Source organism: Buteo buteo, chromosome 6 (genome assembly GCF_964188355.1).
Source record: "Buteo buteo chromosome 6, bButBut1.hap1.1, whole genome shotgun sequence".
NCBI classification, from domain to species: Eukaryota; Metazoa; Chordata; class Aves; order Accipitriformes; family Accipitridae; genus Buteo; species Buteo buteo.
Window position 1 is genome coordinate 51,909,419 of NC_134176.1, and position 72,089 is coordinate 51,981,507.

Genomic DNA, 72,089 nt, shown 5'->3' on the forward strand with positions numbered 1-72,089 from the left:
TAAGAAATCCTGGAATATCTGTATGCTATGCTGTGTCTCGTTCCAAACACATTTTTGTTCTGATCAAGTCGGATAAACACTGAAATCTGTGACATCTGCAGGTCACTACTCAATTAATTTCAAATAGGTTCAAATTGCTGAGCCACCTGGATTTATTCATTTGAGATGCTGTCGCACTCAGTGCAGATCCAATAGGATCCTTCAGCAGCCTTCCATTGAGGGCTGCCCTCCCCCCCCTCCTCCTTACTAGACAAGACAGAAGGTATAAGCCAAATATTGCCAACAATCTTTGTGTTAAATATACTGCAACTCTCTAACCTTTCCAAATAACACAGTAAGAAGCTACATAGTAAAGAATAAGGATGATAAATACTACATTGGATGCTTTGATATTTATCCCATTTCACATGAAATTTATTTAAACTTAAAAATCAATGGCAATCCCCCCTGCCCATCTGTTGATATCTCAAATTCTGAGATGTAGAAAAAGATCAGAATCTCATATTTATGTTCTTAGGGAAAAAAACCTACTCAGATTGTGTAGAAACTTTTCTGAGAATATTAATTTGGTTAAATTTACAGTAATTCCTGCTATAGGATGAACACAATGTGCAAATAACTAAAGAAATACATAGCTATTTATTTCATCTCCACCTGTATCTTTTTTGTATCAAGAACTAGTCAAGACTATTACTTATAAGGTATTTTCATTTCTGTTTTTCTAATGGGCTCTGTCAGCTTGATACTCTGACTAAGATTTAAAATCGTATAACAATACAATACTTGAGTTACATTCATGACCGAGGGAAGCAGACTCACTCCAGAACAAAACATTCAAACATATATAGTTGGGGTTTTTAATTCTTCCATCATTGCATATAGCCCATATGTTGTAACTCACACACAGACTCTGTGTATGTGTGTGTATATACATTCACTATGTATTGTGATGCATATAGTTACCAGCATAATACATTAGTTTTCCATTTATGCCAAAAGTAGCAGATATGACTACTGATGTTAGGAAACCAATCTTAAAGACTTTACTATTCTCAGATTTTCCCTCTTCAGCAGAAATTTTTAAAAAATAAGCTATTTCAACCTCATGTTTTTATAAATTAAACCATAGTCCTCTTCCTCCTCTTCTGTAGTACGTACTTTACTGGACTAATTCATGTAGATTTAATACTGTGTCTTGTGCTATATAAGTAAATAATTTTAATTTGGCCATCTGCCCTAGAAAATACTTCAGTATAATACATCTCCAAGGCCATACTCAGGCTTGCACTCAGAGCCATCAGGGAAGATATCTAATGGAAGTTTATGAGGGCAGCAGATGTTCCTTCCTGCTGTTTGATGTTGGTGACATCTGAAACTTTACCACTAAGAAATCCAAGAATAGAAGAAGTCACAAGAGCAGCATGCAAACTTCCTGCAAACAAGCTACTAATCAGATCATTATTAAAAGAAACTGGCAGGAATTTACGTGCAGGCAATTCTGGGAGCTTCTTTAGTAGCTTACTCCTCTTTGGTGCATTTACATAATCAGAGGGTTCTTGTGATGAAGTATCTGCAACGAGAGCACAGGTACTTACTCACCTATTTACTCCTGTTGGACCTAAAATTTACTGAGTAGAATGGCTGCTATTTTCATTCATGTAAAGTTTATTTTTATAAATATTTACACGTATATCTTTATCTCAGATTCAATGGCTGGTATCAGAAAATTTTACTAGCAAAAACATAGCATAAAAATATTCAATTACTTAAATGATTTATAAGCCTAAGTTTTCCAAAGTGACAGTGGCGTTTATGACCTAAAACTAATTGACTGTCAATGGGGCTCTGGTTTCTACTTATGTAATTAATTTACAATTATAAGACTTAGGCTCCTAAGTCACATAAGAACTGTTAGCAAGTTTCTATTAAAGATTCATGAATAATTAAATTCATAAAGATTAAATGAATAGTTACGTGACAGATACAGCAAGGGATGAAATGTTATTAGCAAGGATTGCATCAGTTGTCTGCTGATGCACCTCCATTCCAGTCTCTGGACCATCACTTCCATACAAAACATTCCCAAGCATTAACCTTTCTAGGAATAAATAGGATTTTATCAATGGAATTTAAGACTATCTAATAGTGATCCCATTGATAGGGCTTTTTTTGGAGGGGAGAAGGAAGATACTTGGATGGCAGTTATCATGATGATTTCAATGAAGTGAAAGGAAGTTCCAGGTTTCAATGAAGGAAACTAAAGATTTAAGATCTGCTAAGATCCATACAGCTCAAAATATACAGTGAGAACAGCTATCAATAGGTGAGATCTTTTAGTCACTAGATTTATACCACATACATAAAAAAATCTCACTAGCTTCCATCACTCAAGTGACTGTATATGCAACCGGGGAGGGAAGATGAAAGGGAAAAAAAGATTCCTGCAGCTTTCCAGCTTGCTTTTTTTTTTAACAGCCATTACTAAATTAAGTTCTGCAGTAGTAGATCCTTTCAACTGACTTCACCAGGCTTTAGATTAAGTTTTTAGTGACCAGTGGGTAAGAGAAAGAATATAATATATTATGTTAAGAATTCAGGCTCCTGCAACTATTACTCAGTGTGAAAATATATTCATGTGGTACTTGCAAAACTTCCTTCTTTATAGTTTACTTCATAGTACATGTACGTATGTACATTTTAAAGGGTTACATTAACTGGAAAACAGAGACAAGACAGAAAGAAAAATTTCATGACTATATTGTTCTAAGGAAACACTGAACTCCCTCCACAGTCCACAGCATTCAATCGGAATATTGTTCTATGCAAAGAGCAAATGAAAGGCACAGCAGAAGCAAATTATTCATGACTTTACTAGAGGTGACAGTAATAATTAGAGAAGTCAAAATGCTTTTCCTTTTATGTATTTCCCCTTATATGCATTTACATCTCATTTTCAAGATAATTTGGTTTCTAGCCAAATACTTTTGGTTTGGTATTTGCAAGTTTTCATTTTTGTTGTTGTTATGACTTATTGTGGGCAATGCAGCAGTAAAACAAAGCTTACAGCCAACCTCCAGACAAATATGTGCAAAATCAACCTCATTTCCATGGAGTAATTTCTTTTTGCCTTAGAAATTTTCCACCTTATTTGAGCTCTTATGCTTAGTATTTTGTACAGCATGATTGAATGGGCAAATCACTGCAGCCCAGAAATGTTCTTTCACATACCCAGTTCCTAACTAGCCCCCTTAACCTGTTTTTATTTATTTTTTCAATATGAAAGAAAACAAAAACGTCTTTATATGAGTAAAACCAGAATCTCTCCAGAACATCGTTCTATCTGTTGTATTTGTTGTCTATCAGCTCCCTTAACCTTTACCTAGTAATGCATTTTTTGAAAACTCCTTGGCTGTGTTCTGTAAAATAATGGGGCCACAGACACTGTTAACCAGTCATGCCTCCTCATTTTTCTTGAGGAATTATATTCTGATTCCCTGCCCTGACCTTCTTGGACTGCAAATGCACACAAATAGCCTTATTGGCATAATAAAGTATTAGTGGCTAAATAAATGCAACACTGATAGTGAACAACTAACTAGGCCCAAGAAACTCTTTTAACTCACACATTTGAGCCCTAGCCTTTTAATCTGCTAGATAAATCCTCACAGCTGGTTGGTATAATCTCCGAATGAACCCTTTTGAAATTTCATCTGAAAAATGCCATAATGCAACACAACTGCCTTTTGGCTAAACTGCTACTAAACTTCTCCTAAACTACAGCATAAGGAGGAACTTACCTCAAAATACCATTTTCCAGGATAAACTATGTGTCTGTGCTTTGGCAGTTAGTGACTAAGAATATAAGTCAAATGAATAGATGGATTAGATAAAACTGTATTAAGGACAAATTAAGTATTGATAAACTTGATAAATCATGATATTACTCTGGTGTGCCACAACACAGAATGACATATGGCAGAACCAAATGTCGTTTAGAATGCTGTAATGCGCTACAGACTTGAAGCAGCCTAGTGATATGACAGGAATCCTAAATAACAAAATAAAAATCTGGAAGAGTGGTCTCTAGTAGTGCAAACTTTCAGCTTTTAGTTCTAGTTAAGCCAAATACAAGACTACAGAAAAAACAAAACCAAAACCAAACCTACAACCCAGTAAATGCTATTACTACCTTTCTTCTTTATTCCTACATCAATAAAAAATACCTCTCAATTTGAATAATTGAATACTTGCTAGGAATGGAGCTCAGGACAAATTTCAAAGGAAGACCAGTAACTGACATTCAAATTGTTCATTTCTGCAAGTAAGATCAATGTCATTGATTCAGGCAGAAGACCAGTCATCATGGAATCTCATATATGAACATACATAGTAAGAGAAGTTTTCTGCTTTAGATACTATACAGTAATAAGAACATATTGCTGAGATTTTAAAATCCTGTACCCATAAGCACTGTCTTGGCCCATTTACAAATACCATTTTCTAAAACACTGGATGTTTGTATATGACAAATTATAAGAATAATCCTCCAATCCTTTAAAGAGATTTTTTCTGTAATCAAGTCATAAACCTTTCTTAAATATTTTTCATCTCAAAAGAGATCTTTAGTCAAAACTGACTTCATACTTTCGAGTTAGGTATTTAATTTCTCTGCTTCTAGAGGAAAAATAAGTATCATCAGAAACATGGTAGAAGCAGATATGATGCAATGGTTAACTTAACAGAGTAACACAGCTATTTGATAAATCATATGCTGTAGTTGTCATACACATTTTCACTTTCATGAGATCAGGGCTATACCTTCTGTCCCAAAATCTACAATCTTCACAAGTTGTCAGGATTTGACAAGGGGCTCATCTAGGAAAGCATCAGAAGACAAAAATTAATTATTTGCTCCATGCAAGCACTTGACATCTGGATCTCAATTGAAACATGACCCCGAGAAATGAAGGAGTCCGCATTACAGAGATAGTATCAGTTTCCATTTCACACAAAGCAAAGAGCGAGTAGGTGAAAATACATGTTTAAAAAGAAATAAAATAAAAATAAAATATTTCATAAGCTTGACTTCTAAAGCAAAACAGTGGTGGTTAGTGTATTTAATGCTATCTCAACTGGCAGCCCTGGAGACTGATATAATTTTCTTTAGCCAGAATGCAAGCAGAGTGTCTAACAAGCTTTCCAATGAACTAAAGCATGTAAGAACCATTTACAGACATGACAGGACATTCATTAATTCAAAAGGCCCTGAAAAGACTGTTAGGAACCACACTATATTAACAGAATTTTTACTGTATAAGCTGTAACAGATCTTTTACATTAGTTTTCCTATTTACACCGTTCTCCAACAATCACTTGCAAGCATTTTACTGCATGATCCCAGAGAGTGGTCCAGGCTCTCTACTATAGAATGTGACACGTAACCAACCAACTAAAAAGGTCCTTACCACTCGAGTAGTGGGTAAAAATTCCTTTCTAACCTCAGTCACTAACCAGTGATTGCTACAGCCCTGACACAATTGATCTCAGATTTCTAACTATCACAAGCAATACTTCCATGCATTTTAAATTTCGAAGGAAGGAAAACACACTAGCCCCTGTGTTCCTCCCACCCAAGACATCAGGTTAAAAAGCATGTCTGCAGGGATATAATATATATAATTTATGCTTAGAATAAATATCATGAAAACACTGTGAATAGACAATGATCAAGTCTTCTTGAGGATATCAGCAGATCAAACTTTCATCAACTTAGCATGTCATTAGAAGACAGGAACAAATGAAAAGGTTACAAGTGGAAAAAGGCCCAAACACGTTAAAAAAAGAGGTTATCAGAATAAGGCTCTGTGAGGTTTCATATGACCTACCTGTCAGCCAAGGGATCCTGTGAAGTCTAGGAGGGTTTTTTTAAGAATGGGTTAAATAAATACATGTCAGGAATTAGTTATATTTCATCTCACTTTTGAAGACAGAGATAGCCCAGTTGACCTCTTTAGGTCTCTTTCAGTAAAGCTCCACTCATCCTGGACGATTGTTGTACTACTCGTAGTGGGTTTCCTTGCTGTATAACACAGCAAAAACCTATTTAGTGAGTGTCACTGTCTTTTAAAATATTAATTTAAGAAAAATTATGAAGTAGCTAAGGGAAGATGTTATTCTAAGTCAATGGAAATAAAAATCTTGGATAATGACCACTAAGTTCCATATTTTAGACAAGGTTCACGTTCTATTCAGTCAGTCTTTGGCTACTACATATGAAATGTAACATAAGATTGGCCATTTGCTGGTATACCACTTGTAGTGACGCATAGTGATGCCACAGCAGAAAATAAAATGTTTCACAGCGTATTTAGTTAACAAAGTGATATGCAGTCCTGCTCCATAGCCTTGATGACAATTTATGCTATTGGTTTTAGGGTAAATTAAATAAGATTCTGGGCAAAAGAAGTATAATTTCTTCTTCATCTTTTCCGTGGGAGTCAACTGAAGCTTGAGATCCAACAGCCATATGTTAAAGTGAATATTTAATTAACATTGCTGTAGTCACAAAATACCTGATATTTTTAAAAATATTTCCACAATCTTTGATATTATATTAAAAATAATTGACCTAGACAAGAGGCAGCATGAGAGACATTATTATTTCTAGCTGAACAACAGACTAAGCTAGTGACAAGCAAATGTAGACAACCTACCAGCTATATATCTCTTTTATTTTAAATTGCAGTGCAAAAGAATGGATGGGTTCAAAATAGATATTGGGCAACCAGAATATAGAAAAACATGGAGACCTGCTACCAGCCAGCTGGAATCAGTTTCTTCTTACTTGCCTGAGTAACGTGTTTTTAAGGATTCAAGCTGCAAACATGTTGAAGTAACCTGAAGATCATTTAACAATTTGACATATACAGAGAGAAAGAGCTGAGGCAAGAGCGATGTATGTGGCTCCCAGGAGGAAAATCCACCTGAGTTATAACATTTTCAAATGTGCTGCATAATGTAAGTATTAATAGGACACAGGTGCCTTTGCTGTTGCATAGAAACAGGTGCATTGAGGCAAACCAAGTTATTTTTAATAAAGTAATTTCCATTTTAAATAACATAAGGTAGAGATTCTAGAAACAGCTTCCAAATTCTGAAGTGCCTGATGCTGCCCACTAACACACACAAGTCTCCATGCTTTGTAAAAATATACTACCATGTTGGATTAAACATCAGAACTGGAGATAGCACAAAACCTTGGTGCCAAAAATTAATCCAGGAAACACTATTATTCAAGCTTATCCACCAGGCTAAATGTCTAGGAAACAAAAAATTATGCCACTGGAAATATAACTGGCAGGCAGATTAACCAAATTAAATCAATGTCATAAACAGGAAGAGGAAAAAAAAAGATAATTAGATATGCTGTAATATTATCTTTAGCTTGCACTATCACTTAAAATCTAAGTAATTTTGTAAAAACAATATACTACCTTTACTACAGTCTCAGGCTCTGATTGTAAAACAGTGCTAGAGGATGCTTAGCTGTACTTGGATAGAAACTTTACAAAAAACACTGGGTATTTCTCAGTGCAGTGTCAGCAATGTGTTAGCCAGGTTGGAGTCTTTTTTTCAAAGAAACAGTCTAAGCCAGTGTTTAAGCTTGGCACTTAAGACCTCTGATGTACACAACCCTTTCAGCTCAGGTTCATCACTAGCCACACGTAGTTATTGAAATGGCATGCCTTTTGAGAATATATGGCTATTATTAGCTCTAGAGTCTTCAGAACATTATATTCTGAGGAAAGTAGCTGCATTTTCAGCAGGTTCTTCTCTATTTCCTCACTTAAACTATGTTGAAATATTGTTCAGTGCTAGGAAACAGCTGTAGTATTCCAACACAGAAACAGTTCATTTAACTGCTAAGCAAATGATAAATAGCTACAATTAGTTGCAGCCTGAGGGGGCAATGTTTTATGCTGATTACAGATTTGGTACCTTAAATTCAAAAGTATTGGCCCTAATAGCATTTTGGCTGCAGAATATAACTACCTTCTTGTACTAGATTTGATCCATAAAATCCAGTCCTTGAGGTATGCTTCCATGTTTCTCTATGATCCAGATGGATCCTCATTTCAGCTCCAGTATATCTCCAGTCCATACATCTTTGCCGGTGACAGGGACCCGCAGCAAGTTTGCCGATGACACGGAGCTGTGCAGTGCAGTCGACACGCTGGAAGGAAGGGATGCCATCCAGAGGGACCTCAACAGGTTTGAGAGGGGGGCCCGTGCGAACCTCCTGAAGTTCAACAAGGCCAAGTGCAAGGTCCTGCACGTGGGTTGGGCAATCCCAAGCGCAAATACAGGCTGGGCAATGAGTGGATTGAGAACAGCCCTGTGGAGAAGGACTTAGAGGTGTTGGTTGACGAGAAGCTCAACATGATCCAGCAATGTGTGTTTGCAGCCCAGAAATCCAATTGCATTCTGGGCTGCATCAAAAGAAGCGTGATCACCAGGTCGAAGGAGGTGATTCTGCCCCTCTACTCCGCTCTCATGAGACCCCACCTGGAGCACAGCATTCAGCTGTGGGGCCCCCAACATAAGAAAGACATGGACCTGCTCGAGCAGGTCCAGAGTAGGGCCACAAAGATGATCAGGGGGCTGGAGCACCTCTCCTGTGAAGACAGGCTGAGAGAGTTGGGGTTGTTCAACCTGGAGAAGAGAAGGCTCTGGGCAGACCTTATAGCAGCCTGCCAGTACCTAAAGGGGGCCTACAAGAAAGCCAGAGAGGGATTTTTCAGAAGGGCATGTAGTAATAGGACAAGGCATAATGGCTTTAATCTCAAAGAGGGTAGATTTAGATTAGATGTAAGGAAGTTCTTCCCTGTGAGGGTGGTGAAGCACTGGAAGAGGTTGCCCAGAGAGGCTGTGGCTGCCCCATCCCTGGCAGTCTTCAAGGCCAGGTTGGATGGGGCTTGGAGCAACCTGGTCTAGTGGAAGGTGTCCCTGCCCACAGCAGGGGGGTTGGAACTAGATGGTCTTTAAGGTCCCTTCCAACCCAAACCATTCTATGTTTCTATGATATGTGTGCAAAACTGTGGGAGCCTCTGAAGGTAAAAAGCTCCATAAAAAATCATATGCACAGTCTATCAAACAGTATGACCTAAAGGTAAAGGAGAAATGGAGATGACAATGAAGATACAGATAGGTTATTAAAATTGTAATTTTCCATCTGTTATTACGAATCGAGATCTGCATTAACCCTGACCGTAGGGGGAAAGATATAAATAAGCTGAAAAGCACAAGAACCTTCCAGTAATAGCAAAACACCAGATACAACCTACTTCATGGATTTAAATACCTAGTATGGCTAGCAGAACCAATGTTAAGAGATAGAGGACTTGGGGGATGGCAAATTTCAGGGTAATTTCTCAACTTGATTGAAAAAAAATCTGTATTTGTGAATAAAGGAATCAGCTAACAAAGTTTTTCTTAGTTAATAGAGTGCCTGCTAAAAGAATTTGAAAAGGTAGCTTGAGGTAACTTCAAGAGAACTACAATGACCAAATCCTCAAGCCTGATAATTACATTAGGCCATACTTCATTTTTCCATGTATCAACAGCTCCCTATGATTTCTGAAAAGGTTATGTGAAGCTCCTTACTTCAGATAGTACATCCTTCTTACAATGAATGGACAATTTTATATTAAACAAACTGGGAGACTCATTCAAGTTTCTAAGTCTGGTATAGACTTCCTGTGTAATTTTGAATTTAATTTCATGGTACTTCATCTCCCCATCTGTTTTGAGAATGCTAGGATACTACAATAATGAAGACCACATAAGAAACTAGACATATGCATTGCAACCTTCCTTAGCAACAGAAAACTGAGGGCTTTTTTTCTCCTTAGGAAGATTGATAATAATGGATGTGCAATCTTAACATCCTGAGAAGAAATGTTTTTATCAAGGACTTACTGTGTATCTAGATTAACTGCATATCTACAGTATAAAAAATAAATGTCAGGGCCATTAGGTGAGAACCTGTAGCTTTTTTTAGTTCAAAACTCATACTCCAAAATTGTTAGAGTATTATATATTAAAAAAGTAATCAAATACGTGTGTGCATATAGACAGTCTACACAAATAATTCTTATACATGGAAAAGACTTGCATAAGAAGTATACTCTGAAGTTACACCCATCACACTCTTGTGTACCATCTGCAACTAGCAATGTGTTTTGAAGATGTATGTCCTGATGGGATGAAGTTGTTGACACCACAGAGATTAATTTGTTGATAATCTTAAAAAAGGCTGTTTTATGTTAAGACATTTTAACCAACACCAACTTCTGTAACTTCTTAATTTAGTCAGTTTTTATATTTGTCCATCACTAGCCTTTTTCTGAAGTTTATTCCACACTCATCAAAAAGAGGACGGAACAAGGGTGGAGGAGAATGAAGTGAAGGGACCAAGCCAGAAAAACAAATATGATTGTTTCTGTCTCTAGTGTAAGTGCTGAAAGCTCTGATGCAATGTGTTCATCAGCATGTATTGTTTCTGATACTGTGCGCATGAATGTAACTTATGCCTACATTTATAGGGTATTCCAACAAGTTATACTTATTCCACAGACAGTAATAGATACGTGGACTATGGTCTGTAATGATGGCTGCTTATTTTGCAGAAGAGTATTGCTCCCCTTTTGGGAACCTTTGATAACTGACAACGTTTAGAGAAGCAGGCAACATTTTACATTAGAAGTTCCAGTGGGTGCATTATGTGCTGATTGCTTTCTCTGTCAATTAATTTTGTTTGCACATTAATAGTATAGAAATGAAAGTATCACAAATATTCAGCTCACAAAATCAGAAGGAAGATGGACAGCCCATTCCAACCACTGACCTGACCACGATGGATCCAGTTCAAAGCCTCCCAACATGACAAAATAATGAGTGGTCCTTTCTTAACTATCCTGCTTTTCAGAAATATAATTATTAATGCCACCAAAAACCCTAGGATGTGTTAATTGTTGACGGGTATGGTTGCCTTTTTGCAACAACTAGTGGTTCAAAATTAGCAGTAGACAGACAGCTGTTCATCCTCCCCATGCAGAACAAGTTCCTGTAAGTAATATTGAGTCCCTATAACAAAGCATTCCTTTTATGAAGACAAGTAAAGTTTCACGGTTTTAGTTCAGGGATGGAAAAAAAAGAATATGCTACCTTAAACTGAAATTTATTTGGAAAACACAGAGACACCAGAATAATGGCACTGATCACACTAGAATACTTCCAGACAGAAAGTGGAAAAAAAAAATCAGTCTACCGAAACTGCAAAGCAAATGTAAATGGGCAGAATATACCTACCAGAGTGTGAATTTGGACAGCACACTGAGGTTCAGATTTACACTTGATGTGAACGATGGCACAAGAAGCATGGCATCTTTTTAGTACAAAAGCCTTCCTTTCATAATGACTTGTAGACATGAGTGTTGTCTACTGAAATACAAACACCAATTGCTACACTTTTCTAAGTATTTTTATCTCTGGGAGAAAACCATGGCCCTGTTTCTTGATTTTAGTTATTGAAGGCAACAGGAACAATTGTAGATTTTGACATTTCCTTCATCAATCACTACACAGCCACAGATCTTGCAGTAATTACTAGCTGAGGGATACAAGCCAAAGATGTACACCCCTGAAAAAAAAAAATTACTTTCAACCTGAAAACTCCAGTTAGAAACCCCTACCTCTAAAACTATTTCCCCCAAATTCCTTAAAACAATTATTTTATTTCCCATAAACCATGTTGTCCTAAAAACAGAGTCATTGCCCGGTGTGCAATAGACCAATCTCACACGCTCAGGAGAGATACTGCTTTATTCTGCGCAGGGTGCTGGGTGGACTTTCCACAAATCAAGCACACAGGGTAATGAATCCACTTTTAGGACAACACACATTCTATATGACAAAAGATATTTATACACTCTCTGGGGAAGAAATACAAAATGAAATTAACTGTATCATAAGACATAATTGACCACATGTTGGAAAGTGTCAACTGAACCAAAAGACAACTTAAATATTCCCAGAGTTACCTACTTTTCTTTCCACTTCAGGAATTTACAATGGTCAGCTGCTTTACTTCCCTCTCTCATAAATTAAGTAATAGGCTCTCTAAGAGCAGGACAATGAATTGATCCAATCATTTATACAAAATATTGTCCTTCCAACAAAAAGACCAAGATGAATGTGCCTTCTCAACGTTTTGTATATTTTTTCCATTTGCTTAATTCAGTCTGAACTGAATTACATCTTTTAGCCTGTTGCTTCAATGAATGTTACTTAAAGCACTAAGAGTGCCTACAACCTCAGAGATCTCGGTCTTAGAAAAAGCAGGTTTAAAGCAGGGCAAAGGCCATTCCTCTTGGTCATTATCATTCTCAGATGCAAGCCTGTTGCTCGGTAGGATAGCATTCATAGAAACTGCGCTCAGCAAAGCCAGCTCTTTAACAGATGGCTCCCCCCCTTCAAGAAGGGCAGGCTTTCTGAGAAATGCTTTTCTCCTTATTTCTTCTGCATAAGACAGGAACAGATGAAGGTAGCTCTCCATGATCTAAACACAAGGGAGGACTTGAACCTTGGTCTTTGAAATAGTTTTGTCCACTGTATAGGAGACTGAACGTTTTTGTAGCACAGTGAGCAAGATAAACAGTGTAGAGTTATACTGTGCTTTAGTACAGATGAAGGCTGTTCAGGGAAAAAAAAATTATATCCATATATTCACTTGGCAGATAATACAACATAATACCATTACTAATGTTAGGCAAATATTAGTGCCTTAGGAATTATCAGTGTTCACCCCCCAATTACTTTTTTTTTTACCTCTAGGCTCATTTCTGTTTTTCTCCCTGGAAATAGTCTAGCAAATTGGTTTACTAGGAGACATCTTTCTCAAAAATAACTTGTAGATTGTAAATATTTGCACTAGGGAATTTTCAATTTATCCTATGTATTTTTTTCAGAGCAGAAGCTGAAGTCAGAGTCTTATAAGGTAGGAGCAGATCATCTCTCCACTGTATCAGAAATGACCAACCTCCTTTCACATTTTAAAATTCAAAAATTCACAGTAAGTTGCTGCTTATTGAACTACAGAAGAATTATTACTGTAATTTAAACATCAAATAATTGCAAATAACCAATACATTGAAGAACATACCAATCTGATTTTAGACCACAAGTGAAAACATGTTGAAAATGAACTATTATTTACCCACTCCGTGTAATCACATTTTATCTGTCTAAGTGTGCAGAGAAAATCACTGAGGCAAAACATAAATAAGTCCTTTATGAAGAGGTTTACTACTGGGGCTTGTGAAAAAAATATCAATGTTTATTTCAGCAGATTAGTGTGGGTTCTTCAATCATGAACTAACTTGGAGGAAAATCTGAGTTATGCAGTGATACATAACCTGACCAATTCTTAATCTCCATAAATGTAAAATTCAACCCTTTTCTTCCAAAACTTTAGTAAATATTTAAGATGAAATTCAGTCCAGTTTTATACAGTGCTAGAAGAAATCATATTTTTTTTAACTAGATGAATCCTGGTTTGTTTTTTTTTTTTACCTTTTATTTTCTTGTGTGGGTCTAGTACCCTGTCACTAACCACGTTTCAAAACAAACAAAAATACACAGACAGAAGGAAGATTTTTTCCACGTCTTATCAGTCAAATGTATGATTTTTAAAGATTGAGAGGAAAATTTAAGTGAAGGCAATGTTTATTCCTTGGGATTAACAGTAATGGCATCTAAACCAATTTTCATTCTACTCTACTGTAATACTGGTCCCAATCTGGCAAAACATTTAAGCAGATGTGCAGTATCATTACATGCAAAAAGACTGCTCATGTTCTTAAAGTTAAGCAAGGACCCAAATGATTTGTTGGATTGAAGCCAATATCATAAGTATTCTGGTTAATACTTAAGACTAGAGCTGCAGAAGGGCAGAAACGTAAGCCTTTTTACGTGTCATATGGAATTCACAACCAGTTCATACAATCCCAGTTGATGTATTCAATAACTATAAAAATATTGGTTCAGCCTATTCATTCAAATAAATTATCATGGACAAATTAAGTGGACTAATCAATATTTTTTTTTTAAATACTGACTAAAGAAGAATAGGGGAAAGGAAGTTTTTTGCTGTAGAAGTTATGCAGTCTATAAATGACTACTTTGTAAATAAACAGGAATTACTTAAGTTCTTGGAGTACATGCTCTTGTGGGTAATGCATATGCAAGGTGAATGTAGAACAATATAAATTCTCTGTCATCAGCATCCCTAGACCCCAGACGTTTGGAAAAAATGTCTCCACTTTTCCAGTGATAACAGGAAAGGAAATTATGAGACAAGAGGAGACACAGTCTTCAAACTGATCTCTCAAAGCAGCTTCCTGTAACACCTGTAATACTGAAAAATAGTTTAAATGCATACAAGGCTCCAGCAGGATTGCAACATGCAGGCTCATGTAGTTTATCAGATATTAGGGAAGCTCTGTGTGTAAGACTTTTCAAACCCAAAATATTTCACAAAGCACATGGAAAAGGAAAACTTAGGAAAAAAAAAAAAAAACTCTTTGTCCAGACAGTAGTTTAAAGGACTTAAAAAATTCCATTTTTCCTCCTATTTGGATGGGAGCCATCACTATTACCTAGAAGAAAACTATGTTGTATTAGTTAATCCAGATGTTGTCCTTATGCTGGCAACATTGAGACATAAAATATTGCAAATGAAAAATTTTAGACTCCTGTCCCTAGATAGATGAAGGGATCAATATTAGTTGTTCGCTCTTTACTCCTGGCAAATGTGCATGTGGAATAAGAGACACACTGAAGATGATGGATGTTGGATAGATTTATCCTTTTGCTGCTTGTTTGCAAAGCAATATTTATCCCACCAGCCACCTGAGTTAGGATATGACTTAATGATTTGTGTACATCTTTGATACAGCTACTTTCAAAACAGAAACATCTACTATAGATACAAAGACAGACATTGTCACAGATTTATCTGATGCTATGAAGATGCCAAGACCAACCATGTACTTCAATCAAGAGTAAACAACAAAACCAAACCACAATCACCTCATAATCCACACAATTAGATAATTAGAGTGATTGCTAAAGACACTGCAACCCAAAATAAATTTGGGGATTTTAGTGGAGGCAAACCCCTAGCCTGTCATATTGATTTTCCTGTTTGTCAGCATTTGGAAATAGCCTGTCTATTTTCATTTCAACTTGCCCTTGAGGTATTTAAATTCCTTTGATTGACTGAGGTGTGCAGCATTCATTTCTGGATTTCTTACAGCTAAATTCATTCTTCAGGAATGAACCATTTCGCTGTGCTGGATCAAAGGAAGCCTCCAAAACTCATCAATTTAATGAAAACTGGTCATTCATTTTTATTAGATTTCTTCTCTTTCTACCAAAATAAGTATCAGTACTACAGATTCATTGCAAAAAGTATTTCTGCACACTTGCACTAGTCTGGAGGGAGAAAGGAGAAGAAAATGGGCAGAGGGCTAGGGGAGTGGGAGAAATTAATTCAATCTCCTGTTATCAGCTAAAAGTATGTGCATTATTTACTTTAAAATTAAAACAGAACTATTAGTGAGCACTACTCATATAATTTTACCTTGACATAAGAAAACAATTCCAATGTGCAAAGTCAATTAATATAGAGAATCCAGTAATAAAACAGAGCAGTTAATTAGCCAGACAAAATAAGAATGATGGTTCCGTTACAGTTCAACAGGGTACTAAAACACAGGACTGTTCAATTAATGTTTAAAGTAGTTATGCTGAAGTTTAACCAGCCCTTAGAATTAAAAAATAAAAATTATTTTTAAAAAAATCATTTTAAGCAAAGGTTGCAATGAATTTATTGCAAACAGTGTTCTTCAGAGAAAAATATCACCTATATTTCAAAAACTTGACATAAATTTCTAAGCATTATTCAGTTAGGGGAGCCAAAGTCCAAACAGTCACAAAATACTTGAAGATGGAACAGACTTCTGGAGATCATCTTATCTAACCTCCCTGCTCAAAGCACGGTCAACCAGAGCAGGTTGCCCAGGACAGACACTCCAAAACCTGCCTGGGCAACCTCTTCCACTGTTTGTCCACCCTGACAGTATTTTTTTTTTCTTTATGTTTAAATGGTATTTTGCAGAGCTAGAAAGATGCTGTAGGGCAGAAAGAGGAAGAAAAGTGTCCCTGACGGCTTTGAAATTTTTCAGAAAATGTGAAGAAAGAAGCTTAATAGTTGAGCTCAAATAGTAATCAAATTCAATATAGAAAATTGTTATTTTGGGGGGGACATTCAGAGGAATGGTGTTCAAATAGTCTTATGGCAGGTATGGGAAAGGTTCTGAACCTGAAAGTTGACATAAAGTTTCTGCACGAAAAGTCTGGAGTGTTGAATCCAGATTTGGGCCTTAACTCGGTTATGTCCAGCTCTAAAGGATCCAATAAATCAGTTCATAACAATCATGTACCACTGCCAGGCTATTTAGCAAGTTTCACTGTTAAACTGTTTTGGTTTTGGGGCCTGATTGTGCCTGCCTCATAATACAGAATAGCAGAATAGTTGTCTATATTTGAGTTAGCCAGTGTGAAAGGTCTGACATAAAACAAAAAATTTTTTGCTGTTTTCCATATCATCTTTTGATGCCAAGGTGAACAGACCTTGTATGTCTTCTATTTCCTAAAAGACAGCATAACTTTTTTCCTTCTATGCCCTGAGCTCTGAAGATAATTCTCTGCAGTGTCCACATCGAGTCTGTGACTAACTAGCACATTTCAGGCATTGCAGTTTATATCCTTTAGAGATATTAAGATGGTTATATGCCTCTCCCTTTGATCCTTTTTCCCCAACTGAACTCATTCCGCTAAGCTATACATTATATATTTAGTTCATTTAATCTTTACTTGTAAATTAATCCTCTGGCCTCTCATCATTCTTGTTGCTCTTACCCACATCTCAAAGATTTTTATTATCTGCTCTTACTACCTCTGACATTTTAAGGTCAGATACTGATCAAGTTCAACATATGGGGAAGTATGTCACCAATGTGAAGAAGGACACTGAAAACATTTGTATAAAAGTAGGGGGAAGTTCCCCCTCACCACTACTGCCATCTGCTCTGAAAATGACACCTAATAATAAAGACACAGAAAACCTAACAGAACAACAAGAAGGTAGAATAAAAACTGAGCAAATTAGCCCTTACCCCTTTATGAAGTCTTTAATTTGCTGTAGAAAATATGGATTGTCATTTGATTTTTATGGTTGCTATGAAAAAGCCACCTGACACATATCAATAAAATCTGCATGAGATTCCTTTCCTTTGTGATCTAGCCTATACTTGTATTCCATTTGCAAGCTAGCTTGTATTTGTATCTCCTACTGAGTAGAAGTTGCAGAGCAACATGAGGAAGGACTGACTTAATCACAATACACGACCTTTTGAGGTGCTTTAAAAGCCTCAGCAAATTAACATCTATTAGATTGTGAACTTCTCACAAGAGGTGATATATTTAAATACCTCCCTAGTACAATTATTGTTAGCAATTGAAATAACATTCACGACAGAAGCAAAAAATAATGATTAGCATACATTGTCATCATCTACTTTTTAAAAATAGATAAGCTGAGTCACAAAGTGCCAAGTGTATTTTTACATGACCAAAATGAAACAGATTTGTTCCAATGTACCATGCTGGTACTTTACACCCAAATCCTACACAAATGAGACTCACCACATAGATGAAGTTGCATGAATGTAAGACAGTCCCTACAAAACCTGTCCTCAGTGTCAGCTGACTGGGTGCAGGATGTGACTCCTTGAAAAGCAAAGCAACATTGTAAAGACAAAATAACTAATTTTTTAAAATATGCAAGCTATTAAGAAGCAATACAAGCTTGCCTAATGACATCTTTGAAGCAGGCCAAATTCCAGTAAACAGGCCATACAGTGTGGTTATTAAAGACAAACATGTTTAATTTAGCACAGTACTGACAGAAAGTGAACATTTCAAGGAAATTTTGCACGACATCATTTACTGGAATAGCTCATCCCTTCAAAATACACTGAAAGTCATTTTAAAGGCTTTGTTAGCTCTTTTAAGAAAGGTTAATCGCTATAAAAGACTTTGCAGGAATTTGAAATAGTATCTGCTCTAGAAATTGAGAGCCTCTAGTCACAAGCAAGAATAAAGAAAGAATAGATAAATTTGTTCACTTTGACCTGACATTCCCTGGACAATTTCTGAATAAAGTAAACTCAGCTTGAAGGAGAGAGATTGAAAATACTGCTCAGCTGCCAGTCATAACACCAGCTGAAAATCTTTTTCCCTGCCCATGAAAAATATTCCGTATGAAGATGTTGGGTTACAAGGAACAGTCACACAAAGGAATAGAACAATTCTAAAAACAGACAAACTGCTAAGGACACAAAGGAACTCTTAAGAAATCAAGGACAAGAATAACATGGACTCAATTGTCTACCGCTCTGATTTGTACAAAACTTAATGTAAATGAGCATGCTTTTATTTGATAGTAATTATTTTTCTGTAATAAATGTGATGAACAAGGTAATTTTGATGTGGCTTCCAGAAAATGAGAATTGTGAATTCTTATTGTATTTGAACAAACAAATTCAAACCAAGAGGATGTTTCATGATACAGCATTTTGATAGGATATTTTTATTATAGTTCAGTAATTTTACTTTTGAATCTTTTCCAACTTTCTTACTGAAATCTTAAATTATTTTTTAAGGTACAAACTTTTACAAGATTTTTCATAAAATCTTAAGAAAGAAGCTACAGAATATTTCAGGGTCAATTTCAAACAGGAAAACCCCACAGCTTTTATAATTAAAAAATCCTGTTAAAATAACTTTTAATCTATTTGCTGCTCTAATTTCACAATAATGCTCCTTTAAATGCATAAAATACTCATCCATCATCTGTATTTTCTCCCTCAAACATGGTTCTTCCTCACAAAAGAAAAGCAAGATTAGAAACTGTCTGTATTCCAATTAGTGACTTTTGTTTGTTCAATCTTACACATATCTACTCCTAGTAATGAAAGGGCTGAAACTCAGCACAGGCAGTGAATCCATTTTCATAGTGTACAGAGATAATAATAAATCATCTTAAAGTCCAGGTTTATTAGAAATGACTGAAATACATTACAGGGCAGCAATAACTTCAATGGTTGATTTGCCAACCAGTGGGGTGGAATTAAAAATGCATTAAAATTTATAGAAAGGAAAGTAAATAGCAGAGAGTTTAGATTGGTTTTGACATAGTTAAATGAAGCATTATTTCTCTTTGTGTGGCTAATAAAATAAACCTCTACAGAATGGGAGAAACATTCTCTTTTGGAAGCTGAAAGGTGAAAAAAATCCATTATTAATTAAATTTACTGCTTATTGCCTCCACTGCACGTCAGTGATGCGTTTCAGAAGAAAAGTGCAATGGAAGGTTCTTCTCTCTGTTTCCCCAGAGCATTAGCTAGTCCTTTAGATTTTAACAAATGGGTTCTGTTCAACCTGTGTAGATACAAGTGTAAAACAAACAGACATATTTGCACAGGAAGATGAGCCGACCTACTGCAATAATAATGACATCTCCCAATTATACAGCTACCTACAAGTTTCCCAAAGCTCGTCAGACCATTGGCCAAATTCTTCTTCACAGCCTGAGGTGCGTGAAAGAATAAGAATAGAGGTGTAGGAAGTACTGGCTTGAGACACTCTTCCTGTATAAGTAGAATTTTTAGGGAACTGTGGGGATGGTACTTAATTTTCTGAGGGCTCAGCTGTCCCAGTGAGGCAGGGGCAGGCAGTGAAGCTGCACATTCGTGCAGCTGTGGAGCTGAGCACGGGATTATTAGAGCTCCCAGGACCACGCGCCTTTTACTTTTCACAGAAAAAAGTAAAATTGCAACTGGAAGGGTGCTTTGTCCCCTGCCAATGCTTTAGAAAGACACAAATCTCTCTTTCTATACAGTAAGGTGTGGTCTACGTCTTAGAGGTGGCGTGAGACAACACACCACGAGCCTCGGTTGTGGTAATAGGCATTGACAAGAACACGTTATCAAAAAATACCTTTTTTCCAACTAAGGCTCTAGACGCGGCAGAGGTACGTAAATCCATTTAATTTTCAGGACTGCTCCAGCTATTTCTGGCTACAGCAGTTCTTCATTAGCTTCTAAACTACATAGACATTTCTACCAGGACAAAATGAGGGGAAAACACTACTCCTCTGATCTGGGCGTCTTTTATACTCACTTTGCATTGATAAAGCAGACTGCATAAGGAAGAATGAGGTCATTCATTGTAACCAATGGAAAGAGCAGAATAAAATTATAGAGGCAAAATATAATAAACCAAGTTTTATTTGACCACAATGTAAAGATTACCAACCTGACATCTACAGTGTCAGAGTTTTATTTTAGAGCTTTGACATTGAGCATGGTCAAGATCTTTATCTGTATCCCTGGAAGCACAAAATAAAACTTCCTGGAAATATGCCAGAAATATCCTTAGAAATATTCCTAGAAATATCCTTACCACTTCCAGAAGTCTGGGTTTCCCCCCACCCCCATATTTCTTTCAACTATTGTCCAGATTTTGCCTGCTAGCTTCACATTCTCATTAGGCCCTTCTTGTTGGTAGAGAAATTATTGTAGCTGATCCAGTAAAAGTCATATCAACTAAGAAGATTGGTTTTTACTATTTTATAGGCTGGCCTCTATCCCAAGTTACGTAGGCCTATGGCATCTTTTGTTTGCCTGACATATAACTGGGATTCTAGGCAGTATCTCTGATTTCAAGCAAAAGAACTCCTGAGCTCCCAATAAGAACATTTGTCAAGATCATACCAAATGGTAACTCATTAACTTCCTTACCCAGTTCCAGTGCTTTCTTTTGGCAAATAAGTCATTCTGAAAACTCCTGCATGGAACAAGTTCCTAGCTCTAGTCTCACTGAAATAAAGGAGATAATATTTGCAGGTACAATCAGCATTTGAATACTGGACTGAAAGTCAAGTGCTTTCACCCAAATAAAAGAAAATGAAAGCGTGTCCTCAATTAAACATTCATGCATCTATGGACAGACATCAGACACATCAGCATTAATATATAGTGAGAACTGGCTCTATGTATCATTAGAATAAATCCATATTTAGTCTATGAAAATATAAACAAAGTATGAAACTATCATCATAGCAGCACCAGAATCTTAAAGATCTGTTTAAGATTTGAAAATGCACGTTTGGTTTTACTAATTTTACTGCATACACTGCACTATAGTTACTGTAAGACAGAAGAAAATACTTAAATATGCAATGTGTAGCCAACCTATTGAACCTAACTGCTGAAGCTGATTTTCAAAGCAGGGATGCTCTAGCCATGAAAGTTACAGTAGTGCTCTCTCATGCTGCAGGAATACAAAACTGCTAATCTCTGCTGGTCATAAAGAAGCCTCTTCTTTAGATCAGCAGTGGGGAATAGAAGTATACAGCTCACCGTGAATTATTTAGGTGCTGCAATGTTTGAATCTTATCTTCATCTGAAAAAAACCCCAAAAAACCAAAACAAAACCCCCAAACCAAGAAAATGCCCAAATACTCTGAGAATCTGAAACTTTAGTTTTTGAGACGTGATGTTGGTCATTTAATTGGCCAATAATGGAATATTGCAGGTTTAATAGTTACACCACCAATTTCATTCAGGAAAATGTCACCATCTACTCTCATTTTATCTTCATTTTTGTTATTGTACTTAAATAGGGTTAAAAGAATTATGTGTAGGCATCCATAACACAATGACAAACAAGCAGGACGTATCCATCCTTAGTTTTTTAAAAGGCAAGGTAAAATGTGAGACATGCATATTTCCTGTAACAATATTATGGTATCTCTAAGAAAGATCACATTCCCACCCACCTTTGCATTCTCTCAATTTCTTCAAGGTTTCCAATAAAAATGAACATTTACCCTTTGATATTAAATACAAGGTCACACAGAATAAGTGATTGCAAACGGCCATTACTTTCCTGTCATCAGCCCAATTAAGGTTTCCAGCTGTCAGTATCTAACATTGCCGCACCATTAAAAATAAAGGGACATTCAGATGCATTGATCTGTATCAAAAGTGCTTTATTGGGGAAAAAAAAAAGGCAGAAATTATAATTGTCTTAAAGTGTCAAACTATTAGATGAAAGTGTTAGAAGGAAGAAAGGGAGAGAGAACTCTCCCAGAGTTGCCCAGACGTCAGTTGATGTAAATGAGCTCATTACGGCTGCACCCACCATTACTCTTCACCTTTGACCAGGCACCCCGCCTTTGGTCAGAAAGGTAAGAATTTCCAGAATAGCCAAAGAGCTTGTATGCTCCACCAAACCTATTGACTATAGGGAGATTTAGAAGGTATCTGGCAGGGGTATATATATTTTTCCAGACAACTATGATTTCATTTTTATTTGACACTTTTAGAAAAAACCTGACAGGTGTAAATTGAGGAATAAAAATGTGTGAATATAATGGAAGCATGGGGCATATCTCAGAATCAAGCATCATGATGATAAAGTAACTGCATATAATGACAGTTGATTAACTTTTTATTTTATTCTATTTTGGAAGTTTTCCAATCAATTGTAACACAATTTTTTTTTTATTTTATTTGTTTTTAAATCACATCTGGAAAAATCTATTATTTAGCAACTACTAATGTAAGTAGTCTTAAATACATGTAGTTACCACTTTACTAACAACATATTCTTGTCCTTTCTCAGTTTTGCCAAGCTTTTTGTTGTTGTTGTTGTTTCCCTTCTTTTTCAGTCGTTTAGAGTTTCCTTTTACAATTTAACAGAGGGAAGAAATTAACTTTTTCTATGTTAAAGAAAATCTTCAACATAAAATTCTGATTTCAGAAACTAAATAAATTGTGTTTGAAATGTAGTAACTACCATAAAAATTTAAACAATATTTTCTTGCACCCAAAAAATAAGTATAAAAAGAGAGAATAATGAACAATGTTCCAGGATCATGTATTAGTACTGTAACAGCTAAAACAATATACATTATATGTTCCATATATTTTCTGTGTTCAGTAGATTCTTTGTAATCTGAATGTAACAATAATAAAAGCTGCTCATTTCCTTAAAGCTAATTGTTTCCTTAAGGTCATTCTAGTTCAAATTCATGGTAGGGTATCAGTAAAAATTTCAGATCTTCAGTTTGTAAGGATCATACTAGCAAATGTGTTTAGTCAGCTAAAACCAGACAAGAAGCCAGTGAGGCTTATAAAAGATCCAAAACAACTGACAACTCAAAGACCTTGATAAAATCAATAGGATTAGTAGTTTACTAATATTGTTTTCCTGGATGCCTAAATACCTTTGTATATCTGCCCTGTTGCTTTTGAAAATTGGAAACCTCTGAAAATTGAAATATTAGTTGATTTGTCACCTCCAAAGCAGCAGCTACACAGGAGGGAGAGTCTCCTTGCATTACGTAGTGAAGGTGTGTACATCCTTCAAGTTCACAGTAGAAAGATAATGCCTGCACCAAGTTGTACAAATCTACAGAACAGCCAGCCTTTTCACCTTTTCTGGGTTTCTCAACTACTAGATCAGATATTTAGCCTGATGACAAACAATAAATATTTTACTTTTTTCTTCAATGACAGATACAAAGGAAAAAAGGTATCTGGTTTTATACCATCACTAAAAGTTTATGTTGGGCTTCTGTGAAGGTCAGATGAGGGCAGCTGGGATAAAAATCACATTTAGATAACAGTCTAGAGTTTTTTAAATCATGCTGATGGGTGTGTGTATATATATAAAATATTCTTTTATCAAAATACTTCAAGCAATATTGAATTCACCGTGATGAATCCTACCTCCTGCATTAGCAGATTTTCTTTCATCATGGCTGGTTTTTAAAGTTAACAAAGTGCTTTCAGAAGTACAAGTCAGATGATTTTGAGTACAAAAATCTTGGGAGTAGGATATACTTTTTTAGGCATCTAGTCTAATGCTGAACAATTCACATCATCTTGCCAGATCATTAAAGCCTTGGAAACCATTCTGATGCAACTGTCACATTATTAGTGATAGTTCAGTGAAATGGATAAAAAAAGTAAAATACTACCAATCAAACTAAGAGTTGTAAAATGTTAAAGGAAGCTGCAGAGTTAACATCAAATTAAGTTTCCATTAGTCTCAGCTTTACTTCAAATGCATGCCATCTAAAGAAAGAAAGATTTCTTAGACACCTGAACTCCACTTTCTGGTTTGGTTGTGTTGTGAGTTTGGTTTTGTGACACAATCTGATAATATCCCTTTTGGTATGGGAGGCAGCCCTGCTAGAAGGAACATGAAAATAAGACTGATATTTGTTGATGTTCTGCATTGGATACTTGAATCCAGTCACTGTCTATTATAGAGAATGATAGTTTAAATCAGGTTTTTTTACAAAAGAGACACACAAAAAGAGTTGATATTTCACTTTGCAGACAATTTCTGAAGCACAACTATGAAATGGAAGTATCAAACATCTACAGTCAGATTACTTCTATAAATCTTAAGGTGTTTTGCACCTTAAACTGCTACACTTTTACATGGCAGGTGATCTTATAGCACAAGCCTTAAAATTAGGTCCTGGCAACCGTTAGGTTTTAAGAATTTTGTGATGCCATTCATGAGCAGACAGACCTTGTTCTTGATGTTCTGACAAACATCCGAGATCTCTAGTCAGGTTCAGATAACCTAGCTTTCTCTTCCATCTTCAGCTGGGAGATGTATTCTTTTTTTTACATCCCAATCCTTGTTGCACACTAAAATATGATGGCTGTTTAACTGTGCAGTAAGGATGAACACAGATCTTCATCTGAACACAGCTTGGCAAAACCAGATTACACTTAAACCAAATTATCTGGCTATCGAGTGACCACATCTCATCAGGTATAGCCAGGGCACTTCTGTAACTAGAAAGTCCCCAACACCACAGGCACCAGACATTTCAGACGCTGCAATACTTGGATGGCTTTCCTATGATACCCATTAGCTCAGAAAAATCCCCTTGCATGGTCCCCATCTATTATAGTGGGTGTCAGTCTCTTTTCCCAAGTAACAAGTGATAGGACGAGAGGAAATGGCCTCAAGTTGCACCAGGGGAGATTTAGATAGAATATTAGGAAAAATTCTTCACTGTTGTCAAGCATTGGAACAGGCTGCCCAGGGAAGTGGTTGAGTCACCATCCCTGGAGGTATTCAAAAGATGTGTAGATGTGGCACTTAGGGACATGGTTTAGTGGTGGAGTTGGCAGTGTTAGGTTTACGGTTGGACTCGATGATCTTAAAGGTCTTTTCTGACCTAAATGATTCTGTGATTCTAGGATTATGCTATTATGACAATACATTCTAGCCCCTGGAGTAGACAATACAGCTGCTTCCCCCCATCCCTGGAAAAGAGCCAAACAAGCCAAGATGACCAAAATGTCTCAAACTACAAAGAGAACTTGTTGCAGAGACAGGAATTGAACTCGAGCCATCCAAGCCTCACAAAGCTGCTGGTTCTTACTTCCACACTGTCCTGTGGTTCTCGAACTCAGCCAGCATCCTTGGCCACAGCATGGACATCTGCGCCCATCGCCTTAGACCAACGGTGCTGTGTGAACGTAAATTACCATGCATATACAGCAATAGTAAGCACTCTGCTGTGTAATGAGTAAACCTGGTATTGTTACTATTTGCCTTCTGTGCTATAACCGCTCAGAAACAAAGTTGGCTCATTGTCCTCTGGCCTCAACTATTGCCCAACATACTCAACATGCCATTTCAGTTCTCGTTTTCCAAGGTGCTATGGAAACGACAGGCAACTGTACTACTGTATTGTAATACATTGTATTCATTTTTTTCCCTTCTGTTAAAGACAAATTGTGATTTAAAACAGCTGAAACGACACTGGCTGTCTCAGTAGCAGTCTCTCCCCACAATTTCACTCCGAAATACATGCCAAGAATCAATTGCATGAGGCAGACACCCCAGTTTTCACCAACATACAGAGTATAATAAAAGCTTTCTCATTACCAAATGGAGGTGTATTGTCCTGTAGGTAGTAGGAAGAGTAGTGATACCTTTTCATTGGAGGGAAAAAGTACTCTCATTTTAACCATGAACAAGTTTTTCTTCATTTAAACACTGCTTTAATTAGGCAAGAAAAGGATGTTTCTAAGGTTATCTTTATAGATCATTTCAAAATAGTAATTTGGTGGCAAAACAATGTTTCAGTTTTATATATCTTGCACGGAGTACAAAATACTTGCTGCTTTTACTATCTGCAGAGAAATCTGTGGATACTCAGCAATTCTGAAAATAAAGCCACAATTAGTTCAGTACAGACACACGCAGCCAGTAATACTTCTGAAACTTTAAACTTTGATAATTGCTCTCACGACTACTGCGAGAGGTACTTTGTTAAGTCTGAATGACCTTGAGAGTCATACACAGTAGTACCTGTCTAAATGCCAAGTACAATCCTTTAAAACGAAGGCTTACTTACGGGCGTCCCCCAAGCCTCGAGTTTGGGTACGCTGTCCCACAGGGAAAGAGACTGTGATCTGGAGTCACAAAAACCACTCTTCCCTTTCCCCCTGGGTTGGGAGCAAACCTCACTCCACCTGAGCAGCACAGCCTACATTTCCAAAGCTCTATCCTAAAACATACATCTGTGTGGTGAGGTAGCAAGGGGTAACACAGTTACTGACGGTGTAAGTGGGCAAAGCAGAGAACAGAGTAAGTGTATGTAGGGGGATGGCTGAGTAGAGAATGGAGTAAGCGCAGTAGAGCCACAAACTGTTGCCGATTTCTTCCTTGTTTTATTATTTTCAGTGAACACCCATCCTTCTACCATTGTGCAGTAATTGCATGTTTTCTGTTTTGCAACAGAAAACCCTACATGCTGAAAATAACCACTTCGAACCTCTCAAGCTTTGAAGCTAGCAGGACAGTCCATTCTTTTTATGATAGGCTGGCACCGGGTTATTAGTTCACGTAATCATTGCTTGAGTAAGGGTCACTGAATCTTAACATAACTGTGGCATTCTATGGCCTTTTAAAAATTTACAGTGAGATGAGCCTCAGAGCTCAGTGCAGTACTATCAGAGTCTGATTCTCTTTCCGTTTCTCTTATAAAAAGCAAAGGTAGATACTTGAACAGGGAAGCCCTGTTTGTTGTCATGATGAGAGAAGTTGATTAATGTAGTTGCTCATTTATCATGGCTAAGATTTTCTACCAGCCTTTTCTTCTCTCCTCTCCCCGTCCTCGCCCCCTGCCACCCCAGCATGGGCAAAAGTACTAAACCATAGACCTCTGAAGTATTTTGGAACAAATTCAGATTTTAGAAGCAGAATACAGGGCTGCTCTGACATAGTCCCCACAACCAATAAGAGCGAATGCAGACAGATCACACAGGCATTTAAAAGAGCTAAAGTAATGGAATCTGGCTTCTAGCTATGCCTTATGGATACCAGTTTGAAACTGTAGCATCCATAAAAATAATCCATATTCTATTAAAAGGTCTAAGCATTGCTGGGCAGGCTTAGTTGTGTCCCTGTCAGAGACTCAACCACCGGTCTTCCAGATGATCATTAACTTAAAAGAAATTACCATTATGAGTTTCTAACAAGCATAAACTCCAGGCAGTAGTACCAACTTTAGTTATAGCCAAGACGTGAATTTCTACCTCTTCAGATAACATTTTACAATTTAACTAAATGGGTTTTGTCACAGCTGACTGCATACTTGACACTTACACTCCTCCCGTCCCACATTTTTCCTGCTTATTGTGCACTGGTCCCCCATGATTTGTACAGTTCTGTAGGCTGGTGACGAAGAAGAGCTGAAAATCCATTTGCACTGTCACAGCCAAAACCTGTCAGGGTGCATATAGTGTCCTCCCTTCTCTGGGACCCCCACAATTTAAGTCTGCACTCAGAGTCAGCTAGAAAACCGAGTACTTCAACATCAGACAGTGCTATCATTCAATGATTATTCATGACAAAATGAAAGATAAATGAATCAAAGTAGATATAAAATACTATCAAATTATATTACTATAGATCACTTTGAGATTTTTTTTTAAATGTTTTTCGTTTCAACTCGCTGCAAAGGACTTCACAAAGTGCAGAACAAGACACCAAAAACTGTTGTATTGATCCTGAAATAAAGGCAAAAGTTTAGTAAAGTACTCATAGCAATATTGCAGAACAATTACAAGTAAAAAATTAAGAAGAATCTCTCTCATTTGGAAAAATATAGGGAGAAGTACTTAAGAAATAAGAAAACAGTTATTAGCGAAACTGGAATGTGGACAGAATTCATACCATTATTTAGAACAACAAAAACAGTATACAAATTGTGTGGAAACATTAATGAACACAAGTGACTCTTACTCCTTACAAAGCTTTAAATCTTATTTAGAATTCATATAATATTCCCTATTATTTTTAAAAGCAATTTCAGAAAAACACCAGGTAGGTATTTTCTCAGTCATATGGTATCTCAGCTATCAACATGGTTCAACCCTACAGAAGGTTATGAATCTTTCACAGCTTCTCCTATGGTAACAGGATGAATTGAATCAGAACCAGATTAATTTTCTCAACGGTAAAAAAAAAAAAAAAATCATCAAGATACCTGGAAATCCACAGCCATATGTTGTAAGAAAATGTCCAGCCCCATCAGTCTCCATGGAGCTTTATTTATGCACGGCTTTAATGGGCAAATTCAGTGTAACCATGCAGCAGACTAGCAGCATATGCTACCCAACTGCTACGACCTTCATGCCATTATAGAAAGCAGCATGCATACACCCATGCAAGCTGTGTCTGATCTAATGATCAATGTGGGCATCAAGTGATCCTCTGATTAAAGCCACAGGATATCCTAAAGAACAAGTTCATCAGTTTTCCAGAAACTGAACCTAAACATTTGTTGCTACCTTTCTCCATCTCTTATAAGGAAGAAGAGGAGAAAGGGATGAAAATCCTAACTCTTAATTTACTTTTTAGCCCTCAGAATATAAAGGAGTGTATAAGATGCACTGCCTTTATGTAAATAAAGTTATTTTCCTTAAATATATTCAGTCTTGTGATACAACAAAACAGTACTTAGGAACCTGGCTTTACAGTCAACTTGCATCTTAACTAACTTCAAATTTTCTGACCACTGTTATTTCTACAGAAGTGTATTTTCCTGGCCAAATAATCCAGTTTCTGCTTCTTTGGCACTGTGAAAACATCTGATTCAAGGACAACACAGAATCAATAACAAGTTCAGCAGTAACTTCGTCTTACAGGACATCAGATTAAAATGGAAAGACATTATGGGAAGTCTGCATTTTCAGATTTTGAAGTACAGATTTTCAGTGGAAATGTAAGTGAACAGAAACCTCCTGGCTAATCACCCGTGTAAAAGAAACAAAACCATAAGCATGTCATACTTCTTGCTGAACGGCTCCTTCACAGTATCTCTCCACACCCCACATCCATTAGAGTGGACTAATCTAATTTTTAATTGACAGAAAGTCTCCAGATATGAAATAAGGGTATCCATTTGGGGATTTGATGCCAAACAGGCAGTTCAATTTTGCACCTATATGCTAGCTGTTTCAGATGCATTTTCCTATACTCCTCCAGCAAGAAGTGCCTTCGAAGGTCATCACTATTTTCTTGAAAACGGCAGTACTGGCAGAATGAGATGTTGACATACTGTGTCCCTCAAGCAGGGGGGACAGCCAAGTTAAAACTGAAGCAATGCCTACGAAAACAATATCCCACAAACCAAATTCCAATCCTAGAATCAATCAATTTAATTTAATTCTTAATATAATCCATTCTCAGGTGCAGGAATGGAAGGGGAAGAGGGAGCGTGGACTACCTTCTTAAAGAGCCACGGAATCTGGAGGCTCTGGGTTTGGGCTCTCTAGACTTCAGAAAAGCCAAAGTTGGTGAGTGTCTTCTGGTGAGGATCTCAGAGGGTGTTCATGGTCTGATGATGACTCCAGTGTTTTACCATGTAGCTGGGGAGCTTTGGGAGCAGTTGATAAGAAAGATATAAAAATGGTCCTCCTGCTCTGTTACAAGATGTCATTGGGCTGAACATGTATGGGGATAACAAGGCGACGAGGTAATGCTAATCATCAGCGTTCTCTAGCTGTTTTCTTGGTTTTTTTTCTCTGTAGCATAAATTGCTCAAAAGTTGCTTCTCACTCATGAATGCATAAGCTGATTATCCCCACGTAATAAGTGTCTTTGGTCTTCAAAAGTTTCACAGGAAATTTTTTGGTCCCAGTCTGATGTCACCAGTAAATGGGAGAGTAAACTGTTGCCTAATCACTATCTCCCCACCATTCACTCCTCAGGCAGTAAATGCCATGTTTAAAAATTCATCAAACATTTCCATTAGCTATATGTAGGACTTGCTTTTAAAAGCTCTTCTCTATGCGATGCCAGTGCTTTCTTCAGATCTGTAATTGAAATAAGAAGTGCACAACTGTACTTGTGGGGTGGTTTTGGTCTCTCCCAGCCAATTCATTTTATCTGCAAATTTAAAGCAATGCAGTGATGAATATTAATAGCACTGTTACTATGTAAAGCCAGCACTGATATTGATGGATGGCTAAAAGCACGGAATAAAAAGGAGGGATATTCCCTCTCTTCAGTTAATGTCATTTTCACACTCCCCGATCCCCTTCCCCCACGCTGCCTTTCATAATGTGTGACTATTTTTATAAATTTCTCAAGAGGTAGGTACTTATTAATTCTCTATAAAATTTTCCAGTAGTAGATCAGATGTTTATGCCCATATTCTGTCTTCTTTCACACTGCATGTAGAACTTAAGGAGGCAGATGAGCAATTGGGATCATGTGTTGTCTTCTGTAGCAGATTTCATGCATTACCTAAGAGTCTGTTATGAAGTAATGATTACAAATACGTTACACTCTATTATTTAATGAACTTCCTAGCAGGACAGGTTAGATGCGTTTTGCTAAGAAGCACTTTAACTTTTACTTTAAAAGAAGTCATGCTCTATATCTATCCTGATGATGGTGATTTTATATAATCATCAAAACTCCTGTGAGCAATAAATTTAAATAAAAATGCATGATCACCCACTATCCCCCATCTATTTGGGAAATTATACCATGTTTTATTCTGTAGTACTTTGCAGCACAAGTTTTTCCTTCAGAAGCAGAGAAAAAGATAAACACATTGAGTTCTTATAGTTCCAGTCATTCCAGGGTCATCTTTAATCCATATAACCCCTGGAATAATTGCAAGCACATGTCGACGATAGCTTCATATTTCAAGGTCTCCAAAGAATCACTAACTGAATCTGGTTTATTAGTCATAGGGTAAATGATCAAAATGAATGTGAGGAATGAACAGCAAGCACAGATAGACATCATCCTAAACTGTCATAGGTATGACGACTCTTTCAGCTGCCATGCAACCTCTCTCCTGGGAAATGTGCAAATGGATCTAAAATCCAACAGGTACAGACCCTGGTGTCCCTTATCTGAATTGAGTATCTTAGCTATCTATCTGTACTTAAAAGGTAATGGCTGCATTACCTTCTTCCAAAGCCACATTTTGAAATGAAGGCAGCAGTAGCTGATCCACTGTGCATCCCCATCCTAGAGATTCTTATATTCAGAAAGTTTTATTAACCTGGCTTTAGTTTGACCATACTAATTACAAAGCATCTTTTTACTGAAGCACAGGCAAAGCAAGCGTGACGCGTCTGCAATATACGAAATAAATATAAAAAGACCCAAAGGCAACAGTGAACTTTTGTGGTCATTGATGTCCATACTTTACAGTTGGAGATCAAAGCCATACCAATCTTGAAAGATGCCTGTAATTTCTAAAAACTGAGCCTTCCAACGCACACATAATAGAGAAGGTAAAATTTCAGTTATGATGTGTTCATTAAGTTCAAAGTGATATCCAGGATCTGTATATTAGAAACACTTAGCATGTGAAGCCAGAAATGGCTACTTACATTTATCTTTAAAAGAAAAAAAACAATAATTTGACAAAACTCTTTAGCCTGCAATTTAACATATAAATTTTTATTGCAAGCTAATCTTCCATCCAAAAATGAGATCTTTTTCAGGTTAAAGAACTAGTTATGTCCATTGGAAATTGATTTTAAATATATCTTGTTTTCATTGACACAAGTTTGCAGCATAATCATCTTCATTTACACAAATCCCCATTGTCCTTTCTCAGGGACCTGCCAGTCTTGTTCAATTTCCCATACTCTGTCACCATGTGTCAAAAAGAAAGCATTCTGCCTTATTAAATGACATTACAAATAGAACCTTCATCCCAAACTGAAATGGAAAATAATTTTAAAATAACACTGGCTAATAACCTCCTGTGGCTTTTCAAAATCCTTTCTATTTTACACAATCTAAAGTTAATTATTTTTACAGCCACTCAGGGAGAGATTAACTACATTTCTTAATTCTCAGGCACAGGAGTAAGGTATAAAAGGCTGTTTGTGTAAAAGTGACTCCATATAGGATAACATGTCTGCTGATGTGTATCCTAATCAATTTAGTCAGATTCCTGCCAGAAACAACAGTGGATATGAGTGTTTGTTTTGTAGTCGGACCTTAAGCGAGCAAATATTTCAAGCAGTTGATAATGTACCTTGATAGCACACCTTGATAGCATACCAAGACAGAAATTTATAAAAGGGAGCAGAAGCTCATAAAAATATCTCAGAAAGCGTATCTAGATTCCCATTACAAAACACACTATAATAACTGTCACCCCGACAGCAATGACTTTGCTAGAAAATTCCGACACATTAACATGACAAGTAAAGGAAAAAATCCAAGTTTTGATACCCAATTTTCTTGCCAGCTCCATAGGACAATTGGCGGCAGATACAGTGAATCACTCCACTCATGCATTGACTCTTCATAAATCTCCCCTTCCCCACATGCACAATATTTATGAAAGGGATTATATGATTTGACTGCTTACAATTGCAGATGCTGGGTTTTATGACCCATGCACTCCAATGGGGAGTTGTGCTTTTAAGTGCATAATCTAAGTGCAAAAACTTTTGAGCAAGCTTTAAACAGCTGGTAAAATAAGATTTACTAGTAAATCCTAAGGACGCTCCTTGCCTTAGGTGTCAGAAGTATATAGACACTACTGTCGCACCAATCAAGTAAGTAAAATCTCAGCTAGGAAGGTAAATTTAGATGCAGAACCATACTCATGCAACTACACGTACTACTTGAACTAAGTCAGCATTAACTCAGGTGTTTCTGCGGCACTTTCATGATCATTGAAGCTATGTCCTAAGGTACCAATAAGTTTTAGCAAAAGGAACTGTCTTTCCATTTTGTTCTTGTCCATTTTGTATATATTGCCCTATACATTAAAAAGCAAACAAACAAATCACATTAGTCGCCTCCAAGAAGCATAGGGACATCACAAGTTGAAAACAATAAATACAGCATTTCTTCTCTCTACCAGATGGCAATCTGACACTCGTCTGTGCAAGCACAAATCCAGAAACTTACCTTTTAGAGTTGGTTGCTAATTTTTGTTTGTTTGTTTTTAAAGCAAAGTAAAATTTTAAACTGATTTCAGGAAGCAAATCTTACAGAGAAGACTAGACTGGCAATATAATTCAAGCAGCTGGCAAAACTCTTTAATATAAACATATATGATTATTTTAAAAGAAGGGAAGAAGTTGATTTACCCCCTCTCAAAGCTTTTTAGTTTTTCCTTTTAGGCAAGGGTTGTGGGTTGTTATATCTCTATTACATCCCAGAGACAAATCCCTCCAGAGTTCGTGAAATTGTTTTGCATTTACATTTTTTGCTGAAAGTGCTTTGGCCAACACTTCCCTGGCAACAGCCACTTTTTGTGTAACAGTCCAGAAAACAACTTGTAGAGCTGAAACCATAATGAAAGTTTTTCTAAGCAAAAGTTTGGAGTAGTCTTCATGCTTAGTCTCCAGTTAAGTGGAGCATGATTTTAAAAAAATAATTGTCTGAAGAGTCAGAGAGGCTTCTAATGGAATTTTGGAAGTCACCTACCTTCTACACCGTATGACAGGGGTACTTTATTTCTGTGCAGAGCATTTGTTGCTCTTCTCCCACTAACTTTCTTTGTATCTATCTCATTTGCATTATAGCATTTTCAAGTCACAGCCCTGAAGGTGTCATGTTTAATTTACTTAATGAATATATGATAATTTATGTCGGTCCTGTTGTTTGATGGTGCATAAATGTTCAGCTAGATTCATCATCTTCAACTTGCTTTCAAGGAAAAGATATCCTAAACTTGCAAATGTTGAGGTAAATGGTAGCACTTTCGAGAGCAAAGCATGTCCAAAGGATGGAGACACATAACTTCTGCTTTGCGACCTAATTCTCTAGTTTACTTGAATAAACAGCTTCATAATAACAATATATTCTCTCTTGTAACTACGAAATCTTTTGTAGCATTTAAGTATTTTTGAAGGGGGATTTTGTTTCTAGTATTTCACAGGACAATGATGAAAAAAACAATTTATATTTAACACGAGATTGATTTTTCTTAATTTTTTTTTGTGCACTGCATCTTTCAATTTCTAAAAAAATCTGCAAATAGTACCCACTTTAAATTTCTGTACTTGGTGATAGAGAAGGCATACCCGGTGTGATCTGTGTTATGGACATTTTACTTTATTTCTTTATGTGTATGTATTAGCTACAGTCATTAATGTAATAATTTTGATTGACTATAGACATTTATTCCAGATAAGGGCAAAAAAGTGCAGTTGTTTAGCTGAAGTGTAAGTCTTGCCCACAGAAATGTTAAGGTACTTCTTATGAACATTCAAAATATCCCATGAAAACATCCTATCCTGATGATTTGTTGCTTCTAGTCTCCTGCTCCAGTAACCAAAACCCACAAAATAATATAATAAAAAATACTGAAGGGAAACATGTAAGTGACACCTTGCAGAGCATTTTTTTCTTAAGTTACTGTTGTAGAAACAGGCACATTTTTCATCGAAGACCTGAGTCTTCACAGTAAGTGCATGTGCCTCCATTTAGGACTATCCTTATTTTCTCCTGTTTCTCTGCCGACTCATTAAGCTGTTTAATTTTGATGTTGTTTTCTCTTCATTCCTTTGCCTTACTCTCAACTATATGCATTATTACAATTTCTGTCAGTATATGGTTCATGTTCTCTCTGCACAATTCTCTGAGGAACCAAATTGACTGGAGCTGGCTCTGGAGCTCAAATTGTGAAAATAAATAATTTCTGATTCTAAAGTGTTTGGGGTTGTTTAATTTGGCTTTTTGTGTTTGGTTTTTGGGGTTTTGTTTGGTTTTGTTTTTTTTTTTTTTAATGGGAAGTCCTACCTTCAGTTACACTGATAAGAACCTTAGTATTTGGAACAAGCCTTTCAGTCTCCTCAGTGCCAAATATTCTACAGCACCTCCCTCACTCTCCATCTTTAATTAAAGAGTAAAAGCAAGATATTCAGAATCTCTCATAAGAGGTGTATTCTAGCAACAGTCAAAGCCAGTAGACATTTTCTGAAGTATCCTTGCTAAAGCAGAAAGCCACTGAAAGATGAGATATCATGTAGGGGGATCACAAATCTCATCTCACTGGCAAAAATTCTTTTCACAGAGGTGGTGTGCCATGATTTAGCTGCATTCCACCATATGGTCCCTTCTTTGCTTCTCGCCTGTTACATCCATCTCGGTCACTTAAATGGCACTAGTGGACCAGTGGCAAAAGCGAATACATAACTAATACCAATACTGTGTCTTGGTCTGGGAAGGGGTCGGGATCAAGAGTGTACAGCTGAGGGGTTTTCTGGCATCTCATTTCCAGAAAGCTCCAGCTCTCCGAGCAGCTGGAAGAAAAATCGCAGCTGTTACAGCCCTGACAATCAGCATGCTCTGCTGAGAACGGCTGCTGTGCAAATGCTCCTTTGTGGCATCCACAAGATACTTCATTGGCCGTAAGTGGCAAAAAACCTGCAGTCTGGGAATTCCTGATGCAAAGAGTTGTCCTGCTAATACCGGAGAAAGCTGGTTCTAATTCCAGTTTTACAAGCCACACTTCATAATTAAAAATCAACGTAAAGTGCTGTGAGGAAGATTTTCATTTTTTATCGGGGCTTGTTTACTTGTCTTCAAATGTATTGTAAATGACAAAGAACTGCATAAGGTATAATTTTCTTTGGAAGGTTCTTCAATATCACTACTCAAAGGAAAGTAAATCAGTAGTATTACTCCATCAGCATATTGAAAAGCTGATACCTTTTCAAACACACATCCCCAAAAAGATAAATAAGTCAGGAAGCAAAAAGCTAAGTCATAGTGGCAGATCCCACGATAAACAGGCATGCTAGACACACAACGATCAGGAACACAATGCATAAGTGATTCTTGTGGGTCAAGCCATCATCTCTTTCCGAAGTGATGACAGATGGACCATAATGAACTGATTTCTCAAGTGGGAAAACCAGAAGCCGAAGGTCAACAGATGAAGTACAGAATAAAAGATTTGGATGGTTTTGGAAGGTTAAGGTGGTGAAGGCCTAAAACTATATTTATAGAGTTGTTTTCACCTTGAAGAATCATAAAGACCTTCATCAAAAAGGTCCCTCAGTTATGTGTGTAGAAAAGTCTTTTTATGGAAGGTGTAGTGGGTTGACCCTGGCTGGATACCAGGTACCCACCAAAGCCACTCTATCGCTCCCCTCCTCAGCTGGACAGGGGAGAGAAAATATAACAAAAGGCTCATGGGTCAAGATAAGGACAGGGAGAGATCACTCACCAATTACTGTCATAGGCAAAACAGACTCGACTTGGGGAAATTTAATTTAATTTATTACCAATCAAAATCAGAGTAGGGTAGTGAGAAATAAAACCAAATCTCAAAACACCTTCCCCACACACCTCCCTTCTTCCCAGGCACAGCTTCACTCCCAGATTCTCTACCTACCCCCCCACACACACACCCCCCCGCCAGTGGTGCAGGGGGATGGGGAATGGGGGTTGGGGGTCAGTTTGTCACGTTGTCTCTGCCGCTTCATCCTCCGCAGGGGGAGGACTCCTCACTCTTCCCCTGCTCCACCGTGGGGTCCCTCCCACGGGAGACAGTCCTTCACAAACTTCTCCAATGTGGGTCCTTCCCACGGGCTGCAGTTCTTCACAAACTGCTCCAGCGTGGGTCCCTTCCCCGGGCTGTAGTCCTTCAGGCACAGACTGCTCCAGCGTGGGTCCCCCACGGGGTCACAAGTCCTGCCAGAAAACCTGCTCCAGCGTGGGCTCCTCTCTCCATGGGTCTACAGGTCCTGCCAGAAGCCTGCTCCAGCGTGGGCTTCCCACGGGGTCACAGCCTCCTTTGGGCATCCCCCTACTCCGGCGTGGGGTCCTCCCCGGGCTGCAGATGGAGATCTGCTCCCCCGTGGACCTCCCTGGGCTGCAGGGGGACAGCCTGCCTCACCGTGGTCTTCATCACCACGGGCTGCAGGGGAATCTCTGCTGCGGCGCCTGGAGCATCTCCTCCCCTCCTTCTGCACTGACCTGGGGGTCTGCAGGGTTCTTTCTCTCACATGTTCTCACTCCTTTTTCTGGCTGCTGCTTCTGTACCCGCTGCAACTTTTTTCCCTTCTTAAATCTGTTCTCCCAGAGGCACTACCACCATTGCTGATGGGCTCAGCCTTGGCCAGTGGTGGGTCCGATTTGGAGCCGGCTGGCATTGGCTCTGTCGGACATGGGGGAAGCTTCCGGCAGCTTCTCACAGAAGCCACCCCTGTAGCCCCCCACTACCAAAACCTTGTCACGCAAACCCAGTAGAGAAAGTCAAAGTATAACTCTCTCAAATATGGAACAATGCAGGGTTTGATGTTTTGGGGGGTTGTTTGGTTGGGGTTTTTTCTGGGGGGAGGAGAAGGGAGTTAGGTGTTTTACTGTATTTTTTACCATTTCAGTACAACAACAGAAAAATGCCAGACAAATTTAAGGATGTAGAATGCAATCATCAGGATTCAGGAGTAGGTTGAAATCTGAGCTTGATACTAGATTTCTTGAAAAATCTGCTGGTCAAGTTCAATCGATAATGACCATAAACAGTCGTTACTTTGCCAGTTGGTAAATCCTCAAAATGACAAACAGCAGCTATTGAGTTTCAGCTTCTTGCAGTATCTGAAATCAAAGATCCTCTAGAAATATCTCCAATGACAAAAAAGAACTGTCCTTCTCATATGACAGGACACATTACAACACTGTTCTTACAAAAGAATGTTATTGGTGGGGCCTTTTTTAATTTATTTTTTTTAAAGTACTAAGACCTGAACATCAAAATTATATTATTCAAGTGAGCTCTTTCCTGCTTCTAGTTGATAATATCACATTTCTAAGATGAAAAGTAAAATGTTATGTTTCTTAAATGTTAGATTATAATGAAAGCAATTTATCTTCAACTGCTCGTTATTATTTCTCATTAAAACAGCATCAAAGTTCAATATTAGGTACCATGTATATTGTGGGAGCACAGTGGGCATTGTTCAAATCTCCTATTCAGAAAGCGCATTCAAGTAATGAGCTTCTGTAGAATGTCAGTAATCTAAGAACACCCACGTAAATCCCCCAAGTTTGTATGATATTATATAGAATGTAGGCGGAATTATCACACCTACTTAAACATCACAAAGAGGTTTGTTTATACCTCATGATAGCCTCTGAGTTTTGAAGCTCATCTTCAAACTAGCTATTTATATCAACGAATAAATAAGGTCTGATTCTTCACCATCATAGCAATTTTGTGCCTTTTCTTTTTTTAACCTGTTATAATCACCAGAGTCAGAATGAATGAAATGTATGTGCAAGCCCAGTTACAAACACAAGGTAGTAAAGAATTTGATTTTGGCAGCATTGTATACTCAATTCACATTCATTTTGCTTGGTATGCATTACAACAGAAGATTCAGTAGAAAGCAAAGTTGGATTAAGTGTGATCTAAAACTTACTGCTGAGTGAGAAATCCAGAGTTCAGCTCCCAAAGATACCAGAATTTCTGCATCGCAAGATCAGAAAGGTTTCTTGTAGGCAAGAATGAAATGAGTAATAATATCTACTTTGCTTGAATATTACAAGGTTTCAGTAATCATTTTGAAACTGATTAAAAATACTGAGGGTGTATAAATTATTGCTGTTCTGTTCGCATCGTATCATATAACTGGCACCCTAGACTTCTCTGTATGACTCGTGATTTTCTGCTTGCTAGTTGCACCCTTGCATTAGAGCTCAGTACAACACTGATACAATTCTCTTTAAATTCAAAAAAAATTGGCACAGACTCAAATACATAAAGGGGAGAAGTTTGGTGTTTTAACAGCGTATGTGTAACTGTTACAGGTAACAGATAGGTCATTCACAGAGGAGGTGTTGTCATTCATTGCCTACCTTCATTTACTCCTGTGACTGGTTTTTGATGAGGTGACCAATAGTCAGACTACCTGTAGATACCCCACTGCATAGATACTTTTTGTTACCTATCAATTTCAAAGTGCTATATCCACTCTGGAAATAATTTCTGCAAGACTCTTCCTGCTACATCTTCATTTCGTGAGAACTTTCTACTAAGTACCACAGGTATTTTGTAAACATGTATTTCTAGGACAGCTATACACTGATATTTATATAATCTTACTAGATACACCAGATGGTTTAATTATAAAAACAAAACTTGCCAGATAAACATTACTGCTTGTTTCATACGTGCATTTTCCTGTCAATAACTTGTCTTTCCAAGCTAAACACTTTTGTGTCAATAGCTAATTATATTCTGTGAAAAACAAGTAGTACTTTAACCCTGCAGCATTTGGGCCATCATTATCTATCAACCACATATGCTAAAGCTGACACTACCGAATATCCTTTTGGACAGCCAAAAGAGAAAAAAATACCTTTTTTGCTACAGAATAGTGGACATAGAATGCATGTTATTTGTTATTTATGAAGACCCTCCATTTTTAAGTCACACACTGAAGCAACTGAAAACAGTAAATGGTACGCACTACACAAGGCAGGCTATCAACTAACCCTACCACCATGCATTCAGGCAAAAGAATTAGTTAATTTCTTATTAATCTAGTTACCTCCCACAGTGTGTGGCTGCAGAATTTATCAAGTTTGGTTTTGAATAGCCTTTTACTTCTTGATATCTTTTTCTAAGTATAACATTAAAAGTAACCCGCAACAGATACACAGCACAAGGTAAATAGGAAAAATACCATTCAGAAATATTCAAGCGAGGCTTTTCACTTTGGAAAAGGACCCTACCCTGGAATGTTTACTGTACACGAAGCACAGACATATTGCTCACACACAAAATGTAAAATCTCGTGTGTTCCACCTGAAGGATTAAAAGCTGGCTCTGACTTGGCTGGGATTTCAGGCTATGGATATATTTGCATTGAGTATTCATTGATACTCATGCCTCTTTACACACATCTGACCTGTAACATTCACACATTAAGTGGAAATTAGTTACCAGCTCTACAGGAATGAAAGGAAACTATTACTGCTGGTTTGGTTTTTTTTAATTTAAATTCCCCATAATCTCTGACACATGGAGCTTAAGCAAAATACAAATGCAGCACTGCAGAAGATACAGGTGCTTTGGGGACCACAAAGCTAGTCCAGAGCTGGAGAAGGAGGTTTCTTAAACTTGCCTTAGTACCTCCATTCCCTACAACCTTTAAGTCCTACTCCCACAGCATCACAGGCTTTCACCTGTGATTTTATGTACCTGCACAGCTATGCCTTTTCCTTTTTCTTTTTAAAATAAACCCACAAAACCAAAACCCAACACAAATGGAATACTAGGTGCCACAAGTTAATAATTTAAATTAAAGAAAAACAACCACTAATTCAAAAATACTTAATATATTTTTTCTGAATTTATTGCTGTCAAAATTGAAGTTCAGAAGATTGAGACAGTGAGATATGATGCAGCTGGCTTCCAACATCACATTGCTTATAGGACTTCTAAAAGGCAAGAAACAACATCACATTGCCATAAGACTTTTAACAGGCAAGAAACAAATACATGGAGAAGCAGCCAGCCCAGAAGAGATGTGCACTCTCAAAGTATCTGGGGGAACATTGCTTTCTCAGACACTCTCCCCATGCCATACTTCGCATTGCATTCCCTAGAGCATGGAAGCTACCCAGAAGGTGTTTTTATCTTGGACAGCCACTTCTAAATCACCATCACGTTCCTTTCGGTTTTTGCATCACCTGCCATAAACTTTTATTTCATTCTAGGCACAAAGGAATCTTTAGAACTCCCTTACTGGAGCTTAGCTTATGCCAAACAAATACCACAACCAAAGGCACGCAGTCTTCATCAGAATCATGATGCCTTTGTGTCTGAAGGCAACAAGTGGTGCGAGTTAATTACAGCTAGCTGAATTATCTGGGTGCCAAATACAGAGAGACTACCTAGCAGTTCTGTTCTGCTTGTGAAGAAAAAAAATAAACAAACACAAAACAACAACAACAAACCCTGTTTACATTTTACTCCTCCCCACTCATCCCTTAAGTACTTTTAAAAGTCTGTTCCTCTCCCTCCCTCATACACACACTTTAGATGGAATCAGGAACATGAATGAGAAAGGAATAGAAGACAACCACAAAAGGCACAAACCAAATACAAGATGCAGTTTTAAAAAAAGGCAATTAAAATTCTCAACTCCGAAAGTAACATTTTTGCAACGTCACGACACATGTCTGAAAGGCCTGCCTTATACTGATTTCTGAAGGAAGACCTATGTCCCCAAATACAAGTAATGATCAGGTTTGCAGTAATCTAATTTCAGTCTTAAGTGCAGGCTGCCTGAAAGGACAGATTTTGGTGCCAGGAACTGTCTGTAGTTCAGATTATGCAGCCATGTTGATTTTAGTAGTGTTATTCCTGTATACAACATTATTTAAGTTCATAAATTTTACTGTATAACATGTGTGTTCCAGTTATGCTGCTGAGGTACTGTCGGAAATAAGCTTTCCCCCCCCCCCCCACTCCAGAACACGCTGAACTGAATAGAATTGGTGTAGTGGTTCTTAGTCATGTAACCGTTTCTTGTGTGCACTGGGAGCAAACATATTGTGTGAATGACATCAGTGCTGCAGAAAGGTTGACAAAATATTACCAAGGACAGACATTTCTTCAAACCTCTCAAAGATTCAGATAGGCTTCCAATTAACTATTCATATCTTTGACATATTTGCACATTGGTAAAACATTCAGCCTACCCTAAATAATCCCTGCCATTTCAGCTGGAGATAGGATTCTTCTGCCTTTTTTCTGTAAGCTTTGTACTAACTTTCTACTAAACAACCTTCAACTTCTGTCCCAGCCTCATCTGCTCTTCAACATTTTTGCACAGCTTTGCTTAAAATAGCAAGACTATTTCACCTGCATGTTTCTTAGCCAGTCTGTTTTGCTCTAAATGACCTCCTCCCAAACACAGACATTTTGCAGAACAAGGTACTGTTGAAACCAGAGCAAAGAATCAAAGAAAAAATCCTCTAGAGCATGAATTAGGAATCCCCCTCAATCCACATAATTAGCGCATTCATAATTTTAGCCATCGGGCGGTGGGGGGGGGTAAAAATTAAAGTCTTGCTTAAGATCTTGTGAGCCCTTCACTGACAAAGATTAAACATGCAGATGTGAAAGTAACAGCCAGATGAGCATGGACTTCATGGGCAGGTGTTACTGTTATCATTATGTGCCATGGCATCTTAGATGAAATATCTCGACATATGTCACCCAGTGTTTTTGCACTACAGTTCTATTTCAGCTGTAGTTTAAAGTTTAATAAAATATCTTCATTTAAAGAAGTGATTGAGAATCACCACATCTGTAGGGACCACCCAGTGCTGTTTACCGATGCAGATAAAAAGATTGTCCCGCCTCTAGCTGGAATTCAGACTTTAACTAAACTTTCTGATACCTACATGTATGTAGTCTGATTTCCAGAGTTGTTAAACCTTGTTATTTATTGAAATTATGACAGTTCAGTATGGAGAACTTACAATCTAAATCAAGATATCTGGGGATTCTTGGTCTCACTATAAACGTGATGTAAACGTAAGTGACTGGAAGCTTGCAAAGAAGTCATGGAATCTTAGATCATTCTGTTTAGTGACTCAGCTGGAGGCCGACATGGTAGTAGGTAAGCATCTCAGACTATCTAAAACATGCGAGAAGAGTCAGGAGGATTCTCATTTTCCAGGGTGTTACAGTCAAAAAACATTGCCAAGTCTTACAATCACCATATTAGGAAGAACTGCAACTAAAGACAAAGGTTATACCATCAGATATGAATGATTCACAGACATAGCTGTGGGCTAAAGAGGGTTTTTTCCTTATCTATCCAGAACATGAATTGGATCAGTGGGCAGCAATTGATCATAACTCCTCCATCTTAAAGGAAAAAAAAAAAGGAAAAGGAAAAAAAAAAAAAAAACAAAAAAACCCAAACCAAACCAAAAAAAAATTTGCTGTTCTGAGTATGATCATGTGAACTCACTAAATGGCAAGACATTCCTTCTTTGTTCCTGAGGGAACTCTGGAGTAGTTTCGATCAGGTGCTGCTGTCTGACCTGGAGTATCTTGCCTTCGTACAGAAGCAGTATCATCTATGAGACACCAGACCCAAGAGCATAACACTGTGTTCACACTTCTGTCTTTCACTTCAACCCCCTTCCTCCCACTTACAGCCCTGTTCTAGCCATTGTTTTTCACACATGAATGTCAGCAGCATTATAAAACTCTTTCTAGAAACACCAGTGATTATAAAAAAGTGCCTCATTCTTCCCACACAGGACCTATGAAAATGCAATTAATGTGATCTGGATTCTAAGACAGTAAGCCCTCCTCAGAGTCAAGGTACATTGCGTCAGTTTGGGCTCAACAGCACACTAAGTTCACGTGGTTTCCAATTAATACAAAAAACAATAAGCTTACTTTTGTCTGCCCACAGTAAGCCCCATATATGGATTTAAGTGTTGCGATGGATTCAGAAATGGGAAGTTTGTTGCCACTACTTTCTGTCAACATTTCCGAAGTATTTCAGATTATTTTAGCTAGGTTCAAAGCAGCAATAATAGTAATAATTTCATACTCAGTGCTAACTGAATACTTCATGTCAGAGGGTCCAATTCTGATGACATTAACACTGCCAGTCCCCTGGTATAGATCCATCAATTATAATTTCCAAATAGAGGTGGGATGAAATGGAGAAACGCAACCAAAATAAAACACTACTTAGAGGGAAACCCCAGATTTCATTAATGTATTTATTATTCAAATAATTATGGCTTTTTTCCTGTTACATTAGCTCACTGCAAACTATTTTCACAATCCTTGATTAGCATACCATTGATTATGCAGTTTTGAAATGTTTTCTTGGAGGGAAGTGGTTTCCTTTATTTGTTTACTTCTATTCTTGAGATACTCAGTGTCGTTTAAGAGATCACAAGAGGGTTTTGTTTTCTGTCACCTACTGGGAAATATGAAGTGTCAAAACCCAACTGTTGGCTAGAATTTTATTTTTTTTAATGCAGAATCTTAAAAAAAAGCATTTTTATTATAATTTTATCAAGTTTTCACTTGTCCACTTATTCTCTTTTCTAATATAGATTTTGAAACCATTAATACAGAATACAAAAATACTGTTATAAATCAAAGAATACTATAAACAAACCTTTTATTTTTTATCTGCCTCCAGTTTAAACACAGTCAGAAGTACAAAAGATTTTCACATGGAAAATATTTTTGTTTAAGCTCCTTCAGGCCTTTACATTTCAATAAAACATTGGTGGTTATTAAATGTTCCGTAAAAAGTATCGGAGACTACCTAAATTCTTTTTCCTCCCAATACCAGAATTCTCAAATCAAGATTAAAATGTTGTATTTTTTTTAAACATAGTTGTATTTCCTAGATGTTTTCCTTCTGTTGAATTCTTAATAACTTACTTTGTTAGTGCAGTGTTCTTGCTTTTAAAAAAAGTTGCTAAAGCATCATGTATTATGAAACTCTTATGATAGATGGAAAATAGGGAAGTAAAATTAAGATAATGTACGGCTTTCAAAATACAAAAAGCCAATTAAATGTAAATAATTTACATTGCTGTAGAAAGTGCTTGTTTATTGGTTCCTCAAACTCAAAGAACAGAATCACTTCTTCATAATACAAAGTGTTTGGTTACTTTTAATTTAAAGATTGGCTTAGAGAAATTAAGTAAAAAAACCTATCTAGTTTTAAACTGTGAGTATCTTTACATAAAATTACTTGGACTTATGCAAGTTATATAAGGTGTTTTGCCTTCTGATATAAGTTAAATGCTCTAAATCAACTTCTGGATGCACTTAACTGATTCCACAAACTACATTAGGACTTAAATTTTGATGCTTTGAGTCACATTAGAGTCTGTTAATTAGATGCCTCAGTAACCTAAAATTGATGGCAAGGATATCCCCCCGAATTTCAATTTCTCTCAATACTGAAGAAAGGGAATATTTTTTTTTTACCTTTTTTTTTTTAATTTACTGAATAAAAGGGAAAAAAAGTTAAAACTTGCGTCTGAAAAATTACTATCCCACACATAAAGGCAATTAGCAGTCTATTACATAGGCATTAAGCAAAACTGCATATTCATGAAATTTAGACATTACACTAACAAAAGGAAGCAATAACATATTTAGCCAAGCTTAAAACTAACTCTCTAGACTAAAAATTTTAGTAATTCTGTACATAAAGGTATTCAGCATTTAGTGACACAAAACATGCTTACCTAGCTCACGTTTCCCCGCTGAAGTCAACAGTACTTCTCTACTTCAGCAAGGCCAAAAAGAATCACTTAAACTCTGTTTCAGCAAACCATTCTGATATTCAATAAAAATTCAATATCAGACAAAACCTCCTATGAGTAAATATAAAAGTTAATGAAATTCACAGCTAATTCATCTGCTATTGGTGGAATAACACTAGGATGAGATGAGTGTAAATAAGATGAGAATAGGTGGTGGGCAGATTGAATTAGAATGCTGACTAGTCTGTCAAGTTTATTATATGGATCCATTAGAATTACACACGGAAAAGCATGGTAGGATAACACAGAGAAAGTCTGCCCTAAGCGAGATGGATTTAGTCCTCAAACAAGAAGTTTTGTCATTTTTTCCCTGGGATTACTTTTTTTATAGACAATGTTCTTTAGACATGAGGGAAAATTACACCTGTAGTTTCTCTCTGGCTGCGTGCTTGCTTCTCCCCGGCTAAATTACTTGGGGGAGGTGGGAGGAGAGGGAAACGACATTTTGAATACTATCATTTTCATCTAGTCCAGCTACTTCTGTGAATTTTTCTGTTTTTCATCAGAAAGAAGGAAAGTGTTGAGAGATTTTCTCAGACAGAAAGGAGTCATAAATGGATTGAAGAGAAGGAAACCAAAGATTCTGATTCTTCAGCTACTCCAAAGCCACCTGTCCAAGAGTGGAGGTGAGCACGAATACTGAAAATGTGGCCCAGGCTGTCAGGTCCCTAAGGAGCACTGATGCAGTCTCTTTCAGAGTAAAAGTGACAAAGCTTCTGAACAAGAGGCCACAAGCACAAAGTAAAACAGAATATAATTTATCTGGAAATCCCATAGAAATTTTTGCATGTTGTGGTTTCTTGCTTTCTTGATTACATGACTTTGAAATAAGGGACAAGTCATATCTGGGAATGGATTTTTGTTTTGTATACAAGTTCCTTATTCCAGATCTTTCTTCTATGCTAAGAATTTCATAAAAAGAAGTCAGCTGTTGTTAATAACTTATTCACAAAGAATTTACAAAAGCACATAATAATATTGCGACTCAGAAGGTTAAAATTATTAAACATTAAACTCAATTTTTGCTGAGCTAAAGACACGTTCTGCATGCAAGTCCCAGCAAGGAGAGACAGAATTTGACAGCTGAGGATGTGAAGAGAAAATACAAGTTTTTAACCATTTTAATAATTTTAGAAATTCATTATTTGTTGTTGTTATTCTTTCTGCCATTTTCCATCTTAACCAGGTGCATTTATTCTGGTCCTTAAATCTGATTTGTCCTTAAATCTTTTTTTTACATTTATAAGTTAATAATTTAAAACTGGAAACCTCATTATTTAAGAATGGGTACCAGGCGGGGAAGGTACAGAACAGACACAGAATTTTTAGTATTTACAAATAAGAATCAAAGAAGTTGGTGATGTAGGACTATAGCCTGGGCCTCACAACTTATGGTCCAAATAGGACTCGGGATTCTATTTGTTTAATGACATCAAATATACTATTTTGTATTACAACTGTGGTGACCAGCATCTTTGATTAAAACAGATTCATTCTTTGCTCAAAGCTATGTCACAAAATTGGATCTTCTTTAATCAGGCCTTAGAAGTGAAATTACAGATATTCTATTCACTGTATTTGAGTTTACTGTTATTTATTTTCCTTCTAACAGTTGTACCCAACCTCTACAACAGGGCCAGGCACCATACCGTTTACAGGAGACTAGTGCTCTTCTTGTGACAACAAGGTAAGCAATAAATCCCAGAGCTACAGTTTGGCAAGGGAACAAAGATTTTTAACTGATTGAGCCTGACAAACTGAAGAACCATAGCACCTGTTTCAAGCCTCCCCCACCTGTCTTAAATCACTACTGAATCTGAGCTATTCTTTTGCAGCCTTTGTTAAACCCTGATTAGAACTAGATGGTAAAAAAAATTAATGTTTTCAGTTCTGGATGAGAATAATGGTTTGAACAAAAAGCTCTGTTCCCTGGGAGAACCTGCACAAAACCAGAACATCAAAAAGTAAGTTTTGTTCCCCAGTAGATGCCATCACGTACAGCACAAGCCCGCCATTCTATACCATATCATGCTATTCTGCAAATTATTTCAAGGTCGTTTTCACTCTGAAGACTCTTCATTGTTAAAGTGAACTCTACTAAACTCTTTTGTAGTTGTGACAACCATACTCTTCATTCCTGTACCACAGGGTGAAGAGCTGTGTAACTAACAACATCCCCTAAGTGCCTGCAAGGGCTCATCTCTGAGATACCTTCCAGAAATTCCACTGATGGAGGTCCCTTGCAGACATGTCATGACCACACGTATGTATGTATGCACCTCCATACTTCTGTCTTATGCATGTCTGCACAGGACTTATTAGAAGAAACAGAAGTCAGGGTCTTGGTGGGTGTTAGTTTTTCCATCCACTCTCCCTCAGTTTCCAGTTACCACGGAGGAATCACTCTTATTTCTAGTGCAACATGGCACAATGTCTTCTGTCCGGCCCTTAGAAAGTCTGAGAAACTTGGAGAGAAGTGATGGTGCAGCACTGGAAAGGCAAATGGTAACCAGGCTCCAGCAGGTTAAGTAGGGAGCTATAATCTTTCCCCTAGATGAAGTCACATTTTTAATTCCATGCTCATTATGCAAATCTGTATTAATGTTAATGATGCATTTTCTACAGTGATCCAGTTCAAATCTAGTTTAATCAAATATATGTTAATGAACTGTTATTAGCCAGGACTAAGACTGAATCACAACGGCTTCAGCCACAGCTGAACTTGAACTGGAACTGAAGAATTTGCTTGGTTTGATTCCCTAAAAATTAGTTATTTCATTGCCTACCTCTAATTTAGATCATGAAGCTCACATGGAGAACTTTGGGAGCAATCAGATGTGAATATAGGATATAGGAAATTATCTACCATCTAGACTCACAATCTGGATGTTCTCTCTAACTCAGCCTTCATATCAGCAAACTGTAGAATGCTCTAATGCATTTCTGAGGAATGCAAGAGCTTTTAAAACACCCCCATAGAAATAAAGAGGGTAGGTTATCAAGATTTTGTGGCCTTCTGATGAGAACACAGGCATGACATGTCAGAAAACTATGGTCAAGTCCTGCTCCACCTGAACTGGGCCATAAATTTTCACTCTAGGTCACTTCAAATCAGGCAGGACGGTATCTCATATCTATCACTATTTCAGTGGGAATGGAGAGAAACAGTGAGTTATCTTGCCTTAGCTTGTCATGCAAGTAGCTGAGCCCTGGCAGAGTGATCAGTAATATCAAACCTGGGACCATATTGCAGGCCTCCCTTTACGGCTAGTCTACATCCCTTGTTTACAGAAATATTTTTCTATTTCCATTGCAAAATTTCTCCAAGTATAATTCAAGGACTTTTTTTGTGTTTGTCCAGGATTTCTACGTGTCCAATTTTGTAGCAGAAAATCCCAAGAGACTTCTGGACACCCTGGAGACATCTGCTGTACATGTAGCTATCTAGTCCACAATTCATTCATAAGGAATCCAATGTTAATTGGAAATATAGAGTATTGTACTTATTTCTTCTTGAATAGGTCTGAGACAAAGAATATTTTTTAAAAAAAATCTGGAGTGGCTACAAGCCATAAGCCAATGAAAAAGATATGAGGTGTCAAATTACACATTAGTGCAGTGATTTTTTAACGGTGTCCAGTGATGCAGATCTCACACAAATTCTGCTGAAACAGATACAGAAAGAATCTTTTGGCTGGAAACAGCAAATCACAAGTTCCTTCCATACAAACATCAGAGACAGAAATGAATGATTATGCCATTCAATCCATTCCGCCACCCCCCGTCAAATACAGTTCCTTACAGACTATTTTCAAAAGTGTTTTGTTCAGTTGTAAACTTACATATTTCTGTTATAATAAGATATAAGCAAAGAGAGTGAAACTAAGTTAGAAATTCACATAGAAAAGCACAGCTTAATAACACAAAGTTGTAGATATATCTTTCTCTATTCCTTTCAGCAGTGTTTGGCCAAACTCCCATTGATCTCCCAGTTATTATTAGATAAAACATTCATCTGCCTTTTCACCACTCTTACAGCCACGGACATAACCTTAAATAAGCTGCAATTGAACATGACATTTAATGTCAAGCTCAGCACTGCTAATACAATTGTGGTTGTCTCTAGAACAACCTGCAGCATGACCCCCTTTCTGATGTATGTGAGCTGTGTATCCCTCTTTCCATCCTATTCAGTATTCCTGGCCCAGACATTCTACACGGCCAATACCAAGTATCTTTGTTTCCTCCATCTCAACTCCAAAGCAAGCTGATAGTGCCATTTCCTCAACAGTACGTTCTCTTCCTCTAGTGCTTGACAGAAATAGATCCACATCTGCAGTCTCACACGAGAATGCAACAGTCAGTCAATTTTTCCTGTGGTCAATGAGTGGGTTTTGGTTTTTTTTTTTAATTTATGAGGAGAAATAAAGAAAATTTATGCCCTTCCCCATGAATGCTTCAAAAATTACGAGCACGCTTTTGTCTGGCAACAGCAGAGAGCGTCCAGACAGCAGATGAGTTACATCAACACAGGGAAAAGCAAGTAGAAGACTTCACTGAATTGCAACAGCTCTACGATTTCTGTTTCACAAAGACACACAAATGAACCTTTCTGAAAATGCATTTTGTGACAGAGTGATATATTTGTATCAGATTATGATCTTAGAATCTACTGCACTGCAGATGGTAACAAGGGGAAAGAACCCTGTTGAAAGCCTGTCATGGAAAAGGTCATTTTGGGTTACCTGGTTTACTCATAGTTCACCACCCTTGAATATCAGTGTCCTGGAACATTTTTTTACTATTTATAGATCTGTAGTAATGATGGAGTTCAAAGAAACCCATTAGAGTTCATTAAAAATGAGACTGACTGAGCAGAAAGAGCAGGATCCTATTATTCCCATTTCCAAGAAAGAATTGCAAGGCAGAAAACAGGAAAGACAGCTTGTAATTTTTTACAAACTGTCCACAGAAGGATGAGGTAGAGTCCAGGCAGGCAAGATACCTGTCAGTAATGCTGTGTTTCACAGTTCGATAGTAGCTGAAAATCTCTCTAGGTATACCAGGTTGGCTTGTTGTGACAGAGTTCATCTTAATTGTAACTGTAATGGGTACGTGATAATAGTTGGGGTGTCTAGTTGCCATTTCTTCATGTAAGGAACACTTCAGATGGTTCTGTTGAAACGAGTAGAAAAACCTCAAGAAATTTGGGTAGTCATTGTAAATAGTCCTTTGTATAATTTTCTGTTATTCTGCGGATGGGTATCTTGGTAAACGTAGTCCACAGACACGAGATACAGAAACTGAATTGCTAAAAATACCCATGTGTTTTGGCCAGTAGCAACATACGCTCAGAAACCTAATGAAACAATTCTCACAGATAGCAGGAAACAAGTAGCCAGCACTTTCTGTAATAACTTAGACCTTTACAGGGGGATGATTTTAACCCTTTTTAAAGACCATTTAGAGACTATTCCCTGATTTAGCACTGTGTTTGCCTTTGGACTTAAACCAATTTCACCCTATTCTCTCAGTTTCTGATGTCCCATGAAACAACATAAAGAAATTTGGTCAATCGGTGTAATACATTAATTCCAAGGACAAAACCTTACTCTTCTGCAACTGTTTTGGTGTTTGATATTGTCACCACTCACCATCACGGGATGTAAACAGAAAAATCAATAGCTACAGCAAAATCCCAGCACAGCTATGGTGTTGTTTATCCTGTTGAAGGTTAAAACTCAGCTTGAAGGGATAACGCAACAAGGTTGAGACAAAGATGGTGTGGGTTTTTTTCCCCTAGTCTTTGTCAGCAATGCTGGGTGGATAACTTTGAATAGAAAGGAAAAGAAACAGCTTTTCCTAATTATAATGGCATACTGAATTTGCCTGGACTCCACAGGAAGCCAAATATCTGACTGAGAATGCGTCTTGCATAGTGGTTCACAGGGACACCACACAGAAACCTAAAGGGCCAAATTTGGTCTTTGATGCAATGAAGATTAATTACTTTTAGAAATAACGGATATAATATGTATGGCTTACTGGCATCTGGATCTTACCCTGGAGGAAAGGTCAAAACTTCTCAAAAGTCTGAAATGAAGCATAAAAGTTATCATAATTGATGGTGCACCAAAGCTTATATCAAAGCTTACCAAGGAATCAAATGGGAAGCTTGAACTTCAATATTTTTGATTAATGGGGACTCTGACTTTTGTGAAAGCTAGGGACAACTTGCCCTCTTATTTGTGTTTTCTATTTTTACCAGCATCTTCCGTGTTTTTTCAATTTAAGTCAACTGTTATTCTTCAAGAAGCTCACTTCTGGTAAACATTCTGTTTTGCCCTTAGTCACGACAAGTTATCGAATATATTCATTGGATAATTTGGTCCAGTTCAGTGAACCAGAGCATATTCCTGAAGGCCACTGCTTTGAAGTAACTCTTTTCCCACTTTTCCCAGGTCTCTGTTTATTCTGTGTCTCATAAACTTTTTATCAAGTCAGACTGTTTTTAGAAGAACTTCCCCTTACCGACAATCCTTCTAACAGCATTGCTAAACATACTACCAGTAATTGCATGAATTCTGAAGTCGTTTTTTTTTACAATGGCCTCAAAGTGCTTTATAATATTATTTTCTTTACAAGTTCAACAATAATTTGTGTGCATTTGTGTGTGTACATACACACACAAAACAATGAAAGCTTTCTGTATTAAAATGTGATAGATCTGTTTAAGCAGACAGTTACTATGTAATTACAGTAATGTATGTAGTAATCATTGAATAAAATGTTACCTACAACTTAAAAGTCAGAGCGTGTTTTTTGTAAGCGAATTAGAAACTATGCTGAGCAACCAAAACAAATGATCTGATGAACAAAAGGATGTTAAAATCCAGGTATCCATTTAATTGTAGCATGGGAACATTATTTTGAACAAGCAGAGCTGTTTTATAATACAATACACTTTTTCTTTTTTTTTAATAAAGCTAAAATAGTGAAACAAACTATTAAAAAATTGTCCCTGAGTTAAGATATTGTACATCGGATTCTTGAAAATATAAACCTTGAAAACGGCAGGGTGGAGATGTTTATAATGGAAACAGGGAAACACTATCAACAATGGTAACTCTAGCAGGAGACACTACAGTTAGACTAGATTTTTCTCCCCTCAATCAATTATAGTCAGCATTGCATTCAGTCAAAATGCCAAAGAAAATGTACAAGCAACATCACCATACCTCTGATTTCTGCATCTTTCCTGGTAAAGGCCAGGAGTCATCGCATTCTTTTTAATACCAGGGCAAGTGGAGGAAAGGAAGAGAGTAAGTAAATATTTAATCCTTCAACAAGCCACCACCTAGCATTGTCTTCACTAGACAGCAGCCTTTAGCCACCCAACCTGGACCCCACGCTCTCCAGGTGGTGGGGGCATCTAGCTTCAAAAGTGTAGATTTCCTATGTATATACAAAAATATAGTCAGATTCTCACGTAGCCTAAACTATTATAGTTTCATATAAGTCAATAGCATTGATATGGTTCCACTAAGGGTAATGAATTTATGTTTCTCCAAACTTTATTTCATTAAATGCTTTCCAAACAAATATGATTTTTTTTTCCCCAGATAAATCTTGAGAACGTAAGTGCTATGACGTTACAAAGGTATATATAGAAAAAAATAAAATGTCTGTTCTTAGCTTTTCACAAAAAAAAAAAAAAAAAAAAAAAGAAAAGAAAAAAAACCCACCACTACCACCCCCTGAAAAACCGAAACCACACTGGAAGAATATTTAAGACCTATGTTGCTGATGTGAAAAAAACCTTTCTAGTGTAGGAAGCAATGGATTGCCTACCTTATAGAATTATGAGATTAGTTATGGTTCCTTCAAACAAATACTTTCAGGTATTTGAGAAGTGAGGAGCATTTGCATTAAATAGCAAAAGAGAAATATTACTAGGTTGGTTTAGGCAGTAATAAGTAAAGCAGCAGTGCATACCTGTGGTATATGTGATTTCTCTATGTTAGCATATGAAGCATCCAGTATTAGAATAAATTGTGGCACTGGAACTTAGCAACAGGAAACCATGACACCTGCCAGAAAAGTTAGGCTGCAAAATGATCATTTCAGAAGCTATTTTTAAGCAGGCTCAACACTCAAGACAACACCACTTCCCCTCCACCCCCTGAGAGATGGAGAAAAAAAGATGTCAGCAATCAACAGAGCCAATACAGATCTGATGCAGCATCTGACAGCATTTATGTTATAGCACTTTCTTGTCCTACTGTCCAAAGAAATATGCTGTCAAAGCTCCTCATGAACTGGGACATCTCACTATGGTTGTCTCATCTTCAGATAAGAATCTCCTGACAAAAATTCTACTACAGAAAACGTAGAGTTAAGCTTTCATGTTTACCAGTTAATTCAATTCTTGAGGAATCTATGATCCAAACTTAAGTCAGAGCAAAGATTAGTTTGCTGCAACTTCTTTGAGCCAATTGGACATATGATGTTCTATTAAAATTTCAGAACAGCTGATCATAAGGCGTTTAAGGAGGTTTGATCCCATTCTGTTTCACTGAGCATTAAACATTATATTTCTAGCCTCCTAAAAAAAGTTCTACACAGATAAGTTTGTATTTCATGAAAGATATTTTAAGCCAACATCAAAAGAAGAACAGACAAGGAAAATATTTCTACTTACTTCAAAGCCTTTCACTTACATGCCATAATTAGATGTCCAACTTATTGGAGAATTATTTCTGCTTACCTCAAACACCCACGCCAATGTTTTTAGCCAGGAAGCAGAAGTATATTGCTATGGGGTCAATCAACACACAAATGTCTCCATTATATTAAATACAAGAAAAGAACACTGACTTTTTCTCAGAAAATTAAGATTCTCCTATTAGACAGCAAGAAGCTTAATAAGTGTGTTACCAGCTTAATGAATAAACTGCTCTTTTTTTTTTTCATCATGAGTTATGTTAAGTAATTTCTCTCTGATAGGTGACTTAAAATACTGCAGTACATTCATGTTAAGAGAAGGAAAGAGGATGCACGTGAGAAGATCTGGGTAATTTTTTTTTTTTTAGTTGGACACTATACTAATTTGGGAGGTGAGAAGAGGTGAATTCATATGGAAGTCAGCTGTTAATTTTTATTTAAAAAAAAAAATACATTTGAAAACCGTAGGTATTTTTCACATTCAGATTATAAATGGTTCTTATTTTGAAATAATTTTCTACAGAAATTTGTCTAGATTTAAGTTCTGAAAAGATAAGAAACTTCCAGAAAGCAAAGTGAAAAAGGTCAGTCAAGACTCTTTTTATTTTGATTTTCAGTTTGTCAAGAGGACCAAAAGCAGGAGTAGTGTGTAGCTCTGACCTGCACTTTTACTTATTTTTAATTAAAAAAACCAAACCTGTACAAACTAATTCTTCTTACCACTGCAATGAGGAATCTTGCTTTTTCTTTTTGCACTGGGCAGAAATAGAATGTATTGGGGAGAGGAATTCTGTCCTTACGTGTCCTGGTTTCAGCTGGGATAGAGTTAACTGTCTTCCTAGTAGCTGGTGCAGTGCTATGTTTTGAGTTCAGTATGTGAAGAATGTTGATAACACTGATGTTTTCAGTTGTTGCTCAGCAGTGTTTAGACTATAGTCAAGGATTTTTCAGCTTCTCATGCCCAGCCAGGGCACCTGACCCAAACTGGCCAACGGTGTATTCCATACCATGGGACGTCCCATCTAGTTTAGGAACTGGGAAGGGGGGGGCAGGGATTCGCCGCTCGGGGACTGGCTGGGTGGCGGTCGGCGGGTGGTGAGCAATTGCCCTGCGCATCATTTGTACATTTCAATCCTTTTATTACTACTGCTGTCATTTTGTTAGTGTTATCATTATCATTATTAGTTTCTTCTTTTCTGTTCTATTAAACCGTTCTTATCTCAACCCAGGAGTTTTACTTCTTTTCCTGATTTTCTCCCCCATCCCACTGGGTGTGGGGGGAGTGAGTGAGCGGCTGCGTGGTGCTTAGTTGCTGGCTGGGGTTAAACCACGACATTACGTTAGCCTTTTTTGACATTGTGAATATTGGGAATATTTGCTTGCGTTTTGTCTTTTGAAAATATACTAGAAAAATAATCCTGATAATATCATATGCTTGAATGTTTCCTAAGGTGCCATATGGCTAGAAATTGCAGACCCTTTTAGTGTCAGAATCTCCCACAAGAACATCACGTGGTGCACTTGGAATACCAAATCAGAGCATTTTACACTTAACATTTGAAAGTTGTCTCAAATGTGTACTTCGGGATACCACTAAGCCTAAATTATTTCATGCAATGTTAATATAATCAATAGCTAAACGAATGCATTAATGTTTGCCAACCCTGTAACAGGTAACTGCTTCACTTATCAGATCCAAGGGGCCATCTCCTTCCCATGGATTTCAGTCCATCTTCAACAGTACTGAAACTTCTTGTTACAGAGGAACTGCAAGAACTGGATGAGAATTTTTTTCTTGTCCTACTAAATATATTACTTTCCTTGCTTCAAAAATCTTTTAACCACACAATCAAGAACTTCTCAACAGGGTCAGCTGGGGACAGCTAAAATATTTCATTTTGCAATCTTGATCTTATTTTTTGTTTATCTTAATCTAAATTTGCCAGTATTTCCAACTAAAAACTGCTATTAAAAAAAAAATTTAAACAAGATATTTCAACACTTTTAGAAATCCTTTCCTTTCCATTATATGTATTATTTCAAATTGATTGATTCATCAAAACTATTTCTGGTGTGAGCAATTTACTTTCAGCAAATAAACAGCTTTGGCAAAATGAGAGTAATTTTCTGTTTTTAAGAATAAACTTTTCACCTCTGAGAAATGAAATTGTAAATCCTACTTGTCCATGTGAAAACAGCAAGATCGGGGCTGTTTCTTAGGACTTAAATACTACTTCAGAAGTCTCCATGCACTGTATGAAGTAGCAAGATAAACCTCTCACACTAGCCCATATTGCAGATAGTCACAACCAAGAACTGTTTGAAAGTTTTAAGTGAATTTGAAACTTAGAATGCATAGACACAAGAGGTTGAAGGAGTTTTTTAGCATTTGAGAGTACAGACACCATGCTTAGCCATGGAAGTAGTGCTGCATCTGCAAAATCGCTCCATACCACCACCTACATTTTGAGAGAACAGAAGCTGGTTTTAGAAATTAAAGCATAGCTTAGTCTTCATGAAACACTAAATTGTTTCCTTTACCCTTTTGTGACTTCCAGATGACGTGGCCACCTAGTGCAAATGATGACTGACTGCATCCATGATGTCCATGTCTACAGAGTAAATGGACTGAGACAACCTGCTAGGATATATTCTGTTAATTTATTTAACTAGAAAGGGTTTGTGCTGGGGGGGGGGGGGGGGGAATCAGCATCTCCATAGTCCTTTCGCAATTCCCTGAGAAACCGATCCCTATTATTATGCTATTCTGAATGTTATCTCACAGTAGGATTCTACCTAAATAGAGTAGGATCCCTTACTAGATTCGTCTTTTCATGAAGTATCAAACTGCTGGCAGCATGAAGCTTTTGTCTATCAGTCTGCCTTTCATCTGAGTTTTGCCTTAAAACGTAAGAGGGGACGAGGTAGGCTAAAGAATTTTCTTTAAGGTTTATGTAACTGAATTAGCCTGTTTCCCTCCATGTAAATTCCTAGTGATTGCTGAAACACTTGCAGATGAATACGACTATAATTAGAGCAACAAGTTGCTTGAGTCTAGACCGTCTGCTTCAGCAGTCAGTGGCAACATGGCCAATGGGAACATTAACTACTGTTTTACTCCTTCATCCTAAGAGGAGACGTCTTTCAAAAATGCCATGTCCTTTCATACAATAACGACCTCCTATTGCATACAAACTATGATACGTTGTTCTATCAATAGAGCAGTAGAGATGCTATGTGTTAGTAGTGTGGAATCTATTTCTTAAGTGGATAGTCTAGATGTAATACTAAATACAATGATACAATAAATTCATAAACACCACATACCGTATGGACCAGGGAGAGGAAGATATTGTAAAATTACATACATTTGTTTCTTTTATTCTTTGGACCGTAGTTTTACTAGGGTTTGGAGGAAAAAAAGAGGCACAGAATGACTTCCTACACAAGAACACCCAACCTTGGAAGTTGTTTAAAAAATGAGAAAGAGACGAAGTTTTAAAATCATTAATCCACAGAATGGAAAAGCTGTCTTTTACCAGAGCAGAACAAAGCATAAAAACACTTAAAAAGTTACTTCATTCCCAGTGAGTAAGATTTGCCAGGGTCTGTGAGGTATGATATCAGTGAGCTCTGACAGGAAGATAAGCAGAGAGAGAGGGAAGCCTGGAAGTGTCTCTATGGAAGGTTAGTACATTAACGGTCAGATACCTATAGGCAAATAAGGACTTGGAAAAGAGATAATTTTTTAAGAGATGCTTTTTTCAAAATACTGCAGCATTAAACAAATATAGCTTTGTCTTGATGAAATTATCTGCTTATAGACTACCATGGTCTTAATTCAAGGGGGAAGGTAATTGTAGAGCCTGGACCCAAATCAGACCTGCTGAATGATCTAAGCTGAAGAACACAACTGCATTCTGGGAACTGTTGCCACCACACACAGTGGACATCATCAGGTGGCTAAACTTGAGACTAAGTGAACTTGAGGACACGCAGCTGTAATTAAGCCAGTAATGACGACACTTATGTGCAGATAGGACACCTAGTTGAGTGTCTCCATGCCTTTAGAAAATAAACAATGCTTACCTTCCCCCTGCCTTGTCAGCATGATAAAATATCAGTGTTTAAAAGTATTTTTATTCTCTAGGAAGGCAGAAAAAAAACATAACCACTACAAGTAATGTCTAAAATCACCTTTCATAGCTCTACAAGCTAGTTAACAAATGTGAGCACTGGATGAAAATATAATGACTATGTAACAATGTCATACAATAGAAAGTTGATAAATATCTCACCAACCAAGTAAAGCTGAGGGGGAAAAAAGGTGTTATGACATGTAATCCCAACAGGATTTCAGCACATAGCTCAGAGGTACACCGGTTCCTGACTTCAGCTCCACAGACTTGAGACCTGTGGCTGTGTGCTCTTCATCGTGTTCTTCACCTCTTCAATTCAAAGCCTACGTGCATGTATTTAGGAGCAATTTTATTAGCTTAACATGGAAATGTCACTGAAATAGATATGGCTAGACTGAATGACATAAACATGACAGTGAAGAACAGTGACAAGAGAACATGTACTTAATAAAGAAGTATGACTCTTATATGGCAGATGTATCTTATTTTCAAAGTCAGGGAATTAAAAATCTAAACAGATTATCTATAGAAATTAATTTTAAGCCATTTAACCTCTAAACTATTCAACCTAACAGTGCCTAATATAATGACAATATCTATTCCAAGGCTCCATGCAGTTTATGAATTTAGCAACCCCAAGAACAACTAAGTAAAATAATTCTGCACAATGAATGAATTCACTACATGGCTGCTGAACCCATGAATGAAGTGAAGGGGAAAAAAACCCAAAGGCCTCAGAACTATAAATCACCCCTTTACACAGTTTTCTCAATTTTCTCTGTCACCTCAACTGTCCTATTGGTTTGGGTTTAGCTTATCCTGTTGGCTCTAAGCAGCCAATAGGATAGCTCATTTAAGACAATTAAAGAAGGAACCAAATGTATCTATGTTTGCCTGAACTAGACTGAAGCAGTTAAATTTCTGTTGTTTTTTTCCCCTCAACCCAGTATATTTATAAACCAACACTAATCCTGCACAGAAATGAGAAATGGTGTCTGACAGTTTACCCTGCTTTATTTGGGGAAGGATCAGATACAAAAGGCCACTGTCTCAGTAGAGCACTCAGATTTCATTAGTGAAAAGGACAGGCACGTACAAATAACTGTCCTTACATAAACTCAGTAAACTGTTTGAAATTATGGTTTGTGTTGGGAGCAGTAACTTTCCAAATCCAGAGACTCAATTACAAAAATACCGGAGATCTTCTGGGTCCATTTGGAGAGTGTTTGCTGTTTACATTTCATTTTCTCTGTGCCAGAGGCACAAGACAGATGCAGGGAAAACGAGCAGCTTTGCCATCCCCACGTGTCTTTGCAATCAGCCCTATCATTGATTTAGTCATAATTTCCTTGTAAACTTGTTCAGAAATCATTTATCCATTTTGGCAAGTATGCCTTCAAGTGTAACATATACAACCTGAATACAGAAGAATATTTTAATTCTAAAACTGTGGCAAGAATTTTCTCCTTACATTACTATTCCTATAGATCAGAAACACACAGACAAGCCACTGCTGAACTGAGCCAACTTGCACAAAGCTTTCCCGACAGCATGAACCATAAAAGTATTGTTTAGATAAGTTCAATGATACACCAGAAGTGCACGATGACAGGTGTTTTATGCTTTCTTTAGGTGATACATACTTTCTTTGTAAACTACTGTAATCTGAGTGCCACACTGATCTTTGTGTTAGACTTAAGTGTACATTTGGGGAACGAGGCTGGTCAATAAAGATCTTTTTGATAGCAATTCTGAAAAACTCCAAGTGCATCAGACCACAATATTTTTCCTCAGTACTGATGAAATCAATAACAGGTGCACAAGCTAAATCATTTTGATATCAGTGAAGATTCTGGGTGCATGAACCTTGTATTGAAAGGTAGGGTCACACAGAAGTAGCTATATTAATTTCAGCTAAGTCAGAAATATGAGGAAGAGGAAAACAAGAAAAGTGCTTCAGAAAAACAATAAGCAAAAAATATAAATATTAGGTTTCCTTTGAATGAGAAAAAAATTAACAGGTACAAAATAAATTTCTTGCCAGGATAGTAATGATATCCTGCAAAACCTGGTTTTCTTCTTGTAAACAAATAATATTGACGCTAAAAGAAAAACACTGACCACTGCGTGCACATAAGTCTTCCAGGGTAGCCAATCTTTCAAATGAATCTGTTGAAAATTTTTATGGAGTCCATCACACTTTTGAATATTCTTCCAAGTTAGTATATTATTATTTTATATTTGTGGATATTATTTCTATCCATGTGGCACTTTCTTTTTACCTGATTCTGCAGTGCACAGGCCTGTCTTCTAAGACTGAATTAATATGACACAACAAAGTTTTAGTTTGCTTGTTTTCCCCTCGCTTAAAAAAATAATAAAAATATTTCCTCCTATATGTTATTAGTTCTTATCAATGAAAGGTGACATTTAAAAAAAACCATGCACACCCATAAAACTAATTGGGCACTGATTCCCTGTGATAACCTTATAATAAGATTTTCCACTGGCTACTACAAAATGAGAGAACACAAGAAAACTAAATAGAGCATAGCACAAGAACACATATATGCAGATCTTTTAGGAATTTATTTGCAGATAAAACTGTACTGCCATCACTTGCAGGGATGCTCAACCACTGCAAACGGAGTATTCAGTGCCTCAAAGAAAACTCATTTTTCTAGAAACACCGTGTCTCAGTGAGGTCCTATAGTCAGTGTACGATAGAGGAATTCAAAAGCATTTTAATGGAGCTACTCTGATTTCTTTCATGTGAGAGCAGAATGAGGTCCCAGCGCTTAAGGAGAAGTACAGTAATACTTTGCATGGAGATGGAGCCTTTTTTCTATGGAGAGACTGTTGGATTCCAAGTAATGAGCTGAGCTTAAAAAAACCCAATTAATTCCAGAATTATCTAAATATTACACCATCTTTTGAAGCACTACACTCCCATGCGTTACCTACCTTCAGTAAATGTCCTCTCATCTTAAAATTGTATCTGTCAAAGAATTGTTGAGAGTGGAAGGGACTCTGGAGACGTCCAGTCAAACACCCCCGTGTTTGACTATATATACACACACACACACATATATATATAAACACACACATGAAGATTTGTGTGTATATGTGTGTGTGTGTATATATATATAAAGGTTTCCACAGTTCCTAGTTGGGTACCTCAGAGAAAATGTCACTCATTATGTGGTTGTGGAAAAAAAGTTCCAAAGCTCCTTTTCTCTTAAGACGACATGGGGAAGGTGGGGACACAATCACAACACCTTTTTTCAGGAAAGTCTCAGCAAATCTTTGCAATTGCCCATAAACTGCTGAGCATATATATACCTCTGAAATTCTTCCTCAGCTTCTCATCCTCTTTTACAAGGCATTGCACTAGAAATCCATATCGTTCTGCTTTAACTGGTTCATAACAAACTAATTCTTGTGCAGCCAAGAAAGTTATTTTAGTTTCTATCCCTCTAACATGCAATACAAATACCTAGTCTGTAAGGGAGTTCTTCAGCTTAGTTATCTGTGGAATATTTGAAACGGTGAGATGACAAACCATTAACCTTCATGAACAGTTCAATTACTTCTTTAATTGTAATTGCTTACTTAGCATCCTGATTTCTTAATAGGAGATACTCTGTTATGTTTTGGTTTATTAAAGAAAGTATGGAAACAGCTCTAGCATAAGCACGCATGGATACTTACAGATCTTTATTCTTATGATCTTTCCTTCTTTTACATCCTAGTTTAGGTTTTTCAGTAAGCTTGACAGATATTTTTTGTTATACATGCAGGTTTTCCCCAGGACTTTTAGAAAACTCTATGCAAGAGAGGAATTGTAGGCATTAAAACAACCTGAGACCCATGTCTTACCCATGTATACACATAATCTCTTTATCGTAAGTAAAGTTAGACCCATACTGTTTCAGCTCCACCTTACGAAAGCATTAAAATGCCCCCCAGGCCATATGAATTTTAGTGCAAGTTTACTCACAAACACATACAGCTTCTTTTGCAGTCCTGGAGATGCCTGAACATCTCACACCCACAGTTTTGTCAGTATCCTGTATCACATCATCCATCATAGGTACATAAAGCTACTAAGACAACTAAAGAAAAAGGCATCAGGAGCATCGCTTGAGGCTGTGCATTTACTAGCTCAAGCTTTTTGCTTGTTCACTGAACTGGTACACCTTTTGTAGAATTATAGAATGGTTTGGGTTGGAAGGGACCTTAAAGATCATCTAGTTCCAACTGCCCTGCCACGGGTAGGGATATCTTCCTTTCATGGTTGATTTGTTTGGGCGACTACCTATGGAAGTTAAAAGAAAATATAGGGGAAAAAAATATTTGTGCTTTGTAGGAGGTTAAAAGACAAAACACCTCCTGTGTTGCCGACCAGCAGAAAAGCAAACAGAGCCATATTTGCAAGCAGTCAGCCTGCACGCACCCCAAGGGCACGGTCCACGCACACAGCTTGCACGCTGGCTTCAACAAGAGCCAAGCCAGGACCCTGGAGGACAGTAATTTTCTGCTCTCTAGCTGAGTGAAGGAGCCTGTCCCCACTCACCAGAGGAAATGAAAACCTGAAAATTACGGGGGTTTCTTGTTTTCTTTGGGTGGGGGTTGGTTTTGTTTTGATTTGGGTTTCGGTTTTCTGGTATTTGGTGTTGGTTTGGGTTTTTTTTTTCCGATGCAATTCTCTCAGTAGCTGTTTTGTAGCTATTTCCAAAAGCTGTCTAGAGGAAATAAGCTCTGTCTTTACTTCTAGTACTTTTCCCTCTCTTCTTTCACACTGATAATTGCTTTTCATCTCTCAGCTATTCTCTAGACCGTAGTATCACCATTCCATCTTTGTTCTCCTGCCCTAATCTCACATATTTTACAGGCTCCAGCCACCTATTCCACCACAACAGCCTTAAAGTTTATCCTTTTCTTTCCTTCCCTGAATTTCATTCTCAATAATACATCATTACACATTAAGCAAACTCCCCTGATACTCATACACATTGACATTACTTATCTTTTCAGAAAGTCTGTACATCATCTAAGGTGGTATTTCTCATTATTTTCAGAGCTGAATCTAGTCTATGGCTATATTACTCTATTTTCTATTTTTGAAATCATTGTTTGACTATGGCAATATACAGTCTCTAAATGACAGATTAGTGCTTCTGCTAGGTAAGGGTATCAATATTGTGCCTTAATTCTAATGGTTCTGATGGAGTACTGAGTGTTCTTGGTGGAGGAGAAGCCACACTGATGAGGCCTTGTTAAAAAAAAATGATACCTGAAAAAAGGCTTCAGTAGCATCAGTAACTTAATACTTCATTTGCTCTAGCTGAGTTAGATTTAGATCCCCCCCAAACTACAAGGTGTTAAAACCATGTATAAACTTAAAACGCAACACATATGATATGGAAAGACTTGACACCTTCATAGATGACAGATTAAAGTTAAAACAAAACATTTTTTTTCTTCAACATGGAGAATGGGAAGCACATAAATTTGATTATTTTGTCATGATGAAAACCATGCATCTATGGCAGTGAGATACACCGTTACCTGGGTACTTGACAAGGGCACTAATCGCTCTGTACACATCTGCTATCAGTGAAGGATGTAACCCATTCTTCCTGCTCATTGCGCTTCATCGATTCGTCAAAAATCCACAGACTGTAACATCCACTCCTTTGCTACCAGACCCTGCTGATGGGAGCTGGCATTACCCTTTCCACAACTAATTTCTATGCTAGTGGTGATGAAGTCCCAAGAAAGATATTTCTGAAATTTCTGCCCCTCAGCCCTAGATTCCATCTAGAAAAAGTGCCATCTGAACTACATGGATTACTGTTCTAGGCAGTTCAAGTGCTGATGATCTTAACTTTTATATCTAACTGGAAAAAGAAAATTTAGGATATGCTACAGAAACCACACACATGAAGTGATCAGAAACACTCTTTTAATTGTTGATATCTTAAGTGATTTCACAATTATAGGTGTCAGTGCTAATGTCATTCTCTGAGGAGAAAAGAAGACACAATTTTCCCTGGCACAAGGCTATGGGTTGAGGTATTTTTCCCCTCCTCTTTCTTCTCATTTTAGATGTACAACAGGTGCCTGTGGGAAAACCACTATAACCTAACCATGCGCACGGTGATAAAATGCTAAGAGGCAACTCAGGGAGGAGAATGACAAAATGCATTTGCACGGTTTGCACTGCAGATTTTATTTAATTTAGGAAGAAAGGCCTGTGAGGCTTAGGGCGTTGTCAAAAACTGTAAATATAAAGGTCCCTTTGGTATTTCTTAAAGTGCTAAGTAAAAGGTCCTTTGGATTCAGAGTTAAAACCAAACTAATGAAGTCAGTCTTTATAGCCTTTGGAGTTGATCTGTGGAGGGCAAGTGTGGTATGAGCAAGCTATACTACCTTGAAAAGAGTTTCAGTTACTTCATTAGAAGAAACATCTCACTCAGCTCTGGACTTCCCAGACTGCATTCAACTGCAACCACACGAGACTTTTGTTGCAAATTCTGAAATAAATATACACACAAAATACTGATAATTTTTGCCGTTTGGTGGAAAGTCCCGAGCGCTTACAAAATACACTAGATTACCACCAATAGACTTCTTCCAGATTTATATACCTAATGTGTAAAAGTATTACATCCATATAACATACATGTGAAATGGTTCATTCAGTGTTTTCTCCTATCTTGGTTGATCCAAGTATCTCACTTTAACATATACTCAGATTTTTCTAGAATATTCTTGTAATTTAATCATCAAATTCTCTAAATGCTTTCTAGAATGAACAGATTAACACGGATGCTGTCCGGATCAGCCACAGGATTCCTAGACTCAGTAAAAACAACCGTTCATCAAAGAAGAAAAGGAGTAAAACACCTTACTGAGAAAAAATTTTGCCAAAAAAAAAACCAACCAACTACTCAGAGCTGGGGAAACACACAGGCAACGGATCAGGTTAACGGGTCAGGCAACAACACTGCCATCTACCCTCATCACAGGGAGAAACTAGCCATAAGACATAATGGAAAACGTACCACTGAAGACAAGGATGCCTCAAGCCGTGAATAAAAGATCTTGAAACACACACATTATCTTTGTACTTGGTAATAACAGCATACGTGAATTAATATACAGGTGGGGATGCATAAGACAACCTCAGGAGTCAACCTGCAATCCTTGGGTCCAATTTACAAATAATGTTTTATTCTTTTAAGAATATTTAAAATCCTTCAGATAGTAAAATTGCTCCTACTGGGGCAATTCAGCCCCTGAAATTGAGTTTTACCTTCAGTTAACATAATGAATTAATAAAAAAGGGTGCAGATCCCCTATCAGTTCCATTTGATCAGAGAAAGCCCATCACTTATCCTTCTGTGCATTCACACGCAGAGTTTGGATATTCTCTCCTTTTCCTCTTTTGTTCCCACCCTCTCTTTTCTTCTTCTCCACCCCAAACTCCCTGAGGTAAATTTTTCAGATTTATGCCATGGTCTCAGAAACATGACAGCTTTAATTTGTCTCACAGTCTTTTATACATGAAATCATCTTAGGAACATGCTATGTACCCTAGACAAACATTAGAGCTGAAAGGAAAGTTTTCCTCTTCAGTAGGTGTTCAATAACCACGTGAGTGCATGTCCTCATATGCTGCAATTTTTGCATTATAATCTAATAATTTATGAAAACAAATTACCAAACATATGCAAAATTAAAAGGACAAGAACTACAAGATTTTTTAAATTATTATTTCTCCCAGCATTAGACTTATTAGATGAGAGCATACTGCTATAGCCCTGACAGTTCTTACTTTCAAAAGAATAACTGAAGAACATTTCTAGGAAATCAAGCAACCTAAACTTGGAGAATTCTCATACCACTGAATTTTTACTCTCATACAGCCTGTTAGATTCACCTTCTTCCTTTTCAGTTTGACACTATCAAGACAGATTCCAACTAGACATGGATTTTGTCAGCATTATAAAATGATTGCAATTACTATCTAAATATAATTCTCTTCGCTTGCATATACAAAAGCATGAGCAGTCATACTGTGCACTGTTAAGTAGCTTATCTGATCCTGTCACAGTGGGAAAAGGACTACCAAGCAAAAAAGACACTACATTCAATGAATTAAGTGGACTAAGCAAGGGATATAACCAGGGTTAGGTCAGGCTGGCAGTACGAGCTATTCACAGTGATGTTGTGCTGTATCTTTCCAGCGGTTTCACGTATTGTTCTCTCAGCTTTTGGTCCATAGCTCAGATCACAGCTCCTTACCTTCAGGTCTTGTTTGCATTGACTTAACACGTTCAGACCATTTGCCTTGGTCTCAGCTCTTGGCCAAAGCACAGCTGCTATACATCTCACTTGGCATATTAGATTTACAGGAATGAAACTCAGAGTAATAAAGAATGCATTTTTCGAACCGTGATCGCCATTTGATATTTTAATACAAGCTGTTTTCTTTCGCTTTGTCATATAAGCTGTTGGTATTTGTTTCCACTTTTTATCCCAACACGTGAACGGTTAGTTTTCAGAAATTTTGTGCAAGCTAGGATTCATGTTAGCTGTGGTGTTTGTTGCAGTGAATGACCCCATTAGCACTTGTGGACTTGATCTATAACTCCTTGAAGGATGCTTCCAGGGCATCAGGAATCAGAGCAACACAGTAACTATGACTCAGAGCTACCTGCACACTCAAGACACTTTCCAGACCACCAGAGGACAGTTCCTTATAGACATACTACTTTAAATAGTGGAATTTCAAGTTATAGTGGCCAAGTGAGTTTAAATACTGACTGGACTTTCTGCTGTTAGAAATATGGAAGAAATCCTCCCAACTCCTCCGTGACAGGTAAGCCAAAATGCTAAGCTATATAGAATATAACCTGAACACAAAGAGAAGAGTGATCATTTTCATGTTAACAGGTTGTTCTGGAACTGTACAGGGCAGCAGATCACAAAACAACAGGAAAACCACAAAACCTTTTTTTTTTTTTTTTTTTCCAGATTTGGCCTCAAATGCTGAGCTAGAGGCTCAACTTGACTGAATGTTACTCAATGTACTCAATGTACGAAGAGTACTTCATACCATATAGTATGCCAGCTTTCCTGAATGATGCCCAGACTTCTAACTCAGGCATTAATGTTCTACACTAAGTAAAGGCACTAATGCTTAGCACATTTTGACATTGGTTTTATTTGGAAAATGCTAGCTTGCATTAATATTCCACCTGACTCCTTTTCTTGTACATAGCCCCAAAGTATTATTACACAAAGGCAGAGACCAAAAATGAAATGAAACAAGAAGTGGCTATTAGCTTTCTACTAGCAACACAGTTCTTTGCTCCATAGATAAAAAAGGTAAGTGCCCTTTGGTGCAGCTGTCAGGTAGGTCTAAATCCTGTGTCAAAATACCTAATCTGTCTTTGGAGATAAGTACTTCAGGAGTAAGGATGCTTGTTTACAAGCAGAAACTTCTTTTAGAGGCATTTCTGTATACAATATGCTTTTCAGCCAAGCAATGAATAAATTCTACTTCACAAAACTTCCTTCAGTTTCAAATAAATTTCAAAAGCCTAGTCAAGGTCTGTCCTTCATTCTGGGAACTCACTTTAAAAGAATTTTTATTGTTACCAAAACATTTTGTTAAGGGCCCTTTTCCTTCAATGCTCATTTGAAGTAGCTTTTTGTGCTAAGTGAAAATCTATGACTGTTTTTTCACTTCAGACTTGTAGAGGTTTCATTCTGGATGTAAGAGACAATGAAAAGCTGATGCTGATTTTTATTTTTTTTTAAATCTGTGAAAAACAGACATAGATGCATTCTCTAATCTCCTTTATTTGGCAAAGGAGAAAAAAAAAAAAAAAAAGAATGATTCACAACATCGAACATCATGTACTATAAGCCATGCAGGTAAGTGGCTCTGTAGATCAGAAACTAGAGCTGCAGGTCCCAAAATATGCTGTATAATTTTACAACTCATGTTCTAATCTTAACATTCTCATTTGTCTTCTGATGATATCGCCTAAGGGAACATTCCAGCTACTAAAAATAAATGTAATAAACAGAAGTGCGATAAACTGAGAAAATTGCACCCTTGAGCTTTGGAATTTTATCCTCTAGAACCATGCAGTCAACAGTTTCAGCTAATATGTTGTGCAATATGCTTTGATCAGCTTACAGTACCTGCTCTCTCAAACACAGCATAGGCATGATACCATCCTGGTGAGCAAACCAATACTTGAGTGATGAACAAACAACCCATTTTGTTTTGCACATCCAAGCTGCTTTCAGATTTATTTTAACTATTTATATTTATTCAGTAGTTTATTTTAATTATTTAAATATTCAACTATCTAATGAAGATCAGTATCTGCACTACTTAGCATGTCATTTCCAAGAAAATGTTTTGCTGATGGTGTCATTTAAGATTGTCTCACTTCAGTATTGGCTGTATCAGAGGAGCATTTTAGGACGAATTATTTGAAAGAGAAAAAGGAGGGACAAGAATCATTGTCCTCCTCCCTCTAAAAACATGTTAAAAGCAAAAACATACCGAACTGACACATCACATAGTCTGAAGAACACTATTATTGCCTCCTCTGCAATGCTTTCAACTTCAGGAGACATCAGACCCTAGCATTTAGTGATTGAAAACCTCCAAGCCATCCTTCCAAACTTAGAATTGAACATAACAGAAAGTACAACTATCTTCGTTGCACCAGATTCAAAAGGATCCTCAATGACAATCTCACCAGTAAGTCTTACCTCTTTTGTAAAGATAAGACTCTTCAAAAAACTCAGAATATGAAAGCATTATAAAAAATTTTGAAATGTACTTGTCTGACCAAGTGGAGACAGCAGCTGTGTGCCAGCCAGAACAGCTACTGGACAACTGAGGAATTTCATGCGCTACTATCATTTTAAGAAGGTATATATCCTTAACGTATATCTTACCACAGATACTATGCCATAAATACATACCACAGATACATTTTTAATCAAAGTCTGCTTTTCTAGCACCAGAAAATTTGTGGTTGACAGCCATTGTGATGGTCAACAACTACAACAGCAAGAGCAGTGCCCTTTATTATTTAAGACTATACTATACTATTAGAAACCCTGTACCAGGAGCAAAGAGGTCTCAACTAAGTTAACAGTCATATACTGCACTTTCAATAGAAAGGAAGAACAAGGTAAAGTCCTGTCTGCAGAATACCCAAGGGCCTTACCACGAGAACCACTCTGCCAAGAGCAGGAAAATCATACCAAGTCCTTCCACCAACCAGCGACTACACTTTCAAGAACTCTTCCCAAAAAATTCATAATGCTTCTACCAGGAGGACAAGTAAGCTAAATGTTAGTATTTCTATTACCCACAAGATTTTTTTTTTCCCTTGTTCACCTTCCAGATCAGGATGTGGCAGTAGCTAACACAAGCCTTATACATAGTAGTGATGATGAGGGGACTCTACAATAACTAGTTATCCAATAACTAGATCCAGGAACTACTTTCTGATGACATTCTCCAATCCTGAATAAGGATTCACTAGCCAGCTTGGATACACTTGCGCAAGACTAGCAACTTGTGAAAATGGGATTTGGTCCTGGCTGTCCTCATGGCTGGCACGGTAAGCCAAATCCTATCCCCGTAGTAAAGCATTCCTTAAGGTAGCCAGGCTCAACACACAAGAGAACAGATTCAGTACAGAAAGCACCCGAAAGCATGACAGTAAGCAATGATCTGCCTTTAGTCCATGCTTGTCCCTTTCTCTAGTACCTGCAATTTGTCTCCTGCTGGTGACCCAGGGGTCACAAAAAACTACATGAAAATTCTGTTCCACAAGACAGGTCACTACTTTTAATAAAATGGATATTTTAAAAGACTAATTACAAGTCAGCTATCAGTTTTGATTTGCAGCCCAGTTTCAAAAGGTAGAACATCTTCTGAGCCCTTTTTTGTTTTCAGTCAAATTCTGAGCTTGCTAATTAGAGCCTCGCTTAATTTCTGTGGGTACTTTAAGAACTGAAACTTGAGAGGCTTCTCCCACTCTTTCTTTTCTGCTTATGTATCATCCAAGAGAGTACATCATTTAAATGTGAAGAATAGTTTCATAATATTCTAAGAAGGCCCCAGAAGGATGCCTGCATTTTAAGCTCTTTGTTTCCTCGCCCTCCATGCGACCATCAGGTCACGAAGCCTGATGAGCTAGCTTTCAGAGACAGGAGCTCTCCTATCATTCCTCATCACATGTCTGCATCCAGAAAGATCATCAGGGCACAGCAAGGGTTAGCTGCTCCCTAAGTGACAAGGAGACAGGAGCCAAGTGCACTAAAAAGGTCAGCAGGGCAGGGGCCCTTCAGAGAGGGAGCAGATCCAGAAATCATTACCAGGTTCAACCAAGAGTGCAGATCAGCAGGAGAGTTCATAGCGATAAGGCAGGTCCAAGACGAAGTCAGGAAAACAACCTGCAAGTCAGGAGCAGTTAAGGGTAATGAGGCCGAGATACTGTCCAGAGATCACCGAGCAGGTTCAGAGGGACAAGACAGGTCAAGCCAAAAAGTCAATCCATGGGGTAGGGCCAAGATCAACAGGGTCTATGTCTAGGCAGACATGGCTGAGCTAGCTAACAACCAAAGCTCGTACAGCACAGCTCAGAGAGAGTCAGGGTTCATCTTCTCTAGGTAACCCTCACTGGGAGAGGTTCCCCGGAGTTTCTTGAAACAGCAGTGAAGATATAGATACGGTTTTACTTATCTTTACCACTCAAAGAAGAACACAATCAGGGCAATATTCAATTAAATCCCAAAGTGGGTTTTCTTCAAAAAGCTTTTCTTTTTTTAAATTTAAAACATAAAGCACCTTTAATCTATAGCTCTAGCCGCGCTAAAATAGTACAGAAAATAGGAGCTTATTAGAATTCAGATAAGCATTAGACTTAATAGGCTTAATGAGAACATGTGAAATAGAATAATTTTTGAGAGATACAAATCCTCAAGCTCCAAGGCACACATCAACCAGGAAATGAGAGAAGCTAAAGTTCATTCCATTATGATCTACTTTTCAGAACAGGCATGATCAGAAATGAGCACTTGATCGCAGGTTTG